Raw genomic sequence first — 72089 nt, forward strand, 5'->3', positions numbered from 1 at the left:
CTCGACAAGCTGGCTGGTCTAGAGAGAAGAACTTATATGCAAGAATAAACACAGGAAAGCAATGACCACATCTGGTTTAATTTTATGAGACTGCATGGAAGCGGAACGGCAGGCCTTTCCACATATGAATATTCAAAGTGACAAATCTCTCTGCACTATCCCATGCCCTGCCTCCTCACCTCTTCTGCATTCTACCCCTGGGTGTGCTCTTACCAATTCCCCCATAAAACATGTTCCCCCTAGTATTAAAGTTGTATCCCCAGAGAAGTCTTCATGTGAACATTGGTGGAGACAACCACTGGGAGGACATGTGGAGTTCATTCTTCCATCTTACCCAATCAGCTCTACGCTTCCTTTGAGAGCCTGTTATGCAAGTTGGTCATCTCTCCCTCCTCCATCCGGGGCATTGCTACTATTTAGCAGCCTCCAGGTTCTACCTCCCTGTTCCTCTGTGAATGGGCTGATTTCTGGTCCTCCTTACTTTCAACCTCCTCCAACCTGTTCCTCCTGAGTGACTTTAACATCCAATTTGGCTGCCCTGGCACAGCATCCACTCTTTTCATTTACCTCTGCACATCTCTATGCCTCTCCATACTCCCTTCTGGTCCGGCCCACTCTGCTGGACACACTCTGGACACCCTCATCCACTCCGACCTCCCTCTCTCATCTCCTCTGGTCACCCCTCTCTCTTGGTCAGACCACTCTCCTCTTTCCTCCCACATGCGTCCCTATGGCCTGGTGACTGCACTTCCAAAAGCCCTTTCAACCTCGTTCATGAACATCCGCTCGATGAAACGATTGTCTGCTGCTGCCTTAACTTCCACCTTTGTTCCCCCTTTGCCCCCAACTCAGACTCTACCACCGACACTGCTCTCAGCACCTTCCACCTGCCCATCAACAACACCCCAAATAGCGTATAACCAACTACAAACTCACCTAGAACAAAATAATTTGCTAGGAGCCAGACAATCAGGCTTTAGGCCTAACCACAGTACTGAGACAGCACTCTTGGATCTAAAAATCCAATTAGACGCTATCAGAGACTCAGGCAAACTAGCTACACTACTGCTACTGGACCTATCAGCAGCATTTGACCTAGTAGATCATGACAAACTATGCAACACTCTAAAAAAAGATTTTAATCTTTCCAACAACGCCACTTACTGGATCAAATCCTTTCTTACGGACCGTACATCCAGAGTTGCCATTGGGAACTTTGCAGCGGACCCCATATTAGTGCCCTTAGGGGTCCCCCAGGGATCCTGCCTATCCCCCACACTCTATAATGCATACACCAAACTCTTATTCTCAGCCCTAGACGATATGGGTGTCATCTACACTAATTTCGCATATGACACACAGATCCTCATCCCTATCTCAGGCGACTACACCCAAGACACCCTCACCATCAATAAAGTTTATTCCATAATCCAAAACTGGATGGCCCTGAACAGTCTTTGTTTAAATGATGAGAAAACGGAGATCCTCATTGTGGGCTCCCAAAAAAGATTAAGCACCCTCCAGCCGGACTACTCCCACATTAACATCGACGGTACCCAGATCCCAGTACTTAAACAAGTCAAAACGTTAGGTGTCTACATCGATGCCAACCTCTCCATGCACAAACAAATAGCAGCCCTCTCCTCATCCACAGCTTACACAGCAAAACTTATTGCTCTTAGTCGCCAATTTCTCACCCCTGTAAATTGTATCACTCTGGCTAGAGCCCTAATCCTAACAAAACTAGATTACTGTAACATCCTCTTCCTGGGAACATCCAAAACCAATATAAACAAAATCCAATTACTGCAGAATAAAGCCCTTAGAGCGGCTCTAGGGATAAAGAAATCAGAACATATCTCTAACATTAGAAGAGAAAATCACTGGCTGCCTATTGAAGCAAGGATCATATTCAAAACCCTTAGCATTGTCTACAAATGCACCACTAACAAAGCGCCCAGCTACCTCAACAACTCTATCAAAAATAAAATGGCTTGCAGATCACTGAGATCCAACAATCTGGCCCTCTTAGAAGTTCCCACATTCAAATATAGCAGAGCAGGAGGAAGTAGTTTCAAAGTTCTAGCCCCTTCGCATTGGAACGCCCTTCCACTAAGCATCAAAAAGGAGGAATCTTTACAAAACTTTAAAAAAGCTCTGAAAACCTGGTTATTCAATAAATATTGAACTATCTCACCAATTGTATCTGATTTAGGACCATATTTTCCATTGTAACGTCTGTAAAAATATTACTGTCTTGAAACTGTAACATTGTGTATTAATTGACTACCTTCTGTATCCATTCGCCGTGATACCCCAGGGTCTGGGCGAGTAACAAATGTATTAAATAAATAAATAAATAAAAATCCCTTGACATTCTTGCCCCAGTAATGAGTATCAGCTTGAAACCCACCTCTAACCGCAACAGCTGGTATGACTCTGAAACTTGCAGACCTAAAACGAAAGTGCAGATCTGCGGAACAGTAGTGGCAAACTTCATGCTCACCCTCTGACAAACTGGCCTGCTGACTGCTCCAAAGGCAATACAGACTCTCTATCCGTGTCAAGAGAAGGGCCCACATTTAGGCACGGGTATCTGGTGCATTCAATAACACGGCTGACCTTTTAAAAATCTGCAGGGAACTAGCCAACCCTTCTGCAGTCTCCTCCAGCCCTATTCCTTCTCAGGTCCTCTGCAAAACACTTGCCACTTAACCACCAAAACTCAGGACATCCTGAACAGCCTTGTTACTCACTCTCCCAACCCATCCCTTGCCCTTTGCCTCCCTTGGCCACTCATTCTCCTCCTTCCTCCTTCTCCTCGTTCGCCCTTGTCAAACCTGAAGAAGTCAGCAGAGTTGTCCACTCCATGAAGGTCTCTTCCAAACAGGTTTCCCCTTGCTTATCCAGAACCATCAAGGACAACATTGGCTCCCTTGCCCCTGCACTCGCTGATCTCTGCAACCACTCCTTTGCCACTGGTTCTTTCCCCTCTGCCCCCAAGCACTCCCTTGTACACCCCCTCCTTGAAAAACCATCAGCAGACCCTACCTGTCCAGCCGACTACTGCCCTATCTCCATCAACCCCTTCCTGGACAAACTGCTGGAGAAGTTGGCCCTGGCCCAAATCAACACTCACACTAAACTTATTGGTGGTCTCCATAACCATCAATCTGGATTCCGAACATCCAGAGGCATGGAAACTGCTCTACAGAACACCTGTGAAGAACTGCTTGCATCCTTTGATTCCTACTCCCCAGCTGTCCTCATCCTTATTAATCTCTCCTCTACATTTGAAACGTTCAAGCACTCCATCCTCATACAAAGGCTCCACGGCACCCTTGGTATCTCAAAGCTGGCACTGGACTGGCTGACCTCTTCCTAATTGACTGCTCCTCCCAAGTCATCCTGGACAACTTCTCCTCTTTGTGCTCTGAAACACTTGTGTACGAGCGCGATACAAATACAAATATCACATTCTATCCTACTTCCTTCTCCACCTGTGCACCTGTGGTGTACCCCAGGGTTTATCCTCTCGCCGTGGCACTTTAACATCTACCTTACTCAGCTGGCACTCCTCATCTCCTCCTTCTCCCCAACTTCCAATGTTATGCAGACGACACACAACTCTTCTTGAAACTTCCTGCTGACCCTCTTGCTCCTTCCATCATCCTTGACTGCCTTTCTGCCATCCAGACCTGGTGCACTTCCAATGATCTCTGTCTCAATGCCAGCAAATTGAAGATCCTTCCCATTGGGACCCCTGCTCCTGACTTCTAGCCTTCACTCTGGCTTTCCTCCATGGGCTCTGCTCCTTCTTCTGAAGCCAGAAACCTTAGAGTCATCTTCAACTTCTCTCTCTTTCCTCGCTCACATTCAGGACATTGCCAAGAAGTCCCACTTTCAGCTCTTCCTTCTCAAATGAATTCTAACTTTTCTCACCTTCCCCAGAAGTTCAATGTTACCCAAGCTCTTGTTCTCTCTAGGCTTGACTATTGCAATAGCCTCCTCATGAATCTACCTTCTTCCACTCTGCAACCCCTCCAGCTAATCCAGAATAGGGCAGCATGATTTATCATTGGCCTCAAGTCTAGGGACTGCATCTCTCCTTCCCTAAAAAGTCTTCATTGGCTCCCCGTTGCTTCATGGATTAAATTGAAATCCCTCTGTATCATCCACAAGGATGTCGGGGGCCAGGGATCACACTATCTGCAACTCTCTCTTACTAAATATTCCCCCTCTAGACCTCTGCGCCCCTATGGCACCAACCCTTTGTGAGCAAAGTGTTTTACTAAACAGAGGGCAAGAGGTCAATCACTTTCCGCAGCTGGCGTCCTTCTTTGGAATAGCCTTCCCTGCCCTCTTCGTTCTTAAATTCTGGAAGCTCCTCAATACTTTCTTCTTTACCTCCTCCTCCCCCCCTCTCTCCTCTGCTAATTCTCACAGTTACTTTTTTGGTGCTCAGGGCCCTTATGCATCCTCAGGCCCTGGCCTCCCACACCAAATTGCCCCCAGTTTCTGTCTATCAGCACTTGCCTCAGCACACCCTCCACCCTGGAGGCTTGAATTTACCATACATTGCACTTCACCTGTTGCTCGCCCATGAGCACCCCAGCACCAATTCCATTCCGCCTCGCTTCTGCACTTGCACGTTCTGAAAACTCACAAGGCATAGTATGTTTGTCCCCCCAACCCTCACTGTATTAATATTTTTTATGTATTTTAATGTTTCTCATCCTCTTGTCTGCTCCCTGCTGCCATGTGGGTGCTTTGAAGCAGAATTTACTTGCTGTATAAGTGCCTAACAAGCGAACAATAAATACATAAATGGTGTGGGCTGTTTGTGAGCCCACATGATTCAAGGTAAGACATCTGCTCAATATGTCTTGCATGTGGCTGCATAGCATGCTGCAGTAGTGTTGAAACCCATAGCATACATCTGAATACCACGACAAATGTGATACATCTTTCACATAGTCTCTACCACATGCATGTACTCTGCATGTACAGCGCAGCAGATCCCCCAACTGTAGACAGTTGCCCTAGAGGTTCATAGCCTTTTCATTCTTGCCACATTCTCTTTTAGCTCTACGCCCCATAGAATACTGCTAAGTCTCACAAGAAATGTGGTCGAGCTGTCACATATTCACTATCATCCTCTATACACTCTTTTCCTCTTCTCCATCCACTCTTTCACTGTCTCCACACTAGACATCTGTGGTTTCTGTACAGTGCCTGATCTTCAATTGCTAATGCATGTATTGCGTTGCTCCTCTCACTCATCTTTTCAGATCACTGTCTGCAGAAGGGCCATGCTTCCTACAGTGCTTTGATGTCATTGCATATGGCAGGAGGTGCTATACAGATATAATATAACATCTACCCTATTGTTATACCCAGGCCAAGTCAAAGACGAATTTATTTCACTGAAGACTGTTGTACTATTATGACGAAGGAGTGTAATGATACCTTATTTACGTTTAGAATACACATAAAACTTCAAAAAAAGAATATCTGATTCCATCTAGTTCGTAATTTGGTAGGAGTTGGCGGATTAAATACGTTTAAAAAGTGAAGTCTAGATGTGGGTCGAAAGTTCACTGGGTCTTTAGGATCACTGCCTTTTTTCTTTAGTATAGTGAGCACCATAGGATGTTCGAATGGAGTGGAAAGACACCAGGTTTAGGAGAGTTATTGATGAGTGCTCTTAGGAATCTTTCCAGGGATGTAAAGTTGTTTTGAAGAATGTCCAGTGAATTTTCAGTGGACAAAGATCTGCGGTAGAGCCAGTAGGTTTATCTCTGGCAACCTGATGTGTTAAAAGATCTCCGGTAGAGCCAGTAGGTTTATCTCTGGCAACCTGATGTGTTAAAAGATCTCCGGTAGAGCCAGTAGGTTTATCTCTGGCAACCTGATGTGTTAAAAGATCTCCGGTAGAGCCAGTAGGTTTATCTCTGGCAACCTGATGTGTGACGTCATCGCTTGAGGCTGATGAAAGGAATTAAAAACAGTGGGGTAGGAGTCCATGTCCCAAGTTTGGGAAATACTATCTTCATCCAGGAATGGGGCTTTCAGGTGGATTCCTTTCTGAATTAAGTAAATGCATCATTGAAAAGTTGGTGATAGCCTTGCATAGTTGATGCGGGAAAAAAGGGTGTCCTAGTCTAGGTTTGTTGCATTTCTGAGATATTCAAACATTTTAAATATTTCTATGGTAGAATGTTCAGCCATCGAGATTCTATTTGCAAAGTAGTTTTTTTGTTGTTGCAAATAGGTTATTCATCATGTAATTTTGCATCATTTGCTTAGGGAAGTTGATTCAGAATAGGATTTAGAGGGCAGCCATTTATGTTATGCCCTTCTGAGACTTGTTTCCCTTTGAGGTTAATTCCAAGATTATTATTTTTGTGTGTCTTTTTACTAGTCATGAATGTAGAGCCAATTGTTAATGTTCTCTGAAATGAAAGTGGGTTCTTCAAGCCAAAGATTAGATTCTGCGTGTGATGTCATTTCAGGGGCTATGGCTGAGGGAGAGAGAGTGGAGCAATTTGTAATTAGGATCTTGGTCACATTGTGATTGCTAAGGTACTCACGGGTGAAATCGAATATCAACATGGCCAGTTCAATCCCAAGGAAAATATTGAATAATAATTGTAGAAACGCAGATGAAATATTCCAACAGCGATATGAATGGGTTGTAAAGTTGATAATCTGAGAAAACCCTAGATTGTACAGGTAATCGAAAGGACAATTAGCATTTGGCTGGAGGACTCAAATCAATAATTTAAATCACCTTGAGCGTATGTGCAAGAACTGTTTGTGGCAAAGAGGACAGCTAATCAGTCAAAAAACTAGTAATGTTTGAAGAGGTCTGCCACGTAGTATGGAGGATGCCCACGTCTGTGTGACGAGGAATGGAGCATTTTCTAATCGCGAGAATGTCTTTAAAGATTCATACAACTCCACCGCCTTGCAATAAATGTGCTGCATTTGTGCCATACTAAGCACTGCTTCCATCGTAGTTAATTATTTCCACACAGCCACAAGGAGTCATTGTGGAGAGAAGGACGTAAACAGCATAGTGACCTGCCTTCTGCAAACATGTTATGCTTCTGCGAATTTTGCTATATTGCTTTGATTGTAATTATTCATAAACCACCAAGCATCTAAACACTGTAGGCCTGATCTTCCTATTCAAAAACACTTTTGTAAATCTGACCCTGTGTGATGTGCATTTGCAATTGGGTATGTGTGATTTGCTCCGCATTGGGGTTGTAGACTTGTGTGGCTTTGGGTAAGGATTTGAAGTTAAGGTGAATTCCATACTTGGTGGTCTGCTGTTGCAGAACATTTAATATCTATTGCTTTCCTTCTTTCAGCACTCATTGGCTGTGTGCTGGAGCGCACAGTTGGATCACACACCGGCACACACATCAGTCCACCAAACAAACCCATTCGCACAGAGGCGTACACAAACACTTCTTTCCAAACAATCACACAGCCCCAGCAACACACCCACTTATTCATTCAAAGAGGCACACACGCAAACACAGCTGTTCATTCAATCAGGAATTAGTTTTCGCTCTCACTCCCTCACTTGTACTTTCATCTCACTATGCAAAGGTCAGAACTGTTGGCTGTGACAATTCTTGATGAATGCAATACATGAACATTTGGTTCTCTCCTCTCATCATATTTTAAAAAAGAGCCATCATCAGGAAACTGGGGTTTGCATCACATTTATTAGCATTTAGTCCCCGGCATAATCTACACGATGCACAGTACAAAAATTCTGGCAGACGCCCATATTCTATGAACATCTTCTGCATCTGGCGTCCTGCCTTTCTCATTCTTCCTTGTTCTGTAGAGAAAAAAGCACAACGGCGAGGGTCAGCTGTTAATTGCATCCATAGAAAGAAATATTTCATGTAACCAAGAAATTGTAACAGGCGATTCCATGCGTGTTCCTTACTTAGTGATTGCAATGGATGTGCAAACGGTTCCCTCTGCCATTGCCTGTCTCCCGGCTACCGTTTGATTCACATGTATTACACTCAGTGCACATGCACATGTGATACTCCCATCACCAGACAATGGGATGAGGGGGCAGTTATGCATGGCACATAGTAGTGTCATTCAGATGATGATAACGAAGTATGATTAACCTATGTGGCACAAATAATGGTGATACTAACAGAAAGCCTGGCTGCAATGGGGCCTGCCCCACTCTCTGTGTTGGCTGGATTAACTGTTCTGGATATTAGTATTGGGATCAAGTTGTCAAAATCAATTTTTCTTGAAATAATGTTTGAAACACGTCAAAAATGTGTATAGTGCATCATAGTAATTTCTGTGTCAATTCTTCTTTTTTTTAAAAGCAATGATTTGATGTGTAGCTAGTTTTTCAGAAATAGTATTTTGGAAGTGTGACCCTGCAATATAGGGGCAACTTGAATACCTAGATTGGTAGCTAAGATGGTTTCCTCCTAAGGAAATGCAGCCATGTCTATAGCTCAGGTTACCCATCCAATCCACATGGCATGTAAGATCCTGTGCACACCCAGGATGCCAGCGTGGAATGTGGCATCTAAATACATTGCCAGCCACCTTAAGAAATGCACCCCACAAAGAAGCTTAAGATCTAGCTCACTGAGAATGAGGTCCCTAGGAACATAGATCATGGAATGTTTCATGAAGAGATGCTTAGCGGTGGTGAGCCCTGGCCTCTGAAATACAGCACCACGAGCAGGAGCAAGAACGCAGTCACCTGCTCTGCAGAAAAGCACTGAGGGATGACTCAAGCAACCAGCCCAATACCAGAGCATTCATTTCTCTAACGTCTCTTTCTCCCATATGGGACTACACTGATTTATACAGTACTTTCAATTTCCAGCAATCTCCGAAATTGCTCTCAAATGTTTCGCCCATTCCATCCTCGATTGAACCCCAAACCGCCTACCCCGCCTTCTGATTCTGCGCTCTGAAGTATTTCCTATCCCTGTGGTCCATTACCAAATGCCAGATAAATGCATACATTATTAAAGATGTCAAGTTTGCATGTTCAAACCTCTTACAAGCCTTTAAACTAAGACGTTTCAAACTTGATGTCATTCTCCCATTTTAATCCTAGCCATTGCATTTCAATCCGCTCAGCCTACGGATTCTTCTGCCACCTCCTTCAAAAGGGCCTTCAAAATAATATGTATTGATTGCTTGGCCCACAGGGGGCAGGTGAGTTGATGTGAGTCCTGCAGATGGTCCTCATCACTATTCTGAAGGCAGATCCGAACATAGCAGCACTCACCTTGACAGCATCTCGACTCTTCACTCGCAGTTTGTTGACCTGTGACTCGGCGATGTCCGCGCGCTCGGAAGCCTCCTCCAGCTCATGCTGAGTCTTTCGGAATCGAGACAGGTGGGTGTTGGCCTGTTCCTCCTGAAAGACAAACCCAAATGTGTCCCATTAATCCAGTCTCATGCCCAGTGCTTCCATTGGACAGGATTTCCCCGGATTCAGAAAGTGGTAAAAATTGCCCGAGTTGCCACACACTGCACACACAGAGCTCGTTCTGTTTTCTTTATGTTTAACATATGGGCACATTACAGCAATTAAACAAACATGTCTGGAGACAAAGCAGTGTGTGGGTGTGTACCCCTATGTTTTAAAAAAATCTGCTACTGTCAAAATTGTAAAAAGGATCTAGCACAAAAAGAAATTGGAGGATTTTTGTATCCGAGCAATAAGTGCTAGCAAAGAGTTTGTACCTAGATTGTTAAAATGATATCATGGCCCATCAGTTTAGTGCTTTTTTTCAGATAAATAAGTGCCAAATTCTCGCATAGTGTTTGCACTTAATTTGATGAAAATAATTCCAAACAAAAATAATGTGTGGGCTTCTTACTAGCAAAGTTATTGAAAAACTCGAGTTTATTGGAAAACATTTCACTTAGTGCACACAAAAAATATCCAGCAACCGTCCCTTTTGCTGACAAGTTTCTTCGAATGATGAAGACAGCAAAACAAAACCATTTTTGAGAAAATCACTCGCTGCAAATGTTATGATACGTTTTATTTTTTAAGGTCACCAATATCGGAAGATTGCCTGAATGTAATGCACAATTTCACAAAATGTTTTAAAGTAAAATTGCAAAATTCCACACATCCCTATTTGCTAGAATATTCATTTCACAGCATTTACGAAAAATGTTAACTACTGGCTCTTTGTTTGTCTCATAATCTTAATGTAACTCCTACAAAGAACTGCCGTGGACGGCCATTTTAGCAAACTATGTTCGACATGTTATGCCTTACCGCTCTCTCATAGCAGTAGAGAGGGGAGGGAATAGCTAACACAGGCCCAGGAGCGCTGAACAACTGCCATCCGTTCTATTACTGTCATTGCATGCATGTTATTAGATCCTCTTACTGTACCCCCTCGCTGTACAGTGTTCAGATGCTGCACCAGAGTATGCTAGTTAATGCCCTACATCTGACATACACACATAGGTGATGCCCAAATGCCTGACCGTGGCACCATAGGGCCCTTGCAAAGCTGTTCCTGATCACTGGGAAATGCCAATGTCATGTTCTCATCAATAACAATGCGCCCCTTATGCATATGCTTCATACACTCACTGGAAACAATAGCAACCCATCACCTATGGACATGATGAATGCACTCATTGGAAAAAGTAGGTTATTTTCAACAATGTATAATCATAACTCTGTTTGATCTTTTTCACGTAACTCATCATCTAACTTTAGCCTATTGTTGCCCATATAACAAATTAAATGGAAATTACATTTACTTATTTATTCTTTTTAAAAGAAACCAACTCCTTCACTACTTGTGTGCCATATATACAAAGGAAGGTTCTGAAAACACATAGGCAGGGACTCCAATCAGTAAATACTGGAAGACAGTTCAGAAAGGAAAGGCCTGATCCCACAGGTGTTCAGAGGATTTTCTATTTAGAGGGAGAAGATGGATCCTGAGGTGTGGAAACCACATTTTGATGAACTAAAAATGCATTATTTTCAAAAACTTCAGATGATAATGTCACAGTATTTCCTGACCTCAAAAGAAGAATTAACAGCCCATAACATTAGTTGGCTTACTTTACCTTGATAGAGCGACCAATATGTTAGATTTACAAATTGTGAAGGGAGAAGGAACTCTGAGGATGAAACATGAATTCTTCACTTACGGCCTCTTCCGCTTGTCTCTTGTAGGCCTTCACCTTCAGCTGCAACTTGTCCACCAAGTCCTGGAGCCGCAGCACGTTCTTCTTGTCCTCTTCAGACTGCCAACGATAGAAGAGTCAATGAATAAGCATATAACGAACCAACAAGACGTGCCAATAGTCAGGTGAAGACCACAGTACCCTTTGTACAGTTCATGATATTCACCTGGTAGGTGACCTCCTTAAGCCGTCTCTCGTACTTCCGCATCCCTTTAATAGCTTCTACTCCACGCTTCTGCTCCGCCTCGAGCTCGTTCTCCAGTTCATGCACCTGCAACATGACATACTGAGTGAAACTTCCACTTAATTTAGATTTTGTGCACAGGCCTGCATTAGATGGCACACTGCAACAGGCTACCGTGGTGTCATTTCGCTCTCTCCTTACTGATTCTGCCTTCGTAACCACCAACTTGCTAGAATGTAGCGTTGTGCTCCAAGTTCCTGTCTTCGCCAAGATTTCCTTGATATTGTCTCTTGACCGACCAGGTGGATCGGTAACAAAATGCCAATGGACACATTTGCAATTTTGTAAGTATGTTAATCTGCTAAGCTTTGTAATAGGTATTCTGGTATGGTCTTGCTAATGTAATCAATCATGTGTTGTATGTTGATAGGGTGAACATATAATTGAAAGATAACGTGTGATTAAAAGCTTCAACAAGAGAGCAACACAGAACAACATGGTTGTATCTTCTTAACCTCACCGCGGAGCATTATGGAATCATGGACAACTATTAATGGTGGGGCATAAACTCTGCATTCTGTCTGATAATCACATAATATGCATCAGCTGTTCATACCCTGGCCTCTAGTTTCTGGAGCTGCTTCTTGCCACCCTTCAGTGCCAGCTGCTCCGCCTCGTCCAGGCGGTGCTGCAGGTCCTTCACAGTCTGATCCAGGTTCTTCTTCATCCTTTCCAGGTGGGCACTGGTGTCCTGCTCCTTCTTCAGCTCCTCTGCCATCATGGCCGCCTGATTAAAGAAAAGAAGGATTGACAAAGACCGTGCCAAAACAATCATAGCTAGCAATCAAAATGTCTATTAGTAAGGGGAGTCAAAACATCCAAGTGACCACTGCATGGGTATAAGTGTAAGCATTGGTAGGCTATATCTGCCACCGTAATATTATCTGTGGGAATGTAACTATGTCAGTAACTGTGAACCAGTCACAGTGGGAAACAGAGTTCTACTGCCCTCAGGCTATATTCACCTAAGCACGGTTCAACAGGGTACTATTTCTGCACTGCTGGGAATGATCATTCCATATTAGCATTCCCTTTCCTGTCCTTTCCTAATGTGGGAGATACACCACAAACCTCTGTCCCCTCCCCAGGCCTCCTCCCCCCAAGCCCAGTCATATATTTGGCAGAGGATTAATTCTCAGCCCCCCACCCCGTCCCCGACCCGAGCTCCCATTCCACTGACGCACCCGACCAATTCCGAAATTCAAACACACAGGCATCTCCCGATACAACACCGTACTTACAAACACACACCCACCCCTCCCCATAACCAATCCTTACCACAATGTCCATTCACGCCATCGCTTCCATATTGCACAGTAAACACGTGCAGTTCCCCAACAGGCCGCCGTTTGATGAAAACGGCCTGTCAGGGAAATATTTATGCCAAAAGAGGGCGTTTGCGGGAAACAGATATTGGAGAAGTAGAACATGCATGCGCAATATGAAGTGCAAAATGTGGTAGATTACGGATAGGTTGTTGTATGCATTATTTGCCTGCTGGCTCGTAGCTTTAATGTGACACTCGAAAAATCACCAGGGATGCTCGATATTACACTGTGCGAGCAGACCCAGCCCCTCTAAGTAAATGTTTTTTTTGGGGGCCGGGTGGGAGTTCTCCTGGAAGAAAAGCAGGAGAAACATGGCTCAAATAGTACTTTTAAAGCACATTTGTTCTTATGTAGGGATTAAAAAAGGTTCCATTACCCTTTGCCAATGCACATATTTTCGCGGTCATTTTCTACACAGAACCCTCCCCGCCCCTTTTGACGCCTTACCCCATTTTTATTTCAATTGTTTTTTTTCAAAGTAATTTCTTCGCAGAAAATTACTTTGAAAAATATGCATCGGTAAAACAACGCAATACCTTAAAAAGTATTAGTACCCATTGAGGGTCAATGAGCTTGTTACAAGCAAGCTCATTGGCCCATCCCGGGTCTTACCTTGCCGAGAAGGCTCTGAAGCCTCTGCTTCACAGCCACGGCTCCGGGGTTCCTTCCGTGACTGCCCGTCATGGAAAGGGTGAAGGGACTGCATGTAGTCCCTTCTCCCTGTTCCATGGTGGCCATTTTTTCCATTCAACTGAATGGCCGCAATGGAAAGGGAGAATGGACTACGTGTAGTCCCTTCTCCCAAGTCCCAGCAGCAATTTTTTAAAACTTTTTTTTCTCGAGTCGAGAATCGGTCGCAGCACCATTTCTCGACTGCAATACAATTGCAATTAGTACCCCGGTACAACTTGCTGGGGTACAAATGGCAATATGACCCTCAGAGGGGTCCATTACCGGTCAGCTAATGCCCCCGGGGCTCTGTCAAAGCCCACGCTTTTCTCTGGTTTTTAACTATGGTAAGTAAAACATGCAAAAGGACCTATAACATTTATTGAGTGAGTAATAACATAGTGGAAGCACCATAACAAATTCTTTAGTTTAAAGATGAGGGGAGACGGAAGGAAGGCTGTGGGGTGCATGGTAGAAAGGACAAGACGAGCAGAATACCAGGGTACCCACACAAAACATTCCCATGATGCAGAAGACCAATGGGAAATCTTCAGACGTCACTGTATGCCAGAACACCACAGTCCGTCTCAACGTTCCTGCAATACCTCACTGCAGTACAGTTATGAGCCCTCAGACACAATTTAGCTTCCCTGCAGTCACTGGATCGCCCCTCTTTCGGCACGGTGCCTATTAGCCACCCTCTAGCTCACATTCTGGGATTTACACGGAAGCTAAACCTGTCTTTCTGTCCTTCACTACTTCTTCCACTGCAATTCTCAAAGATGCGTTAAGCAATCAGCTTGTGCTGAGGGCACTCAAAACAACTGCCAACATGTTAGCGTGGGCACTGCAACACAGAGGAACCCAAGCCAGAGGATAGTCCCTGGAACAAACAGCAGGTTTCATATAGTGATAACCCTTGCACCCTTCCTCCAGAAAACAGAAGCGTACATTTTAATCGGAGATAATGTAGGTGTCTGAGCTGGAGTTGTGGAGGTCCCTTCATTCTCACGGGACTGCCTCAGAGCCTTGAGAGAATCCACATTCAATCACACAGTATCATTAAATGTCTTACCCCTCGATCTATTGAAACAGCAACCCTCTGCACATTCACTAGTGCCCATCCTGTGGAGTGGCCAAATGGTGGTAAGCCAAGCCTTGTCTCCTATGAACATGAATGCATGCACTGCCTTTTCCTGATTGCCTAGCAGGTCTGTGAGCATGTGCATTCCTCTCTGGCATGCCCACAACCTGTGTGCACCTGAGTGAGGGGCCTTTTACGTGTGCCTGTTATTCTGATGGTCTCTGAGATGGTCCTTCTCCTTCACTGGCATTCCCACCAGTGAGACATTCAGAGTTTCTCTCTTTGAATTCGGGCACTTATTTTTGGGTTCCACTGACAGGGGAGAGCATGAGTACAACTCACATCAGTGATTGATTTTTTGGCTTTTTCTTCTGCATTTCTCGCCTCCTGGACGGCTTCTTCCACTTCAGTCTGAAGCTGAGAGATGTCTGCCTCCATCTTCTTCTTTGTGTTGATGAGGCTGGTGTTCTGAATGACAGATTAGAATCATAATAAGAAACAGATACTGTTTGAAATGCCACAATGCAGAAATCAATGTGTATCACCAATGAGAAGATGTTATAATACCTGAGAGTGTAGAAGCTGCACACGCTCAGAAACATCGAGAAGTTCCTGTTCAGCCACTTTGCGGCCGCGCTCAGTCTGTTCCAGGGTCGCTCTCATCTCCTCAATTTCTGCTGCCATCAGGTTACTCCTGCGCTCAACCATGGCCACCTGTTCCTTCAGATCTTCTTTGCTTCTGAGAGCATCATCAAGGTGCAGCTGAGCATCCTTTATGAGAAAGCAAAGAAAGACTACAATGTTTAATATTGCACTCTCTAGAGCAAACATCAATAGCAAATATGTCTGTAATGATGCATTACCTTGAGCTGCCCTTGCACATTCCTGAGCTGTTTCTGTGCCTCGGCTGCTTGGCGGTTGGCGTGTCCCAGCTGGATTTCCATCTCATTCAGGTCTCCCTCCATCTTCTTCTTCAACCTGAGGGCATCATTCCTGCTTCGGATCTCAGAATCCAGCGTGCTCTGCATGGATTCTAGAGCCCTCTGGCTGGTCCTCTTTATTTGGTCGATCTCCTCGTCCTTCTCAGCAATCTTTCTATCAATCTCACCTTTCACTTGGGTCAGCTCCAGTTGAATGCGGAGGATCTTTGCCTCTTCATGCTCCAAGGATGCCTGCGGGCGCAAGTTTGAAAGAGAGGTATGTCTATCGTGTTAGCCAAACAAAAAGTGCAGGTTTTCAAAGAAAAATTCAAACAACAACACAGGATCTTGAAGGGATCATCACTAACAGTGTAACTACATATTTATATCCGTTAGCTTTCAAGAACGCATGGGTCCCTTACTCAGGCAGTAAATCGCGCCATTTGGCAAAGCATAACACCCTATCACAAAAATACATTTAGAAACAGACATTTAAAATACTCAACCATTTTTGCTATGTGATATCCAAGATTTTGATTTATGGGGTTGACGGTGTGTGTACTTGCCTCAGCTTCTTCCAAGGCTGACTGGAGTTCTAATTTCTCTTGTTCGGTTTGTTTCTTTGCTTTTTCCAATTCGTGAATAGATTTGCCACTTTCGGCGAATTGTTCTGTTAGGTCTGAGATCTCCTCTGTAATTGGAAAAAGTATTTGAACAATGTCTTTGCATGCAAATCTGGCATTTACCCATGTAATGCACAGGATGAAAATAAAGGTCTCTGTAATAGAGCAACCATTCTAATCCAGTGTAGCAAAGACAAACTTGACGCCATAGGTCCCGATTCATGACATTTATTGCACTGAATTTGCACTGCTGAAAAGTGACTTTGCACTGCAGACACAAACCCTGATTTATGGAACTGTGCAACTTGTAAAGTCAGTACAAAGTCATTTTTTTCAGTACAAAATGACTACACTGTATTTCCCCTGCAAAAATACACTTTGCACAGTTCCATGAATCAGGGTGTATGTCGGCAGTACTAAGTCACTTTAAAACGTGCAAAACAATTCCATGAATCGGGTGTTGATCCACTTTCAATATCACCGAATTTCAAGTTTAGACACCTTTTCTTGGACTAACTGAAAATATTATGGTGAGAAGGATGAATGCATTAGCTTTCGTAATCACATGAACCTCTTCATCAGATGTCTTCACAAAGCTAATGAGTAGCAAAGAACCCCACATTGCACAATACTGTCTCAGAGAATGTTTTTATTTAGAAGAACAGAAGGTTGCAAAAGCATGAGGCTTCTCCTGAGGATATGACACCCAACTCTATTACGTTCACAATACGCCATCTGGAACTACAGCAGCCAACTCTCATTATGACCATAAAATACCACCTGTGGCTATGGTATCAAAACCCTGTAATGCACATGAGACTTCACCTGAGGCTTCAATACTCACTCTTGTGATACTTGAGAGAGGTTCTCCGATGCTGCAACACCCACGCTCGGGATATAAATGCAACTCCATCCAAGGATAAAAAACTCCCTGTCCTCATGATACTCCTGAGACCCTGCCCGAGGCTGGAGCCCACCGATGCTGGCCATGTGCATGATTCTGCATCTGCAACTTCACCCACTGGATGGCTATGAGGCTCCATCTTAGGCACACCATGCATATACAATACTTTACATGAGGCCCCTTCCCAGGCTAGAACACTCCATATATAATTCACCACCTTCATTATATCCCCACACAAGGAACCAAAATGCCCACCCTAAGGTACAGGTAAACCTCCAGCTGAGGCAGACGCTTCAACCAAAGGGATGGGAGGCTCCATTTTAGGCACACCGTTCAGCTATGATACTTTACACAAGGCCCCTTCCCAGGCTACAACACTCCATATATAATTCACCACCTTCATTATATCCCAACACAAAGAACCAACATGCCCACCAGAAGGTACAGGCAAACCTCCAGCTGAGGCAGATGCTTCAACCAAAGGGATGTGAGGCTCCATTTTAGGGCACTACATCCCACTCTCCTAATGTGCATGAAGTGCATGTGAGATTTAATCTAAGTGTACAACATATCCATACAACTCTTTCTGAGGTGCGTGTACCCATTCTTCTGCCATCATGATATTGGCATGCAAAAAAATCCATCTGAGGCTATAATACGCCAGCCTGGTAAAAATCATGACACTACACTGGAGGGTGCACCCTACCACAATGAGGTGCACAAGTCTAAGATACCTGACTCCCATGTGACCCCATCAATGGCAACAACACACAGTCTTCCTGATGTACACGAGTCACTAATGGTGAGGCCACCGATGAGCCAAAACCATGTAGCCTCACTACTGGGGCCAGCACTGCATCTAAGCTATGGAATGCCACGTAATGGCATTCATTATGAAATGTAACAGTTTGCACTCGGCTGCATCACTATCAACCAGCCCTAATGATGCACAAGTGAAAGGCAAGTCAGTATTCCAGAAAAGCCAATGGTGTATGCACTGATAATTGCAGTAGCACGGTGAATGCCAGCTTTCTTTGGGCAGACATGTTACAGTCATCATGGAGGAGTACTGTACTTACGCTGGAGGTTCTTGTTTTCTCGTTTCAGAGTCTCAAGATGGTCCAACGATTCCTCATACGCGTTCTTCATCTTGAAGAGTTCCGTGCTCAAGGAGCGCGACTCCTTCAGGGCCGCCTCAAGTTCAGCCTGACCTTCATCGTGCTTTTGTTTCCATTCTGCCAGAACCTATGGAAGGGTCCCATTTAGAAAGGTTGGAAGTGCTGAATGTATTTACACTACACGTAGCATGTACATTTTGGGAAGAAATAGACTATATTCCTTGGACGTTAAACATATTCTTTACTAAGTCATGGTATAGTACACCCGTGGATGTCCTTTATCACTTCTGCACAGAGATTGCTCAGCATCTCCATTGTCACAGCGCCAGATGATGCTGCAGCCAGGTGTGGCTGAGGGCTATTTCTAGCATGCAGTATCAGTGAACCATGCGGTGCCTAATCCCATGGGGCATGATATCATATCATATGATAAGTCATTTATAACGCACCTGGACACAAGTGTTTCTAGGCGCGACAGGACAACGAAGGGAAGACAGAAGGAAGACAAAACAACAATCTTACTAGGCCCTGTGCCATTCAGATCGCGCAAGTGCAGGGGGCGGGGGGGGAATCATCATCCTGTTTGAATTGTACCCAAAATGTGCAGCGGGGTGTGATGTCCCATATCTTTGCTACCCCAAAGCCACTGTGTCAGAGAACCAGACCTTTGAAATGTAGCTCACAGAAGGCAACATAAATGCTCAATTGTCCTGCCCACAGCTCGCTCCTTGTCTATGGATAATGGGGTGCCGTCCTTGCCACTAAAAGACATTATGTGAACCTTTAATGCTGACATAGGTATATGTCTTGCCTGACCACATTATGGCCAATCGCCCCTATGTTTTCCACAGTGCCTCCTCTCTGGAATGTCAATTTTCAGGGAATGGTATCATTATTTTACATAGCCGAGCGGAATGGTATTAGCACTAGGGCAAACTTTGCCCTTGTCCAAAAATGCATCAACAATGTATCTGTTTTGCAGTAGAGATGTTTTTGCCCTGGTTGTTTACTATGCCAAACTCACTTGTCATGGTGCAATGGGTTTCTAATGTGTCCCAGTGTTATAAAAAATAGGGCGAACTTTGCACTAGTGCTAATACCGTGCAATTTTGGATGTTTTGGACTACAACTCCCACCAGCCTTAGTCAGAAGAGTCAATGGAGAGGGACTGTGGCATAGGTGAACACATTATGACTCCACTTGCCTTTTCAATCATACCTGTGATGCTAATTACGTGAACCTATGCTTTGTAGCAAAGCTAATTCGCAGGGAAAGGAACATGTGAGACCCAGAAAAGTGTACTTTCCAAAGGTTACCATTGCCCTTAGAGAACATTGAATAATTATATAGGTTTAGATATGTGTTTGGGGCTAAACATTGAGAATGGCTCAACATTCGGAGCGATCAGGAGAAAATATAAGGCACGTTCATACAACTGTATTTTAAGGCCATCAAATGAAATACTCTGAACATTAAAACAACTGCTACCACATGTATATAGAGGCAAGGGCTACAACTATAGGGCCTTTTTCACATGACACTAGATTCATATAGGAAACGCCTATTGTCACCTTATCAAAGTTCTTCTGCTTCTTGTCCAGAGCCGCACAGGCTGAGTTCGACCTCTCCACGTCAATCATGAGGTCTTCAACCTCACCTTGGAGGCGCTGCTTTGTCTTTTCCAGCGACGCGCACTTAGAGTTAACAGCCTCGATTAGCTCCTCAGCTTCCTGTAGACGCTGAGCTAGCTTCTTCCTGTAGCAGAAAAAGGGGGCGGTGATTGGAGCATGTAACTGACACAGAAAACGTCCATGCCATAAGAATCAACCACACCTTTTACAGATAAGTAAAGCATATCTTTTGGAAACATTTCTGATAACTTTTTGCTGGAGCTCTGCTTTGAGTTTTACATTCAGATACAATTGTTGAGTAATACTGAAAAGTCAAAAACATGGTTTGTCCTTTTATTGACTATTAACGTCTTCTACATTTAGTTGGGCATGCTACCGTTTATGGAACCAAGAAAAGTTGGTGTGTTATGTTGGCTTTTAAGATGTAATAGCAAAGTGGGACTGCTGGAATGAGTAACATTGTACAGCCGTAAGCAGCTCAAGACCTTCCTTTTTGCATCTGCTTTCTTTCTCTCTCTTCCCTGCAGACGACCTTCCTGTCCACTGCACTGACTGGTTGCCTGGTGACCCCCGGATTTTCACTGGGTACCAGGCTTGTCCACGACCAGTCTCCCCTGCACTGCCTCCGGGCCTAAAGCGCACTTAGGGCCAGTAACTGTAACCCTACAGTCCCCTGCCTCCTTGCACTTAACTGAGCCGCACTTTCCTGGCTGCTCATCCTCAGAGCATTGCTTCCCAATTCTTGCCGCCTGCACTTTGAATTGTGTGCACTTGCACGATCTGAATTACACATGGCCTAGTAAGATTGTTTCTGTTGTCCTCCCTCTGTCTCCCCCACTGATCCTGTCGCACCTAGAAACACTTGTGTACGCGCAATAAATTAATTATCATATCAAATCATAACATCTTACTATATTTTGAAGTGCAATAATGGGTTCAACTTCAAATTATCCCAAACTACAAGTGGGAGGTTTGTAAATGGTGCACATTGTTAGATGCAGCAACTTTACATTTTAATTGTGGATACCAATAATGGCATGGCACACTCGCACGTAAACAATTTGGTCATACACAGGCCACAAGTAAGCGGTCCAGATTGTGTTTGAATATTAGTGTCACGAATAAAAGCTGCTAAAATGCTTTTGCATAAAATGAAATTCTGAAATGCCAAATTAGGCTACAACGTCTGTCTTCAAAACCTACTTGGCCTCTTCCAGCTCCTCTGTGCGCTGGATGGCATCGGTCTCATACTTGGTCCTCCATTGGGCAACTTCACCATTGGCTTTGGACAATGCCCGCTGCAGCTCCGCCTTGGCCTCCTGCTCCTCTTCATATTGTTCCCGGAGCAAGTCGCAGTCATGGCGGGAAGATTGCAGACCATGCGCAAGAGCATTCTTAGCCTATAAGAAATTGATTGAAAGAATTGTCAAAAGGTGCTCATACCATCATGACATATTTCTCTAGGGAACTACTATACACTGTTATGATTCCGTTGAACAGATATTGACTATTAGCATTCAATGGTAATCAAAGGCACGTTAGCATTGGTCACTGTATCTCCTGCTTATCCAATAAAATGTATCCACCAGGCCCATATCACAGCACAAGAAAATCAGTGTACAAAATAAACATATCCTCTAGGTGCCAATATCTAGCCCTATGCATATGAAAGCCATCGGCCTACAGCACAGGTAGCAATCTAAGTTGATTGTATGTGCACTATTGACAGAATAATGCTTAACCAGGTGGACTATTCAACCCTGTCATTATTCTACAGACCTCTACAATGCATGTGGTGATCCAGTGTCTGCTGTTTCTGAGCATGTGCAGAAAGGATAGACTTGGCAGAATGGGAGGTTCCTATTTTGCTTCTACCGTGTTCTCCAGAACATACCACGGAAGTGCTGTAAGTTTTAGGATTTTCGCGATATATGCAATGGATTTTTGGCCAATCCAATGCATTTTAAACATTGAGTAGTCTCCAAATAATTCCGTAATTCACCCAAGAAAACACAGCTGATTTGTTAATGGAGTGTAAGTGTTCATCCTGCCTTAAATGCATGCTGTCGAGATGTATTCATGTGACCTTTACACATCCAATTATGTAAGTGTATATTTCAGCCCTTTTAAATTGCAGACAACATGTGAACATGTTACACATAGCACTGTGGAATGTGGAGTTCCACAGGGGTCATTGTTGTCGCCATTCCTTTTTACCTTATATCTTTGACTGGTCATGGAAATTCTGAGACGCCATGGAATAAGTTTCCAATCTTATGCCGACGACACTAAGATTTTGATCACAATTGACAAAGTCAAAGAAACCTTTACCAAGATTAGTGATTGCCTTCAAGAGATTAGTGAATGGATGGCCTCTAACCAACTACAACTGAATGCAGCCAAGACAGAGTTTATCCTGTTGTTCCTGAGCATCTCGCAGCCACTCTAAAGAATCAACCACTTCCTAAATTATTGGGAGTAGAATTTAAGTTTTCTAATAAAGTTAAAAATCTTGGCTGTATCTGGCAGGAGAACTTGGGCTTTGATAGCCAAGTTGGAGCCAAGGAGAAAGCCATTTTTTACTCCCTGAGACTTCTTCGGCAGACTCTACCTTATATCCCCAAAGTAGATCACGCTCTGGTGGTGGGAGCACTTACAAACTCCCACCTTGACTATTGTGATAGGCAATTGGCGGACATCCCAAAAAAGCAACTCAGTAGACTGCAGAGGGCACAGAATGCAGCGGTTAGGCGGGTTTGTGGATTAAATAAAACTTCTAATGTCTCACCCAGCATCTTTACATTTTAATTGTGGATACCAACAATGGCATGGCATACTCGCACGTAAACAATTTGGTCATACACAGGCCACAAGTAAGCGTGCCAGATTGGGTTTGAATATTAGTGTCGGGAATAAAAGCTGCTAAAATGCAGTAAATTAAAAGGCAAACGGCAAAAAAAATACGCAAACTCACAACGCTTACTTCATTGGCTCTCTGTTGAAGATCACATCAAATTCAAGATAGCGTGTCTGGTATTTAAGTGTATGAACAATCTAGCACCAGACTATTTGAAGTATAAACTTAAACAGTATTTACCATCCAGATGCCTACGCTCAAGGGTCCAAGTGTTGATAGTTATCCCCTCATCTACATTTGTGTCTAGAGGGGATAGAAGATTCTCGGTGTTTGGACCACGACTCTGGAATAGTTTACACAGGGAAATCAGCATTCTGGACTCACAGTGTCAGGTCCGTAAAGCCTTGAAAACTTTCTTGTTTAAATAAAATTTAGCTGTCCCTGGACCGTTGCTCCTGGTTGGAAAGTTGGTCTACTATAATTTTGGATATCCGCCTTTAGCTAAAGTCATCTGCGCCATTATACGGTTTGGTACGGTTTGAGCGTGCTACAAATTCCTCAAATCAAATCACATGCCCAAAAAACTGAAAACGTACAGTTATTTATTGTTGTGATGTGCTTGACTACCTGTGGCCTAGAATATCAGTGATGTCTTACCTCATTTAATGTCATAGGAGGCAAAATACAGACTGTTTAGAATAGAAAGAGATGTGCTCTTCTGGGTCATTATGACAACTGTAGCTCTACTCCTGTCTTCTTCGACTGGCAAAATTAAATGCCCTTATAAAAATACTTTGGCCCCTGGTGCCACAATCCGCTTATCCAGTGAATAAGTGAGTGCTTGGCAAGAGGTTAACCCACGCATTAACAGTGATGTTAAAATGCATAAATATTTACCCATAACAGTGTACTCCAGGGACAGCCGAACAGCATAATGGCTTCTATCTTGGTTTGTTTTTAGAGTGGACGACTGTTTTTTTTTAGTTTTCTTTTTTTTTTTTAGTAACAGGTGCTTTTTAACAAAGGCAAGATTTGGTGACATTAATTGACAGGCAACATTTTTTTACTAAGACATTATTGTAACATTTATAAATGCCCCATACACCTTTGTGCTAATGCAATGTTTTTAAATGAGTAATTAATTATTTTATGGATGTTGCCATATATAAAAAGCTCTTACTTGACACATCAGTAGGCCCCTTGGGCTTCTGTAAATCATTACATGCATCCTAAATGCTCGTCTGAAGGGCCCCGTCTCTCACCTTTGTCTCTTCCTCCAGTTGTCTCTTCAGCTCCTCCAGCTGCTGGGTGAAGGCTTGCTTGGCCCTGCTTAGCTGAGAAATCAAAGACTCCTTTTCATCTAACTGCCGAGAAAATTCACCTAAAAGGAGAGGTGGTCAAAGCATTAACAATATTGGCCTTGACTCACAACAGTTGCATAAATACTACAGGAAGGTGGAGATGTCCTGTGTTGTCAGTACCGTTCTCTGTGCCTAGACGAGCTTTCTGGGTATTTAAATCATTGATGAGACGCTGGTGTTCCTCATCTTTTGCTTTCACTTCAGCAAATTGGTCTTCCAGTGTTCTGCACATCTTCTCAAGATTAGCCTTCATGTGGAAACACATTAAGGAGAAGTTTTAGAAGAACTGTTTCCAAAACTAGGGACGCACCAATGGGTACCATGTGAGCTTCAAAGATAAAGCGTACCTTGGTTTTGGAGACGGACTCCATGTTACTGGCAAGGTCATCAATTTCCATCTTCAGCTCACTCTTTTCCTTCTCCAGCTTCTGTTTGACTCGCTGCAGGTTGTCGATTTGCTCCCCAAGTTCTGCGGCACTGTCCGCGTGTTTCTTGCGTAGAGCAGCGGCTGTAGCTTCATGCTGCAGTGTGGACTCTTCCAGGTCACGGCGCATTTTCTGGTATTCTGCCTCTCGCTTCTTGTTCATTTCAATCTGAGCTGAGGTGGCCCCGCCGGCCTCCTCCAGCCTCTCGCTGATCTCTTCAAGCTCCCTGGAGAGATCTGACCTCTGCTTCTCAGTTTTAGCTCGGGCAGCCCTTTCCGCCTCTATTTCCTCTTCAAGTTCTTCAATACGAGCCTAAAATGTGAAATTTCGATATTTTATAGGTCAGGCTAGAAATGTTAATTGCAAAAACGACCTCTACATTCAAAGAGTTACAATAAAAAATCAATGTTTTAATGTTTTGCTCATCACTGTCATTTCCCTACCATACAAATCAATACGACATTCAATATATTTCAATAAGTTATTTGCACTAGAATACAAGACTTTCAATGTAAGATAAACACATAGGGCCCGATTGTTGAAAAAGTGCACATAGATCCCACAAAGCCTGCGTGCTAAGAATGAACCTGCATGGCCCGTTGCGCATAAGAAAATCTGTGTGCCACACGCATTCATGGAATTGTCCACGTAAAGTAATCTCATGTGCAAATCATGGCCAGAACGCCCACGACATGGACACACGCAGAGCCATTCCAGCCATGGAAACAGACCTTTGTGCACTCCTTTCAGAAAAACAGCCTGTGTACCCCCCCCCCACACAGGCCAGCACCCCAGCGGGGCTGCGTGAGGTCCCCGTAGCTATTCCCAGCACTCCCTCAACATGCGTACCACATATCGTAAAAATCATCATTTTCCAGTACACATACGTGTGAACCCCCCGTAATGGTTCCTGCACCCTGCTGCGCTGCCCAAGTTCGATTGGAACCCTGACTGCATCCACGCACCCCTAAATTTGATGGCCAATCTTACTTTGGCACGGAGCTTCCTATGTGCAAGTGTCTGTACACCTGCCTTTGGGTGGTGGATAGTTTTAGTGCATTGCATGGCCATTTACTTGACAAGAGGTTGCGCGTACTGATCCATGCATACGCTCCATTATACGCATTTGTGGGCATGCGATGGACTGCCTGCGGGCCGCCCCTCATAACACCCACATTTTCCCTTGTTCTTCTCCATTTTGTGTGTTGCGCCCCCAACTCCAGTCTATGCATAGGCCACGCCCATGCTCTGCAAAGTGTCTCACGCAAGTCCCTGTACTGTACCAAAAGGTCCCGCGCAGACAATTCTATGAATTGACAAACTGAGATGTGCGTGCGATGTCTCGATTTACTGCACAAATAAATTCATGAATCAGGGCCTTCATTTCTACATGCAGTGTATGCGTGAACACATTGCTTCACCTGCAGCTCCTTGATCTTCTTCTGGAATTGGGCCCCCAGCACTTGTTCATCTTCAATTTTACTCAGGTATTGACTAATTTCAAACTCTTTTCTGATTACGAAAAAGACAGATAAATGCTGTTTGAATGTCTGGTACATAGAATGAGAGATTTGTATCCATTATTTTGCATTTTATCTGTTAGATACAAAACCATCGTGCATAACCACCTACGTCATGATTTTTTATTTTATTGTTCCTATTAGAGTTTAATAACTAAGACTTTATACACACAACATGAGATAAGAAGACAAGGGCATTGTGGAATTAGGTATATTGTATACTATTTAATCTATTAAATAGATAGATTTACTCAGCTATCAGTACTGCACCCATAATTATATACAAGTATTATTGACTTCCCAATTCATAGATTGATAGTCGCCAGAGAAGACTTTGGTGTAGCATCAGATTAAATCGACCCCCGTTTTGTCTCAATATGTTTTTACCCTCATCTTGTAGACAAAATCAAATTCCTTTTTCCAAATATCTGCATGGGACCCTTCCTGACATTCCTATAAACGTGCTTATATTAGTCTTTCAATTTCATTAGCGATAAACTATATTTACTAATTAGCCCCTGATTTCAACGGATGAGCACATACAATATTATTCCTATTATTTTCATTTTGGCCTTCCTTCTAGGTATATATTTTAAGTGTTCAGAAACCTTGTCTCAAATCGATGTTTTCTCTGCATAGGAAGCACACACTATATCTACGTTCTGACAATTGTGACTAGGATAAATATTGATAAATTCAATGACTTTGGAATACTTCATCCCTAGTTCAAAGCATTTCTGTTCTTACTTTTTATTCTTTTCATCAAGTTGCTGCTTGTCATTTTCCAAGTCCATAAGGGACTCCTGCGACAGTTTGAGGTCACCTTCAAGCTTCCTCTTTGCTCTTTCAAGGTCCATGCGCAGCTTCTTCTCTTGCTCCAGAGATCCCTCAAGCTGAAGTAAAGCACAGCACATGGTCACTTTCAAAGGAGGAGACATGGGCCCCTATTGTAAACTGGCACCCATAGTGTAGCGAGTGACTTACATCATCCACTTGCTGTTCCAGTTTAGTTTTTGCTTTGGTCAGAGTGTTGACTTTGTCTTCTTCAGCTTGAAGGTCATCCAGGGTCTGCTGATGAGCTTCTTGGAGAGCCTTCTTCTCCTTGGTCAGTTTCACTATGCTTTCATCCAGACCAGCCATTTCTTCAGTAAGGTTCTTCACCTAAACGCAATAGGTAGATTTGCATGTTTAATCATATTGTGACAGGAAACAATGTGTCCAAATGGAATAAATGAAATGTGTTTCTTTTTTTTTAAACGTGATGATTTTTATATTTATATGTATATGGATATATTAATTGTTCAATTGGGCACAACTTAGGCCTAGCTGTGATAACCTCAACAAGATCAATCTTGACTATAAAGACAAATTGTTTCAAGCTGTTTGATTTTAGATATTAACTGACCATGAATTAAAAATGTTCATAAGGCCACATTATTTCTGTAATTTACACATTTGTAAATGGATCTGATTCACAAAACAAAATATAAGGACACACGTTTTCTGAATAAACCCTCTGGTGCCCACTAGGACAGATTCAACATTATTTCAGTCATTTGCAATTCCATTTCAAGTTCTGAAATTGTTACAACTCTCTCTAATGTAAAAGATATATCTGTGGTCTCATTAACACAAGTGCACACCCTGCAAAGATTTCATATTGAGTGATTTGCAAAGGTTTAGTACACTTTTGTGTCACAGAAGAGGCAGTGAGGCCCATTCTGTAATACTGAATGTGTGCCGGTCATCATTGAGGGAGTACACTCCGTCGTCTGTATGGAGGTGTGCCCCATCTAAATGAGGGGAAGCAATTGTCCTTATGAATGCTTTAAATAATTCAAGTGGTAATCAGACACTGTTTGTGAGTGTGCCATCTCGTGAATGTCAATAGTTTCATGTTATATAATGGCCGTCTGCCATTTGAAGACCATATATTTTCATGTACCTTGTTCTCAGTGGCATGCTTCTCCTTTTCCACTTTGGCCAGTGTCAGCTCGAGGTCGTCGATGTCCTTCTTGAGCTCGGAGCACTCGTCCTCGAGTTTCCTCTTCTTGGCGGTCAGCTCAGCGTTGGATTCTTCTTCATCCTCCAGCCTTTCGGTAATTTCCTTAATTTTAGCCTCCAGGCCAATCTTGCTTTTGATGAGCTGCTCACACCTTTCCTCAGCATCCGACAGATTTTCTGATTCCTATAAGAGACATTAGAAATATTTAGAATGCCATTTAAAAAGAATTAGTGCTTTCAGTAATATACAATTATCATCCAGCGTGCCTACTGGAGAACCGCACTGAGCTACATCCAAAATAAGCATTTAAAGTACCTCCCTAATAGGACCCTGAGATCCACCAAGACCTTCTTCTGCATGACTGGCATCTATAAGAAGGACTTTCGGGCAGACGATTGAACATTGTGGGTGCTGCCCTATGGAACAATCTCCTTACCGCGTTAAGATCCCTTGACAACCACTTACGTTTGAGGAAAATGTTGAAGACCCAACTGATCAGGGAAAGTTTTACTCATCACTTTGGTGGTAATGTGGCATTTGATGGTAATGTGGCATTTGAAAAAACGTGTAACTGAGAAATCATGGTTTCCATGTTCTGATTACGCTTGACGTAGGGCAGAGGTCTTCAACATTTAGCTCACCAGATGTTTTGGACTACAACTTCCATCATCTCTCCCTATTGAATGTGATGGCTACGGCTGCTGTGAGTTGTAGTCCAAATACATCTGAGAGTCAAAGTTTGCATAGCCCTCAAATAAAGTTGTGCATAATATGTTCACATAAGGTTGATGTACATGTACAAAAGAATGAATATGTAAAAATGCTACTGTTTGTTATACCTTTAATAAACAACCTAGTGCAGACGTGTGTTCTTCCCTACGAGATTGTGAAATGGGTTTTCTTTCAACCCTTGACTGGAGGCCCACTCCAGCTTCATGAAAAATATGTATTCATGTTAATTTGCTAAGTGGAAGGTAGGCCATTAGATTATTCAAAAATGCATAACTAGAGTTATCAGAAAATAGTGAAATGTGTAAAACTTATGAGGATATGGGCTTTTTGTGGGGAGGATGAAGGTTCATCCATTAACCCCCATCAATCACCCGGCTTCCCTCAAGCTTAGCTGTCTCTCACTGCCTCCATCTTCATGTATAAGGTTTCCGTTACTCTGGCAAGACCTTTTAAATGTAAAGAAAACTTCCACCCTTTGAGCTCACTGATTCTGAAGTAATGCCCGAGCTTGGCTATAAATGGAAGATGGATTATGTTTTATTTAAGAAAAAAGAAATTATTATTTCCTTATGAATTAGAGCATTAGTCCAGCAGTCTTGAGGTGAATGGAAATCTGTAATGCAGTTTGCTCTGTAATTACACAACTGGTAATGACTAAGTAATACATAACTAGAAGGTATCACTTTTAATGCCTACAGAAAATTAAACCTTAACATAAGAATTGTCATATGTTCAATGTGCTGTGAGTACACATTGAGTGAAGGAATCGCCACCAGGCATATGATGTTATGCCTCCAAAGCACCCGTGTTTTTTACGTCACATCAAAGACTCCAAACCCCTGCGCTGTGGCATCAATTACACTTAAGTACAATTTAACAAACCTAACTATACATATATTTATATATATATATGGAAAAAAGTTTAGTTGCAGGGAAGTTAAGGTGAGATTCAAGGAAAAAACTTTAGTTGCAGGGACGTTAAGGTGAGAATTTAACGCAACAAAACCTCTGAAATTCATCTAAAGCCACCTTAACTTTGGACCCCCTGTTGCACAGCCTATGACCACAATGATGACATCACTGACCACATGACAGATGACATCACTAATTACATGTTGTTTGAGAACACTGATGACATTACAGATCACATCACTGCTGCCATCAATGGTGACAACACTAATTACATTGAATATAACTGATTACATCAATAATGGAATTAGACATATCATCATTTAGAAGTTATCTCATGAAAATGTTTGATTACCTTAATACCAATTTAGGCTGTGGGTTTGGCCACAACAAAGTCTGGGGTCACTGTCCAGTACCAAAGGCCAAAGCTAGTGGTCGGTTATTGTTCAAAAATACCAATGTGCCTTGGTAAAAGCCATGCCTAGCAGCCCATAGCTGTTTTAAAATATACAGTAGGCAACGTTGAAAGCTGTAGTCAGTGGCCATGGCTAAAGGCTATAGCTAGTGCCCGTTAATATGTTAGAATATACAGTCGGCACAGCCAAAGGACATGGCCACTGGCTAGTATTGTGTTGAAGACCACGTCTAGGTCTGGTTAGTGTATATAATATATAGTGGGCATGGACAAAAGATGTACAAACTGATCAAGGTCAAAGGCCATGGCTAGTGGCTCATTTATATGCTAGAATACATAGTGGGCACAGCCAAAGCTTGTGGCCACTATACAGTATTGTGTTAAAGTCCATGGCTAGTAACTGATCAGTGTATATAATATACAGTGGGCATGGTTGAAAGCTGTATCCACTAGTAAAGGCCAACATCTATGGTTAGTAGTCTATTAGTGTTTTAAAATATTCAGTGCATATGGGTGAAGGGTGTGACCACTGTCCATAACTGAAGGCCATGATTAGTAACCACTCATGTGTTAAAATATATTTTTCAAGAATTGACATTAGTACGGTTTACAAAAATGAAATAATTTGGATGCCCATTCGGACACCCATCCATACTGATATCAGGACTGACCCTACTTAGCTTCAAAGTGGGACTAACCAAGCTTATCTTCAAAGCAAGGAAAAGGGAAGACCCATTTCTCTAAGTGGTCTTGTAACTTTGGCTCATTTATCGGAAACATGGCCGGAAGAGGCTGGCCCCTTCCTCACTTTGAAGCAAAGCAGAGTCTTTCCTGGTTACTGCATGGATGGGAAACCTGGATGGTTACTTTTTCACCCCCAACATCACTATAGCTGTAAATAGAACTTTTGTAAAAAAGAAATGTAATCGCGGGTACTGAAATACACATACCCTCAGGTATCCATAGTCCTTTATAGCTGTGAAAATCGGCAAAATGGATGGAAAAAATGCTTTCCTGGTCACCAAATGCCCCCTCATCTGTGCCAGCTTCCCCACTCCCCAGGTAGCTTCCTCACCTCCCATGCCCTCTTTCTTCCCCCACACAACACACGCTGTTTCTGTGATACAGTTTGCTTTGAGATGTCAGCTGTTTCGAGGCTATAGCCGAGGCTACAGAGAGCTTTGTGTTGCAAACTCAGCCCCCCACCACTAGCCTGATGGCATTTGCATGTTTTTGACCTGCAAATAGCTTTTTTTCCTGCGTTCCATTTTCCTATATCCTCAGCTATAGCCGCAAATGTCTCTTGCATTGAGAGAAAAACAAGATGGCGGGCGTTTCATCCCTAAAAAAAACGGTTTGGGGTAAATCCCTGAGATGTTTCTATTTTTGGGAAGGGGGCACCCCCTTCTCCATAAAATATTTGAAAAACGACTGCATAGAATAACCCCAAACCATGCATGGATTGCGAGTCAGCACGTCGTGCCCAAATTGTTTTGGACTTGGTCCAAATCCCTCCAGCCGTTTGGGTTGTGCGTTTTGTCAAAAATCGACCTTGTTTGTCCATTGGAAAATGAATGGAAAGTAGGCAGCACTTTTGGAATTTCTTTTATTTTTTTACGCTAAATAACTTTTATTTTTACGAAACTTGGCTGTCTGGGGGGGACCGCAGGTTTTTAATCACTTTCAATATGTTTGCCAAAACAATTACTCGAATCAAAAGTTATTACTGATAGAATTGTGGGGGCTTCCTATGGGAGTCTGACTCACCTTAACTGTATGGCCGCTATCGCCGCCCTATAAAATATATATATATATATATATATATATATATATATATATATATATATATATATATACATATATATATATATATATATATATATATATATATATATATATATGCATGTATATGCCAGTTACAATAATATGTATAAAATAAATATTCAACAAAATCTTTGTCTTTGTGGATAGCAGTTGAATTTTCAGTTTAAGGCTACTTTTTGGGTCAAGTGAAAAAAATATTTTAGAAAATGTCACTCACAGACTGGACTTGGAGCAGAAGTTCATTCTTTTCCTGTACAATGGCAACCATTTTCTCTTCCAGTTCTTTCCTTCTGGCCTCGGATTTAGCCAGACTTTCTTTGGTTTTCTCAAACTCTTCCTTCATGTTGGCCATCTCCTTCTCAGACTCGGCGCTCTTCAGGAGGGGCTTAATCTTGAAGTAGAGCTTCATCCATGACCAATGTTTGACATTCATGAAGGATCGGACATTGTACTGAATGGTGAAGATGGCCTCCCTAAGAATAAATTAACAAATGTATTGATGGAATATGTTCACCCCACTAGAGATTTGATGTTGAATTAAACATAAAAACATTTCTTTGTATTGAATGGATAAGACGGACTCTCTGCAGTTCGCAAAACCAGACACTGAACAAACATATATTGTACATGGAGTGTACATGATGGCATTTATTTGATTTGATTTACTTATTTATATACATCAGGAACAATGCTCTTTTGATCACATAAGACTGTACGAAAGATATAAAATCAAATTTGTCGGGGAGCAGTGAGCTTGGTACAATGGGGTGAGTTTGAGGGGCATTCTGACCAGGTTGCGGAGTGGAGTAAATGGATCAGTCACCGGGGACAATACGTAAGTGGACATACATAGATTAAGGACAACCAATATTGGACATTTATGAGTGCATTTAGGCGGTACGGCTAGCTGTGCTTGGGATGTGACCATGATGGGTTAAGTGCTAGAGTGCAGGCAGAGGAAGAGCTGGACAGAGACAGGTTAGAGGCGAAGGGAAAAATGATAGCTTTCAGGCAGATAAGAGGTAGGTTGAGAGGGCACTTACAAGACATGCCAGAACAACTTCCTTCACAGGTTTTCTCAAGACTGCATGTTCACACTAATGTCAGTTTTTCTGAGAACTTACACTCTAAATGCTATTTTCTGAACAAATAACTCCCTGAATATAATGCATGCCGTCATATATGACTTGGCCACATTCCTTAGGGTTCCTCCTATTTAAAGGCTTCCAAAAATAAGATGTGAAATGAGGGCACTAACCTTTACAAAGTGCTTGAGAGCATGGTACCTCTCAGACTAGCCTCTGGAGGCTCTTTGTCTATGCAGAGTGGGTTAGCTGTTGCTGACTATGGCACATCCCAACACTTCTATTTGTCTCTTGTGAAGATAGAAAAGTGGAATTGTTCCCCTTCACCCCCTTCTCTTGGGAATACATGCTTTTCTTAGGTGGAATGGACGAAACCTGAGGAACTGGGATGCTTAGCACTTGACACCCAGCCATCGCTAGTGGAGTTATAGATTGAATAACAAAGCAGGGCTGAAAAGGGAATGGAATCCATGGGAATGTCTAAGACGCAGGCAAATCATTTAATCACAACACGCAGTGAGAGCATGTGTGACCGAAAGTCTTCGACAGTACAAACCTGTCACGTGACTCCATAATCCCACCAGCCAAGTAGCTAGAGAAATGGGCATGTGTGCACTCGGTGCGTTTCCCTACAATTTAGACTGTATACAGAAATCTCGCCTATGCCTAATGGGAATACTTGCAAATAAACATGTGACTGGAGACATCTGCCGGATGCGGGGCAGGGGCAGCGGGGTGAGCTGTGCATACTCCTCTATAGTTTTAAGTCAGGGGATATTCTATGGATGACAGAGGAGGCAGGAAGTAAGTGAAAGCTACTGTTCTACCATTGGGCAAAACAGACATCTTACACCAATGGCCTAGCCAGGAAGTGCTGCACTTCCGCCAAGTGTTCACATCCATACATTAGATTTTACTGCATGAAATAATCTGCATCGCTTCATTGCTAAAACATGGCTGGGCATGTGAATACCTCAGAGAGGATCATCGTGAAAACATTCTGGATTTCATGACAACCAATGAAGGGAGATGGCTTGTTTGGGGCAGTGCGTCTGTTCCCGTATGAAATGAGTACATCTGGAGGGGGCAAACATCTGCCAGCCAGAAATCTCCCCCTTAGATCGCATTGCTTGTCTTAGTATTATATGGAAAGGTGAAATATCATGATGCATGCATGAAAGTATGGGATTTATAAAGCTTGAACCTAGCTGGGAAGCAACATGGCTTTGTACATTGGGGACAGACCTAGAGGGTTGCAAGTAAGGCTGCCGGGGAAGCAGAGGAGCAGGGATGGACAGAGAGAGCCAGGGAGCGGGAGCGTCCATAAGGAGAGAGGTTGGGTTGAGTGGAGTGATCTGTGATTGCCGATGATCACTATGAAGATGAATATATGGTCAGAAAATTCATATTTATGATGACATTGTGACATCAGTGATATAATGCATTCGTACATTGTAAATAACGATGTACTGTATCTAGATTGTGAACCTTATTTTAATTTTGGAGGGAGAGCTTGGATGTATGTAGATTTACCTTATGTAGGTCCCCTGTGTACTCAGGGTCATATGGCAATTAAGAATCTGTAATAAAATAAAATAGAAAAATAAAACGCCCTACCTCCTTTCCATCATCTTTTGGAATTCAACTCTCATGAGGAAGCCCCGGCACATAGCCTGGGTTCGGGTGATGAGCTGGGCTAAGCGGTCATCCCTCATCTCTTCAAGAACACCCAAAATGCCAGCTTTGAAAAACACCTGTAGAGAGTGGGGAGGAAGTGACAGTCTCTATAGTGAACTCAACCATCAATGATCACGGTTACTAGCAACAATAGAACATGATCACAGTTACACACACATCCCATAGGATAAATAACAGACACGTCAGCAATACATTTCTCCTGTCCAATTGCAGATTCTTATAGGTTTCCTTTATAATGTGTGCAAATACGAAGGCCAAAATGTAGTAGTGGCGTTGAGCGCAGGCAAGCAGAAACCACCTGTGGAAGAAGAGGACTAGTTGTGCATTGGAGTTTTTTCTGGTCACAGTCACTAGCAAAGCATTAATAAAAAAATGTACCTTTGTGTGTCCAAATTTGTATTGAGTGTGGTCAACATCAATGGATCCAAGAAGCTTCTCAGAAGCCTTCTTGCTGTCGATAAACTGCCCTTCAGGAATAGCACTTGCATTTAAGATCTTGTAGCTGGAATCATGTAAGAGACAGAAATATAGCTTAAGATATACATGGTTATCCAGCTCTCTCTTTTCAGTGTAGGACTCTGCACTCTTGCACGAACATATGTTCTTAATTAAAATGCTTCTATAACAGGCTACTCTGTTTTTCTGTAATATTCATTTTTTGCTGCCTATTCGTGTGACTGAGACACCTTTGTGTCCACTCCTGTTCTTCAATAATATATACATAAATTAACTCAAAAACGTTCACGTTTAGTTAAATTGATCAGATTTATCGCAACAAAACACTTGAAACTCAAAGCATTGGGGAAGTCATGACCGGGTTAACTAGGCGTACTACCGTTGATGTTCCCCATGATGCCATTTTGTATTTTATTGAGAAACCCTGCATCCACAGGGCCCTGACCTCCCACACCGAATCCCCTCCGAGCTTCTGTCTATCCGCAGCACTTGCCTCGCCTCAACCTCCACCCACCCTGTAGGCTCGCACCTACCTTACCTTGCACTTCATTTGTTGCTCACTCATGAGCACCCCAGCACCTATCCCATTCTTCCTCCCTTCTGCACTTGCACGTTCAGAACACTCACAAGGCATAGTAGGTTCGTCTCCCCCTCTCCCGCCCACTGTATTAATATTGTTACGGATTTCAATGGTTTTTACATCCCTTTGTCCCCTCACTTTTGCCCTGTGGGAGCTTTGAAACCGTATTTGCTTCTCGTGTAAGCACCTAGCAAGCGAACAATAAATAAATACATTTGATAAAGATTAAAATAGGAGGAGGGGCTTGCGTTGGTGTTAATCCTAGGGAGCTAGTTCAAAATAGTCCACATTACAGTGGGTAGACATTTTCTGAAGACCTTTGACTTTTCTTGGTTTTAAATGAACCAATAAAAGAGTTTGTTTTTGGCATACATATTTTCAGAGTATTTAATAGTTAGAAGGAAGTTTAACACTAATGTATAAAAGCAACAAATATTATCATGGAAGTACCACTATCGCAAAATACTGTCCAACAACCACTCTGTACTCTCTCGGGAGATTAAAGCAAGTTCTGCTGGTACCAAATAATGGTACCGATGACTATAAACGGGTCAACGGACAGAACTACTGAGGCGACCCAGGATACTGAGGCTACATATCAATATTTGTCAAAACCAAAAACACCTCAAGCCAAGGATTGAAGAAGTTTTCTACTATATAGTATATACCGTTGTTTGAAGTCACCATATAGGATTCTGCTGGGGAATCCCTTTCTGCAGATTCTGATGCCCTCCAGCACCCCGTTACACCTCAGCTGATGAATAACCAGGTGGTGATCCATGGCACCTGGACGAGATCAAAATAAAGACGTACTTACATTCAGAATATAGCACTGAGCAATGTGTTTATTAGGGGTCTTTTAATATCTGTGAGTCTTAGAAGCTGTATATCAAATACCAGTTTGTTCATTTTCTTTATTATACAGACTCAAGTTACTGCAATCCTCAACGCTTAATCTACATATGGACCTTGATGACATATTAAATGTGGCACAAAATAACCAAACTATGAAGGAAATCTGTACCTTGAAATGTATGCATAATTCGGCAGCTCAGACAACAGTAGAATCAATCTACTTTATACGAGTCTATTATGTCCTTGCATTGAAGAAAACGTTAGGCATTGACTGAAATGCTTTAAATTACCTTGTCAAGGTTACTCCAAACATAGACTGTCAAATGGTAAAACTAGCGTACAAAACACCCATGATGCAATTTCACTGGGGTATTGAAAAGGATAAAGACCTGCACCGTTTTCATATGTTTGTACTAACCTGGTGTCTTGGTCTCATTGGGGATGAGGCAGCGCACAAAGTGAGGGTGGGTGCTTCTCAGGTTGGTCATCAATTTGTTCAGGTTTTCCTGTGGGTGTAATGCATTAGGACATCATTTACCACATACAATGGCATTGGTTTTACCAACGAAGAAGAATACTGTGGCATGGCTCACCCTGAACAGAGCAGACACCGTCTGGAAAGAACCACCCTTCTTTTTGCCGGCCTTCTTGCCACCGGTCTCTTGAAAGAAAACAGGGACAATTGTAAACATATTGATGTCATCATTTCCAATTGTAAAAAGAAGGATAAAGTGGTACCCAAATAGAATCAAAAGTGGCAGAGTAATCAGGAAAACGAGTGGGCTACAGACAATTCAGTTCTTATTTGCCATCAAGTGTTGAACTTCTGTACTTTTCACCCTTCTTTAGTGATATTAGACCCAGGTTATACAACTCTATGGGTCCAATTCAAAGCATAGCACCATGAGAAGAAAGGAGAGATTAGGAGGTGTTAAAATAGAGTAGTCAGAGTAGCCCATTATGTCTGATTTTGTTGAGTTTTAGATGTGCCTGGTTTACAGCACTATTGTTTCCTTTAGTATTAGAATAGTATTAGAAGGTATGCATCTAACCTACTCCCAGTATGCAGTCAACAAGCCCCTACCTGGTCTGCACCCTGCCACTGCTCTCAGCCAACCTTTAAATATATTATTTGAGCTTTTGATTGCTGTTTAGAAGCAGAAGGAGGGGCTGGATGGAAACCAAACATTGTCTACTGTCCCCTGCAGTGACTTCTCAGTGATGCCCCTGAAGGGAGTGAAAATGAGTTCACTTCATTGGCAACACCGCCTTCAGCCAGATGACCAGGGATTTCTGGCAGTGTTTGTGATGCAGCTGGTAGTAGTGCACCTGCCAGATGAATCGCATCCTTAGCAGCCAGATTTAAAAAGGACGTGCAGTTACCATCCCCTGACCTAACAGAAGATATTGAAATGTCCCACTTACCAGCGTGCACCTCGATCCAATGCCATCACTCTCCCTTATAGTCTACACTTGTGGCCTAAACTGGCGCTTAATGGCCTGGAAGCCCAAGTTAACATCCAGGTTGAAACAACAGCCACGTCGGCCCTTTAACATACACTTATAGCCTGCAGGTGTGGGCTGCAAGGGGATCGGATATGCATGGTGTGACAGTAGTGTTAGTGGCTGAGAGACAGGTGGAGGTGAATAAGAGATCCAAAGAGTTACCCCGTGTGTGTGTAGATAGGTTATGGATAGAGTGGAGAGCGCGGCCACTAAGAAAGGACTGAAGTTCAGATTTCTGAGAAGTCGTCGTAAATGGAAGGTTAAAGTCACCTAAGAGAATGAGGTGATTTGGTGGAAAAAGAATCAAGCAGTTGCCCAAGATCATCCAAGAATGGTCCAGCGCAACCAATAGGGCGATAGACGAAGATGATGTGAACTGAGTGAGGCAGAGCAATAGTAGAGATTGTGAATTGAAAGGAGGTAGGAGAGGACGTGGCATTGGAGATTTGGGAGGCATTGAGGCAGGAAGAGGGTAGGTGTCTGTCGAGGAGAGTGAATGAAGGATAGATTGTAGTCATATAGGGCTGCCAGAGTGGCAGTGTCAAATGGAGAAATCCAGATTTCAGTGATAGCAAGAAGGCCTAGGGGAGGAGATATGGCGTGAAAGTAGGCAGTGATAAAGGAAGTTGTGTTGCATACTGATTGAGCATTCCAGAGTACAATGTTCAGTTGAGGAGGTAAGAAAGAGTAGAGAAGTTCAGTCTCAGAGGAAGAGAGGTGATGTGGATAGGTTTTAGAGGAGGTATGGTTAACCCGTCAGCTTTGTTTGTTGGAAGGACGTGGGAAAGAGAATGAGTAGTGGGAGTTTCGAGTTGTGAGTTTTATAATAGGTATAGAAAAAGGGGGAAGTTGTAGCGTGATTTGAGAAAGGGTAGGGAGAGGCGAGTAGGAGGAGCAGGAGTGAAGGAATTATATGTAGTGGCACAGTGTGGAGAGACGATACAGTAACTAGGAGGCTTGGGGTATGCACAAGTGCAACAGGGAGAAAGACAAAAGTGAAGGCTCATAGGTAAAGAGGCAAAGAGTCTGGTCAATTGCTGATCTTCATCCTTCAATTTCCAGCCCTAAACTGGGATGCCCCTGTCTAAAGACCTTTAGGGTGCTCAGAAGGGATGACGCATGCTCTTGTCACCTGATCGCAATTAATAAGCAACACATTCAGTTCCACAAATCTGCACAATGAATGGGCTAGTGGTAGTGGATGCTTGAACCCTGATTGGATGAAATGCTAAGGTCCATGCATGTATAAGGCCCTTGGTTTCTAATTAAGACATTACAATTATCAATTACCAACCCAGGGCAGTAAAGCCTGCTTCACAATTTCTCATCAGAACACTCCACTGAGGCCTTCATTCTGATATGCATGAATTTTGAGGAAAAGCATGGAACAAGGTCATTCAACTCTTTCGCCTGCATCCATGCCATTCTGTTGAATGCCTTCAGGGGATCCCTCGCATGTTCACCGAAACCGCAGCAGGCACTGGGAGTTTCCACTCCTTGAGGGTAATCCTCAAGCCCATTCACGTTGATCATTATTTCGATTACAACCGAACGGATTGATTTCTGTGGACAGTTCCCACTTTTCAGTGCCAGAAAGAAATAAAACAATATTGTCTGTAAAAGTGAACAAGGAGATGATAGCCACCATCTTTGTCAAGGTCATCATTTCACTCCTGATGCAACACATCTGTGAAGTGAAAGTCACAAACAAACAGTTGGGCTCTTTTGGGATCCCATGCCTTTCAGCACACGGAAGAAATGGCTCCAGGATGTGTCTCTTACGTAGGAAGGGTTGGATAAGCACCTGAATGTAACAGCCTGATTGTACAGATTCAGTAATTATAATTATGATAAAGTAGTGATCAAACTCTTTCACTGACTATATGGGCTGTGTGAATGAGGCTGCATGTGAACTCTCCTTCTGGGGCTCAGTCGACTATTGCTCCTGGGGCTCAACCATGTGTCAATCTTTTAAAGAGCCTCTCTTCTACTACAGACCACACAGCATTTTGCAAGCTGTTGAAAAATCATCTATTCACCTTTCTACGAATGCACGCATAGTCTCGAACCTTAACCTAGTCCCAGACCACACGACTTACATTTCCACTTATTGAGTATATGATTCACATAGAATCCTGGCAGATCCAGCACTCTGTCACATCATGGAGTGTAATACTTTAATACACACTTCTTAATAGTCTGAAAGCATGTAACATAAAGTACCTGCTTCAGCACCGTATGAGGAGTAGAGGAAAGCCAAGAGCTTCACGGACGCCTTCTGGTAGAGCTGGATCACAGAGTCGTTCAGTGGGTCCTTGTTCTTCTCCAGCCAGCCGGTGATGTTGTAGTCCACGGTGCCGGCGTAGTGCACAAGGGAGAAATGGGCCTCGGCCTTGCCCTTGGTAGGCTTAGGCTTCTGGAAGTTGTTGCACTTGCCCAGATGCTGGTCATAGAGTTTGTTTTTGAAGGATGTGTCTGTAGCCTTAGGGAACATGCACTCCTCTTCCAGGATGGAGAAGATGCCCATGGGCTAGAGGATGGGAGAAAACATAGAAAGGGCCTATAACTAAAATGTTCCTGAAAAGGTTCATGACAGTCCACCTCAGATTCAAAATTAAGGAATTATTTATGCAGTATGGGATAGCAGAAACCCCTTAGTTGCCATCTTTATCAGCCTACTAATTAGCAGCAGGATAGTACCGGTAACATGAAAAACTATGCCCACTGATATTTACTATGTTGTTGGAAATGGCAGTATTAGTAATTTGGTCAAATTCTCAAAACAATAATAACGGCCAAAATGAGAATAGTGTTATGATGTGCATGCTTTTTTCTGATTAACAAAAAATATGGGAGGATGGAAGTTTGTCCCACACATTGATATGTAATAAAATGAGGGTAGGACATCTGTGAAAATAGGGATACGAATAAGGGCCTCCAGATGTTGAGTCTCAAGCCAAGATTGTATATGAGAATTATCATTTGCATTGTTGCTTGAGGATTTTAGTTGAAGTAACATTGATTGGGATCCAATGATCACTTACGGGGAAAAGTCTGTCGTGAAATGTGACTCATCCAAAGCATTAACCATACCTTCTCAATGAGCTCAATGCAGGCGGCCAGGTCCATGCCAAAGTCGATGAACTCCCACTCAATGCCTTCCTTCTTGTACTCCTCCTGCTCCAGGACGAACATGTGGTGGTTGAAGAACTGTTGCAGCTTCTCATTGGTGAAGTTGATGCACAGCTGCTCCAGGGTGTTGAACTGAACATTTAAGATACAGGATAGTTTAGTGGATTTGAAAAAGATGCAAACATTGTGCTTTTCCATGCATCTAATATAGCAACACTTTAGCATTTGTACGGTACAACTGCAGTGATCGCATAATTTACTTACATCAAAGATTTCAAAGCCAGCAATGTCCAGGACGCCAATGAAGTGCTGTCGCGGTTGCTTCGTGTCCAGCTGCTGGTTGATGCGAAGGACCATCCACAAGAACATTTTCTCATAGACAGATTTGGCCAAAGCACCGACATTGTTGTACACCTGATCAGAGAGAATTGTAGCGTCAATGAGTATTTCTTTGGTTTTCAGAACACCTTGGGTTTCACAAAGCAAATGGGGGTGACGCTACTGTACCTGGGCGACAGTTTGACCTTTGGTGACGTATTCATTCCCGACCTTCACTCGTGGGTAGCAGAGAGCCTTCAGCAGATCTGCAGAGTTCAGACCCATCAGGTAGGCGATCTTGTCAGCCACTGCAATTAAGGTTATAGGATTATAAGGGAGTTTTTGGAACACTGTAAACTATATATTCCACGAAACTGCACGAAAGGTACTTTACTGCAAAATCCACCCAAATAGTGATCGGACTGGTGAGAACTAGAAAGTCTTGTAATGGTTTTACCTTTTTTGCTGTCCCCAGCAGTTCACTTCCAGTGATCTTCCCCATCAGCAGATGCCTCTTAATTCAAAGTTATTTACAGTAAACTAGTTCACATAGAATGACTGAGCATGTCTACCAAACATGTACAGAACAGCTTTACATGACTCGGGGGAGAATGTTCCTATCCTAGATGTGCACCTTTCTCACTAGTGCCCCAGAGCAAGCTGCTGCAGCCTCAATTCTACTGTCAGCTGACCGTTGCAGAGCTGCACATGGTCAACTGGCACCCAAGTACTACCTATGTCACCAGCACATAGTTTTAGTGATTATGGGGATAGCCAAGATAAATATCACCAAACACCTACTCTGGAATAATGAAGCAATGACACGGCTGGGGCTATTGCCTTAACACCTGTGCTCTGGCTAGGAGGCTGCATCTCTTTGAAAGTGCATTTGTTCACATTTACCATATATTATCTGATTGGTCAGTCTTCAGACCTCCATGGGCCTACACTAACAGTGCACCCTACAAATGACCTCTTAATTAACAAAATGCATGACAAAGCTCATGAATAGAGGGTCAAGGTGAGGGTTTGAGAAGATCCAAGGGACGCGTCTTTGCATGTATGTATACCTTCCGTGCCGTCAGGCTCTGCCTGCTCCTCTCGCTGCTTCTGCTTGAACTTCATGTTGCCGTGGTGCATCACTGCGCCGGTCAGCTTGTAGATACCCACTTTCTCATCCGGGTTAAAGCCCAGGATGTCGATGGCGCTCTGCACATAAAAGGTGTGTCCATTAACAGTGAGCAAGATATTTCAAGATGCCCTGTGCTATGTAGAAGAGGATATGATGTTTCACTATAAGTATCTCCCCAATGGGCACATGTCAAAGAAGGGATGACTATTAGTAAGTGTGAAACCTAGAAAGAGTTTATTTTGCTTGACAGCTGATATGTGATTGCCAAAATGACCAAAAAAGCATCCAGCCTCCATCTTCGGGGATGCCCTCCCTGGTCCTGTTATTACATTCCGATTACATTCAGCTTGTCCCTGTTTTTACCTTTATGTGTAAAGTTTCCTAAAAGCTTTGCTGCAGCTCGGCTCTGTGGCTTAGTCCCGGAAATATAGCTGGCTATTTATCCCCCACCTGCCTCTTCGGCCTCCTATAAGAAACTTAATTTCACCCATATTTAAAGGCATAGTGTTTTGTGTTGCAGCTTTGAAAGAGTTTTGGTCGGGGTTTAAATACGCAGGTAGCCTGAAGAGTGCTGCATTGCTCATCCTGGATGACCTTCTCGTCATCACTAGTAGGATGGTGTGGGCAGGGATTCTGCTTGTGCTGTTGAATCTCTCAGCAGTGTTTGATATTGACGTCCATGGACACATTTCTACATATTGAATAAGAGTGGAGATTTCACTGGAGGCTTTTGCATCGGATTTGGCTCTCTGATTTTTCAACATATGTATATGACATTGTCCATCTTTCATCACCAAGATCTGATTGCAAGCCCCTGACCTGAGAGTTCCCCAAGGGTTTGTCTTTTCATCTGTGTTCAATCAGTACATGAAGCTGCTGGGACAGGAGCCTGAAACATTTGGCTGTTCAGGTGTTTTAGACTACAACTACCATCACCCCTTGCGGGCATACATTATGTTAAGGGGTCATGGGAGTCTCTAAGGTATTAAGAATCTACTGGGGTTTCTAAATAGTGAAAGATTAGGTAGATAGGCATTGCATCAAGTCGAACCCTTCTAAAATCGAGCTCATAGTGGCTGATGATCCTAGAAAGAATTCTTGCTGGAGTTGGCTGCCACCTAAGATTAAAAACCTGTGATGGCATCCCTGGGGTTTCGTATGGATCCTTGTAAAAGTAAAAGGCAGAATGTTGCTACCACAGCCTCCAAAGGTCAATGTAGCAAGCCTTGTCATTACCAGTTTGTAAATAAGAAATGCAAACTGGAGTAAAAAGAAAGCGAGCAATTTTTTGGTACACAAACTTTGAGATGGTAAAAACAATTGACGAACATCAGGACAGCTCTTGAATTTCATGAAGGAAATGGAGACTCTACTCTCCCTACCTTTTCCTACCTGATTCCTGGCTCTAGGTTATACCCCTGGTCTTCTGTTGTACAGTGCTTGCGGGGTCCCCTTTGAGTGGAAACAGGCCATACATACATCCATACTTACACACGTATATGCCACTACTGTTCATGTGTTATTCCTCCAACATCCTTTGTTGGTTAGGATATAAACATGGTTTTCCTCTGACAGACCTTGGAGCCCTGGATTAGGCCCTATTCATCTTCTACCTAGGTTACAGAAGTCGCACCAAACGAGCTGAAAACGAGCCTGCGGTCCATCAGAGCTCAGCAGCCAGACTAATCATGTGAAAAGTAGCATTTCACCACATGACTCTGCCTTTGTACCAACTTCATTGGCTCGCCATCAGAAGTAGGATGCACTTGCAGGCCCTGGGTATCTGTAGCAGGTTATCTACATTTACTCGCCATCTTATTTATCCGAACCATTACCCCTTCCCTGTGGCAAAGTGCCATGCCACCATTGATGGCAATAGAGATCTACTGGCTCTCCACAGGACCCCATCTCAGAGGTCCAGGAAGCATGCCTTTATTTTGCCTTGGAACCTGCCAAAGGAAATAGAACAGCCAACAATTCAATTCTGAAAAGAAGCCTCTACCTCTATGCTTGGGTGGCCTTTCCCGGATCCCAGCTAGTCAAGAGATAGGAAGTACGGCTTGTTGGGGAAGCCTGACGCGCGGGATTTGGGGAGAAATTTAATGATGGTTTTATTGTATTTGGCAGGTGGTGTATTTAAGTTTGTTAGGAAGGCTCCATGTTATAGTTATAATGTCTCAATGTGTTTTAATAATACATGAAATTACAAATATACATTGATTGTCACTGTCTTTCGTAGACCTCATTTACTCCTTCGTATTGTATGTCTTAATTCTCCAAATTATATTTCGAATGCCGTGAACGTGGTAGTTCACCCTTGATATTAAATGCATGTTGGATTGCAATATGTACAGCAACATATAAACTGTTATGTAGCAATATGTGAACAGTGCCCTCGGGAAAGACAGGGGCAGTGGAGCGGTGGTGCCGCTGGAGCAAGGGCTCCACTGGTGATCATGTTCAGGCTTCATGCAGGGTGCATGTAGCGAAATGGGCATCCTGGCAATGTCTGATCATAGTGAAACTTTCTCAAATGCTCCCTGTTTTGTATCGATGGGCACTGGCGGAAAGCCATCATAAAAGTTGCATTTAATTTTAGAATGTGTATCATATTCATATCTAGATCAATAATTCATCTTCCCAATTCAATGGGAAACGTGTCAGCGCAACATATAGTGAGGAACTGCAAAGTGGGTCACAGTATCCTAATGTTTGTAGTGAATATTGCTTAACATCCAGGTTGTCCATTGGCCTTTAAGTAAACCATCCTCCGGTTGTTGGTCAATATGCTTTTACCTCTTAGGGGGCTGTGTTATAAGTCAGAAAGTTCTAAGTTAGTAAACTGGACAGCTTGCAGCAGTATTCTCTGATGGGTTGTCTTGATGGGAAGGGAAGGGGTGCTGACCGCCCTTCTTGTTTTTTGCTTTGCTAACCTTTCTGTTCCAATGTATTATTTTATGTCTGTTTCTGTATGCATTGTGAGCGACTAATATAATTATGGTGTCATTTATGTTGTGAAACTATGCTGCCTCCGTTAATGCACTCCCGGACCCAATGCCTATTTTGCTTGACCTGCTTTTTGTACTGATTTTGAGGTGAACCTTATAAATAAATATTTATATTTTTTAAAGAAAGTTCTAAGTTCAGAATGAGAGGGCAGTGGGACAACAATAAGTAACCAGACCAAGCAGTAGAACCTCCAGGGGGCCCTAATAGATATTAAACAGTGAGGCGAGGGATATTCCACCAGAAGAACAAGGACAGGACAATTAGCAATGGCGATGGTAGGCAACGGTGAGGCAACAAGGTAAGACAAGGCTAATGTATGTAGCTCAATGGAACTGGTGTGTTTACTGCCATTGATCCAGACACATAGGAAAAATAAAAGCCCATTACGCTCAGCAAGGGCATTCAATACATTCAATTATTTATGGAGAATCAAATGACAAAAAGAACACTTACATCAGTAGCCATCAATTCCTCCTGGTCATCAATGCTGGCGACACTGATTTCGCCTTGGCTCACAAATCCGAAATCGTAGGGATTGGTGGTGATGAGCAGCATGTCTGCAAGGCATAACATTGTACATAGAGGTCAGGCGTAGCTCAGACAATAGCTTTGGGCCGCCATGGACATTCACAGCGAATACCCACCTATGAGCTCCGGCTTCTTGTTGCACATGACCTGGTAGAAGATGTGGTAGCTTCTTTCTGCTGACAGCTGGAATGTTACTCTGGATTTTTCCAGAAGATCTAGAAGATTACAGACAATCAGTGTGTTAATAGTCTTCGGGATTCAAATCACAGAAGTGGCTCTAAGACTATATTTATATGTGTTGACTTACATGTTTCAATATCAGCAGAGGCCAGTTTTCCTGTAGCCCCAAAATGAATCCTGATGAATTTACCCTGTGGAATTATAGCAAGGCCAGAGTTGCGTTATAAAGTCATCTGCTTTTTCCATACATTTCTTTCAAATACATTCTTTTTTATCTCTGATGCCTAGTAAGGTAGTGTTATTGCCCAAATAGCTGGTCATTAACACAGATATTTGCCCTCACCCAACGTATGGACGGACGCCAGTCACTCGCGAAGAGGCAGAAAGAGTGTAAGGGACAAGAACTAACTTTAATGATCAGCTGCAAGGATGATGATGCCTTTAGTATATGAATCTACCACCCCATCACGCCCTGCTTTCCCGCGCCCCCAGTCTCTGCTCTGCCCATTGCCAGTGTTTCCAGGGAACTATGTGAGAGGGATTCCTGATGGAGGGCCTGCGGGTGTTCCGGAGCTGTTCAGCGTGCACATGATGGCATCGCTCCCCATCATTGGCATGCTCACACTTTGACTGGCAGATTGGCATGGTGCTTAGAATTCTTAGGGGGCTTATGATCAGTGCAAGTAGTACACTAAAGCCAGGGTGCATTGCAACCGCCTCTAATAAATTAAATACGCATTAGCCAGTAATGCCCTGACCTATCTGTGCCGGGAGCCTGATGACTTTCTCTGTTGGTAGACACATGCTTCTACAGGGCCTACCAGGCAGCATGAGGGCATTGCTGGGAACCATGGTGCTAGAAATGGGACCCTCCTATTCCATGCAAATATCCCCCAATGTCTGTCTGCTCCGTTCCTATCCCGATGACTTTCTCTGTTGGTAGACACATGCTTCTACAGGGCCTACCAGGCGGCATGAGGGCATTGCTGGGAACCATGGTGCTAGAAACGGGACCCTCCTATTCGATGGAAATGTCCCCAATGTCTGTCTGCTCCGTTCCTATCCCGATGACTTTCTCTGTTGGTAGACACATGCTTCTACAGGGCCTACCAGGCGGCATGAGGGCATTGCTGGGAACCATGGTGCTAGAAACGGGACCCTCCTATTCGATGCAAATGTCCCCCAATGTCTGTCTGCTCCGTTCCTATGAACGTCTTTGCAGGACCCTCTGCTATGTGTAAGTTTGATAGAGAAAGCTCCTAGCATGCTAGAGAGAATGAGTGAACCTCGAGGGAGTCTTAATATGTCAAAGAATTGTGTGAGGGAATGTTCCAGAAGACCGCAATAAGCCACATGTATCATTACTAAAGAGTGCAACATTAAGACAACCGCATTGCAGTAGTCAATATTGTCAAAGACCTGGGTTAACTGTGACAACTGCCAGGACAATCGCCAAGTTGACTGTTTAGACACTTGTGAGGTAAAATATGTATGTGACGTGGCAATAAACATTCTGACACCCTTAGTGCCAGAAGAGGGAAAGAGAGAGGGGAACCGAGAGGGGAAGACATGCAGAGTGCAGGGGGGAGTGGCAGTCAAGCTAGATGGAGGGAGGTCAGGATGGAAAAAGACAGGGAGAGAGGGAATGTGTGGGAGTAAGAGAGAGGTGGGGCAAAAGATAAGGCGAGCAAAAAACACATGGTGGTTCAGGATAGAGGAAGAGAGGAAGAGAAAAGAGAGGGAGTAAAAGACAGGAATGGGAAAAAAGGGAGCAAGAAAGACTGTCAGGAACGTATAGAGAAGAGAGTGCACGAGAGACCGAGACGTGCATGCGCTGCAGGCTGTGCAACCAACCATGAAACTACGCACTTCAGTGATATGAAAAATTCTATGTGTGGAGAACGGAGAGGCTGAGTCTTGAACTTACAAAGCGTGAGGAGTTGTCGTTCCTCACGGTCTTGGCGTTGCCGAAGGCTTCCAGCAGTGGGTTGGCTGAGATGATTTGATCCTCCAGGGTGCCCTAGAAAAAGCACATTTTCAAAACAGAGTAGAGCAGTTTTAACATTCATTACCCTTTCTTCCTGGAATCTCTGGACATCTCCCCTGAGCTCAAATAAATAAAGGAATGGACTCATAAGCCCGCCTGAGGCTCATCCCCTTCCCCAGTGCTGTTTCCCTCAGTGGGGGAGATCTGTGGTGGGGAAGCGATCCAATGGAAAGTGGCCTCAGAGGGGTTTGCTATAGAGTGGGTGCTCATCGTGCAGGCATCATCTCTAAGGGCATTGAGAAGAGGGCATTCTAGGATCCTCCATTGTGGCCCTGCACTAATGCTTTCTCTTGGCACCCATCAGTGCTAGGAAGAGTCCAAGACAAATGAGGTCCAGCGAAAGGAAAGAGGTGCCACCTGTGGTGGAGGAGGAAGGACCCAACGTCTATCATATAATATGAGCAAGGGGGGCAAGAAGCCGTGCGTCATAAATCAAAGGACAATGTTCCCCACATGTTGGAATGTTTAGTTTCTGTATGCTATGCTCTCATCCTACTGAATTCGTGCAACAATGTACATCATATAGACAGTGCTTCATTTGTGAGGGTGTTTCCCAGGGCTCAGCCCTGGCGCTTATTTTTGAGCCCCGGCACTTATTTTCTCAGTCTCACTTCAATTATGAAGTGGTGATGGTCAGTGCACCCCTCAACCAGAATGAGCAGCTGCGAGCTGTAGTGTAACCCCAAATATGTCGACACTGTGGGCAGCACCTATGGGTGGTGGCATCAGTGGTGGAGAACTGCCCACCCGCAGTGTCACAGGAGTGCTAAATAATATTTGGGACCTGGCACTTATTCTTTTACAAATGTGTGCATGTGCACTGAATAATTACAGGTTTTATCGACCCACACTCGAGCGATGGGCCCAGGCAAAGCTAAGGGAACATAACAATGGTAAGGAAATATATTTAAGCTCTACTGAACTAGACCACGGCCATACGGGGAGTTATGCTCCCTGAAGACCAAGTTAAAGGCCCAAGCACAGCAAGAGCGCTTAACCAAGGCTTCAGGGCCCATAACTCCTAGTACAGCCCGAGCTCATGCTCCATGAAGCTACTAAGTCCCTGCATTCTTTTGAAAAAATGCAAAATCTCAGAATGCAAAATCTTTCAACACCTTCCATCATTGGCCCTTCAATGTCTCTTATGGGCACCTGAGTCTGGGTCTATAGATGCAAATGTCCTTTTTAAATCATGCACATTCAATAGACTTTTATTTCCTGGTCATTTTGTGGGCATTTCTATACGCCATACTGTAGGCAATATGTCTCGAGTTGCTGCCTTTGACAAGGTGGCACATTGGATGGTGCCACACGCAGGCAACACGCACAGAAGGACCGGGTATTGGTCAGGAGGCGGCACGTGATGCAGATGCTGTGGGAAAATCGTGGATGGAATGAGAGATTCGCTGTTTATTGGTCAGGTAGAAGGTGTGGGGTTCTGAGTTGGCAGGAGATGTTGACAGGAGTCACTAGACAGCCATGGGACACGGAAGTTGGCATTATCTATATTTCAGGCTGCAAACACGGAAATTAAGTTCTCAAAATGGGCCTGGCACAATCATGTATTGATTCAAAGAACAGTTTACTTTAACTTACAGTGCTGATGTTTCAAGAAGTGTGAGATGCTGCGTGGGTGCTTATGTTGCTCTAAAGCAGGAAGCCTGCAAGACTACTCAAACGTCTCGGGAGGAAAGCTCAGGGGCAACGTGCTCGACTTGGAAGCAAGACTACATGGAGCAACACAGGTTCTATCCCGGGGCCGCGCTTGTAAACCTCTGGGTATTAAGCGTGTTATAATTAACCTATTATATCATATCATATCATATACCTGTATTTTTCCAGGTGTCGGCTCCTGCTTCTTCTTGTCGCTGGTGGCTGCAATTGATGCAAAGTACTGGATGACACGCTTCGTGTTCACAGTCTTCCCTGCACCCGATTCTCCACTGTGGGGAAAAGGAAAAAAGACTATACTCACACATACCAGTGAACAGCGCATCACATGACTGGAAATGAAGGGGAACGCACTTACGTAATCAGGATGGACTGGTTCTCGCGATCTACGGAAAGAAAGCCATAGGAAAGAGTCACATGGGGTGCAGAGGAAGGGGCCAGCTCATTCACCCCTAATAATGACAGCAGATCCCTTAGGACTCCCTTTTGGTTCAAGCGCTCTAGCCCCCTTCAGGAGTCATATAGTTTGAGCAGGTGCTTAAGCAAGTTGAGCCAGCTTAAGCAACTGGAAGATTCAGCAGTACTTCTGTCCGACCTAGCGCAGACACACTACCTTTAGATAATCCGTCACAACAGCCGTGAGGTATGAAAACATCCAACGTCTTGTGGAGAAAACAAGCATATGTTTGAAACAAACGGTTCATCCGTGACTGATATTTGGATTCAAAACTGGGCAGATGACTTGAACGAAACCTTTTAAACGCTGTATGAATTGCGTCGGTGCTAAGCAAGAAATGCAAAAAGGGTATTGGACTAGTACTGGCCCCAGGCATCCAATCCATTCCCTAGCAGAGGTTATCCAATGAAAGCAATGACGGGCCAATGGAGTCTGGTGCTGTGTAACATCAATGCTCCTGAGCACATATTAGACTCCATCCAATGCCGCCTCAATCCGATGGTTTGGGTCTATTTGACCTAAAACATTTATTCGAATTTATTTTACCCTTTTTTTGGTCTAAAATGTGGGGGAGACCCCCGCAACCCCCGCCCCTACTTCCCCTCAACCTAATTTATATCCTTACCCACCACCATATATATATATCGAATTAAATTTGACCGGAAAAAAGGTAAAAAAAATGTGATACAATTTTTTAGGTCAAATGTTTTTTGGTCAATTATGCTAATACTAGTCAGATCAATAGTACTGAGCTTTAGCTTGACTCCTGTAGTTGCTGCACAAACACCTGCTTAAATAGCATTGATGTGACACTCAATGACGAACAATGAGGGGGGTAACTGCTGCACAGTGTATAGAGCAAACCATGTATGTACGAATGCATGGATGAATACATAAATAAACAGACGAATGTGGTTATGAAAGCTGGCGAGTTTCAAGACATACGCCGGACATAAGGATGTTTGCGCTTTTTGCTGTTTTTCATGAAACCTTTCCTAAAGAAGTGGAGTCAAACCAAATGTGTTTGCCTTTTGCCCTTTATAGCCCAGCAAGGTGTACTGTTTGGCGCTGTGACACTTGGAGACAGAAGGCCTACTAGGATTCTGTGGGCCTAACTCACCAATTGGTGCATTGCACTGCAACATGCTTGGTGTACTTCGTTTCATGGGTGTACTCACCAGTCAGCATGAACTGATAGGCGTTGTCCGAGATGGAGAAGATGTGTGGAGGGGCCTCCTGGCGCTTCTTGCCCCGGTAGCCGGTCACCACCTCAGGGTTGTAGACTGGCAGCCACTTGTAGGGGTTGACAGTGACGCAGAAAAGCCCTGAGTATGTCTAAGGGAAAACAGAAAAGAACAAACTGGTATTATTTCCAGCAACGGAGAATGCCTCAGTGGGGAACAAATCCGAATGGAAACTTTTTCCAATTTCTGCAGCAAGGTAACAAAGAAAGTCTCTACAGAAGAGAAAAATACAGCTCAGAGTAAAAGTCTGCGTCCGATAAAAGTGCCGCTGGGATTAACTGCGTCACAGCTGGCGGTTATAGTACTACTGTCAGCAATTCCTCATGTACAGCAAAAGCCCATGCAAAGTTGCTTGACATTACCAAGCTGTCTTTAAAAAGGCGCAAGCCATGTCCAGCTGCTAACAAACAGGTGCCATGCGTGCACAGTAGGATTATGACAGAAGAGCTTTTTGGGACAGCATTGCCCTGTCCCAGAAGGTAGATGTCTTGTGACTGGCAAAACATGTGTTTTTGGTAGAATGGGACGTGGCCACTTGTGCTATTTCTGGCATAAGGAGTATCCAGAGTAATCGTTCTGGCACTGTGGCTCTACATTTCATACAAATATTCTTACTTTATCAAGTTTTACCGGCCAAATTGTGCACATGTTTCTTTGTCGAGAAACCAGAGTTTGTGGGACTTTTATTAGACACTTCTGCCTTCATTTTCATGTTTGGCGTGGATCCCTGAAAAGCTAAATGTAAAAAGGGAACAGCAAATGGACGCTGAGTGCTGGGTTTGGAAAGTCTCATGCAGAGGGGCTGTGATGATCAGGAGACTGCGGAGGGAACACATAGTTAAACACAAGGTTTTAGAAGCAGACGGGTGGCCACTTTCAACAGAGGACTCATGGTGTGATGCCAGACCTAGGCTCTCTGTCTGGGGGAGATTGGGGTCCCTGGACCCCCTCAGTAGCAGCATTAGATTGCTTCTCTGGATTAGAATATTTGGTTAGACATGTCAAAGTAGCATTATAATATTCAGATGCACTCACATAGATCATCCAGGCTGCATAGCGCTCTTTGAGGTTATACAGCACCGTCGCTTCATTCAGGTGGGTCATCATAGCCATGTCCTCAATTTTATCATACTTGGGGGGGTTCATCGGGAAGACTTGGTCATCCTTGACAGTGAGAGTCTGGGAGCAAGAAAACCAGGGGAATTCATGTTAGCTGAGGTCTTCGGTGCATTTCATTGGACAGGCATATATCCGAGTGCCACTTACCTGGCCATCCACAGTTTTCACGGTGGCTTTTCCACCTTCTTTACTCTGGAGCGTGCCCTTCAAGTACAGCTCCTTCGGCTCACCCACAAAGCAGGAGGTCTTAGCATCAAAGGGCCTATTCTGGTCCTCAATTCTTTCCTTCTCACTCTTTCGGAGGAACTGAGCCGCCTCGCCAAAGACGGCCATTTCAGCGTCTGAACTCATGACTGCAGTAGTCCTTTGGAAATAAAAAGAAATGCTTGTCAGTGAAATATGTGATTCGAGCTTTGTATGATTTAATGTGCACTATATACACCGTCCTAACTCATGACACCCAACCCTTTATACCCACAGAGATGCAGCGGTCATAACCCCTGTTACTGACAATAGCCATCAATGGCGCCATCCTTCAGTCTCCTAGAGGAACCAGTCTCAGACCTCACTCACTCCAATCTAGTCTTATTGGTCCCAGAAAAGGTACCAGCCTCACATCTAAGCAGCCGTGGTGTAATATGCACCGGGCCTGTACATCGGGGGTTGGGGCCTGCTCCAGCGCCATCAAATTTAGAGAATCATAATCCTGATTTGGGATTGAGTCCAGCAATGCTACACCAACCTTCAAGAGTCGAAGGCACAATACTGGATGGACTTTCCCTTCCGCAAGAGCATGATATGGGACCGATTGTGCCAACACCAGCCTCTCAAAATGATCAGTCCAACACATGACCAGCTCTCCACCTGGACAGACTGAAGTCACATTTCGACGAGTAGAGGTTCCTAGTATTTAGCAAAACACACACTCTCTTTGGAGAGCCATCTTTTTAACTGGTTGGTTCTGATTTACTAAATGTTATTGAGTAAAGTAATCAGATGGGTTTCATCAGGTGTGATTGGGTCAAAGCGAGACTGCTCACTCTGACGTGACTGTGTAAAGATAGATAATTTAAGAAGATGTTAATGATTACAATTAGGCGTGTATAAACAAGCCTGATTTGGTTCAAGCGGTAGTGCTTCAATAGAGGCATCCTTGTTTATTGAGCCATGATTGGGCCCTTCAATCTTGTTTAATATGTTGTGATTGGCTGCAGCGGGAATGTTTAATGAGACATTACGCTCATTCATCAGCATCCTTTGCAATCAGCATTGCCGAATGGTTCAAAACGCTACATTATAGAGATGCTTTAGAGTTAACCTTGGCCGGGTTTGAGTCCATTGGTATACTAACAATCTGTGGGGAGTTTCGTGTGGTAAAAAGGCTGCATACCGCCGGTACTGTTCTTCATTGGCAACGCGTAGACCTCATCCACTTCATATGTAGCCAGAAAGCTGAGGGGGGATGGGAATAGTGTGCTGAGCCATTCCACCACCAAGGTGACCGCCGTAGAGCTTACAATTTTGAAAAGTGATTTAAAATGTCTGTGATATCCCTGTATGGCTAGCACATCAGAGGCGTAGACAGGGTGGGGCCCGAGTGGGCAAGGCCCACCCAAAATCTATAAATTCCCAATCCTGGCTACGTCTCATGCTCACATGATGGCTGGTATGGGCTAGAACACCCTATGACAAGATATGTGCCTTTTTTATTGAGCTTTGTGTCAACAATCCTGAGCCAGGGGGGACTTAGTTACTATAAACAATATATATATATATGTTGTGCATGCGTTCATATTCTGTGATGGGCGCTAATCTGTACAGCTATTCCCTGTTAAACATACTCACAGGAGCACACCCTGTGTCAGCGGCACTTGTCCTGTAAAAGTGGGTTTGGGAACTGCAGTCCCTCCAGAAATTCTGATCCATGCTGACTGACTCCAAGATACTGATGCATGACTTTTCCTGTTCTATCTGTACTGTCATGGTCATGCAAGGACATATACTGACTGGGAAATTGTCCTTTTGGCATCCACCTGTTTGTCCTACTCTGCCTAAGTGTTCCTTTACGTTTTCTTTGCCATACATTCTTCTGCATATTCACTAATATTGTGGGGGTTCACATGCTCAGCCAGTAACCAACACCTCAACAATAATTGAGGAGCACATGGGTACTAGATCTGTTGCTCCGTCACATGGACCTTCCATGCGACCTTCTGAAGCTGTTGATGCTGAAGCAATGCCAGAATCCAAAATTAAGAAGATCTGAATCTTTCCAAATTCCTCCTAGAAATCTTTCTTTTCTTACTCTGATGTCATCTGGTGCGCTGAAGTGGCTGTGAGACTACATCCCAGTAACAGCTCTGAGAGATGCAATGCAATGGCTGCGAGCTGCGGCGCTTCCACATGAGAACAAACTGCAATGAACTTTGCCTGGGGCACAGGCGCCATTGTATGGAGTGTTAGAAGCCTCTTACCTTTACTGCCTCCCAGATGCAAAAGACAACGGAACCGACCACCGGGCACCCCGAGGCTGAAAAATAAAAAAAGAAATCGACTGTAGTGCTAGTGGTTTGTCAATGGTGTCGACCTCTGCTGCACACTGGCAATGGGTACAGTATTGTGTGGATTAAACAGTAAAGCCCCCTGGCATTCATGTTTTAGCTGGTCTGAAAACTAAGCACTGCAGGCCCTGCGTGTTAGGTTACACCTAGAGGGCACAGCTGGTGCCAGCATGCTTGGCAGAGACCCTCCTTATAGCATGAGCAGTTCACAAGTCAGGCGACAATCGTGCACATTTTCCACACACTTCATAATTCGCTAGTGCTTAGTAGAAAGCGGCAAAGGCGGAAAAAGTGCAGGGATGGCGGACATGACCTGTGCGTGGATATTGTTGGTCATCAGCGAGTGCCCACAACCCGTGAGTGGTCCTCACTTACCTCTGGAAGACGAGCCAGTGACGGATTAAGGGCTGCCAGCCTCCCAAAGGGCTTTTATAGACGGAGATCTGCCAACGCAGCATGGCTGGCCGCCCTATTTGGTTAATCATTTTATAAGTGTTTGAAAGTCAAATGCTAGTGGCTATAATGTCCCTCCATCCTGTCTCAGTGAGATATAATTGGCTGACATATGCATGCAATGCGGCCTCATGGATTCCATCAATGCTTTCTTTCTGAGATGCGGCAACTTAAACCCGTCATGTGCATGCTGGGGTCACAGATGCTGCCTGCTGAAGGCAACAGGAGGGGTCCTATGGAACCTATCCGTAGCCACGACCGCAGCTTTGCTAAGCGTGACGTAGGCCTTGCAAGGAGAAGATGACCTTGGGGGCTTGACTCCGAGAAGAGCACTGTTTTTACTATGTGTAGCTTAGCATCGTTATTTTTTCAGCACTGTGGACCAGGAACGGCAGGGATGACAGCAAAGCAAGCACTCCAGGAACAGGCTATGCAGGCCTCTGGAGTCCGAATGGGATGGAGGCAGGGTCTCACCGAAGGCGAGGACGTTTTACTCGGAGCTGCCCTTGCGTTGTTTGCTGGTTACGTTGACTTGCCCTAGGCTTCATGATCTACAGGGTTTTCCTGGGGAAATGTGTACATTGGCCGTGTACCGTCAGTGCTCTGAAAGTGTGCACAAACACATGCCTCTGCGCACACACATACATGTCCTACTGATGGCTAAAGTCTTTCGTGAAAGCTCACCCTACATAATGCTTTATTTGCTTACAGCAAGGAACTACATGAAAATGATGAAATACTGATTTTAGTGTGCAATATCAAGACATTTTTGTAGCAAAACAGTCAGTCAATTTTATAACAAAATGGTTTCTACAAGGCGGAAAATCATTGTCATAGAAAATTAACCTAGGAGAGAGTTGGAATGGGAGGAGGGTCACACAGCCCGTGAGTTTGGCTTGGTCATTTACCCATTCTTTGTTCGCCTATGGCTATTCTAATCCCTATGACCATCCCCGCCCACTACCTCCCCTCCCAGTCCACAAAACATCCCGGTGGGATCTCTATGAGTATAGCTCCATGCTTTTGTGAAGCCTTCTGAAAGTTAACGGATAATTACATCTACAGAGCAGCTAAACCAGCCCCTGATGTAATACAACAGTCTTAGTAAAGTGTAACCAGTATACGTATCCTTGCATATGTTCCTTGCACAGAATTCTTGATCAAACAAGCTTTGGAAAAACCTACAATTTTGGTACTTGTATAGGCGTTAGATGGGCATTTGACAGGTTCTGTCATACCATGGCCAGATACGAGCGCCATTTACCAACCGTTGCCATCTTATGGCCAAATATTAACATTTTGAGAGCCCCTGGAAAGTAAGCCAAAACTGTTGGCTTTGTCAGTGCTTGTTTACGAGCGCAGCGAACACGACAAAGCTATTCCGACCTTGAAGCTGCACAGTCCAATGTCACAGAATTGATGATTAGTCATGTCATATCTTTCCTTCTGCAAGCATGTGACACTCTTAACACTCTCTTAAGTATCGCCTTACAGGGAAGCTTCATTAACTTCAAAGAGCATTTCACCTCATATATCAGCCGTCAGTCACAAACCTCAGCATGTGTTTCCAGCACAGCAGCCTATGGAGAATAGGCCCACTGCTTACAGTACAGAACACGCCCCACCAAGTTATACAGCTGGGCCTGCTTTTAGGAACAGCCAATGGTTTTCAACAAGCATTGACAAAGCCAATAGGTGTGGCTTTTAAGTGTCTGAGCCTCACTTTTCGGTGCCCTGGAGCTTTAGATAAGGTGCCAAAGACAGATGTAAATGTGTATGCCTGTCTTAATGCCCTGGAAGAATTTTCTTTTTGTTGCATGTTGAGTGGGGGCAGAGAACAGACTTAATAGGTCCACCTTGCAGTCCTACTCGAACAGCAAAAACATTTGGTTTTACGCCGGCATGACAGTATAACTCTGCTTGTTTTTAGCACCTGCTAAATGCACGCAGATTCCATAGGAATTCTATGACCACTATGTATGTTTCAGTTTATCAACTATGTGTTGAGCTTTCAGATTCTTCGCCCTGTTGAATTGTGATTTGTTTTGAACTTTTGTATTACATTTCCTTTTTGAAAAATCGAATTTTGTTTGCAAAAACAACATGTGTTCCATTCGATTGGTATCAGCTAATCTCAATTGTATAAACGTGTGTGTGTTGACCTCGTTTGGCCACCCTGATCAATTGTTCTTTGACTATTTCACTCCCTGAATAGATCAGGGAAGTGCCAAGAGCCCTATTGATTACACATTTATACGTAGCACTTCATGCCAAATTAGTCACCTTCTAAGCACTATTATAGAGTTTAACATTCTGGGATAAGGGAGACGAGGCTGTGACGTAACTTATGCCCTGGCAAACAGAAAAAAAGGAACTAGCAACTATGACAAACGATTCGAAACTGGGAGGCGTTAGACCTTGATGCTAACAAGATCACACTGCTGCCATGGCACGGGTTTGACTCAGACGGGGGCACTGCCGGGTCTCTTGGTCTGGGTCAAAGGTTGCACCCTGCGAAAGGACTGGTGTTGGCCTGTTGCTGACACTACACAACCTGCGCACAATGACCCGGATGGGCCAAGAAGGCGCGGGGGCGCCTGAGCGTTGCTTGGTTGGAGCAACAGCTTGGCGCAGTTGGTTTATTTTGTTTTGCTGTTGTTTGAAAAGTTGTATGTTCTTCACAGAAACAGGTAAAGCGAGGAAACGCACATGTGGCAAAGAGAGGGGCAAAGGTGGAGGGCGGGAGTGGATGGGAATGACAAACCCGAAGGTGTGCGGGCGGGAGCGGGCCCGGGAGGAGCATGTAAACACACAAAAATGCTGACAGACATAAAAGTACTACCTTGGAATGTCAGAGGGATGGGCACTTACGTGCTCCGGAATAGAATTAAATCCTTCTTGAGGAGGAAACAAATCTCAATTACACTGTTGCAAGAGACCCACCTTACTGGAGATGATCTGCACAAGGTGCAGGAACGCTGGGCAGGGCAGGGATATGGAGCGACTTATTCCAGATATGCTAGTGGAGTGTACACCTGGATAAATGATACCGTGCCCTTTGTCGAAGGTGGAAGCAGATGCGGACTGAAGATTCCTGATACTTACTGGGAGGATCAAAGAGCTAGAAATTTGCATAGTCAACTCCTACTAACCTAACCATGAGATTCCAGCGCACCTCAACAGTTTGTGCGCCAAAATAGCCCCCTTCCAGGATAGCTTTTTTATTTGGGGAGGTGACTTTAATTGTGTCAGGCACTTGGATCTGGACAGATCTACACCTCTGGCGAGGAGAGCATTGGCGACCCCAAAGATGGTGAATGCTGTATTAGAGAACCTAAACCTGGCAGACATGTGGAGGGAGTTGCACCCACAGGAAAAAGAATACTCCTACTTTTCATCACCCCACGGGCTATATACCAGAATAGACTACCTGCTAATAGACAAGGCCCATCTACCGCAATTGGTTTGGGCATGTTACCTGGGCAGATCAATCTATAACCACTCACCACTGGTCATGGAATGGATGCTGCGTGACCCCAGACCACCCATACCACAATGGGGTATGTCAGCAGAGGCACTGACAGACTCTGCCTTTAGAGAGGGACTCCGGAGCAGGCTAGTGGAAAACACGGGACATAATGTCGGTAGTGTAAAGGACTGGAGCACAGTGTGGGAGCGCTAAAGGTGGTGGGGAGAGGGGAAGCTATTGCCAGTGTGGGGGGAGTTAGAAAGACACTCCGAACTGTTCTAGAATTGTGGGAGTAGAAGATCAGACAAATTGAAGCTAAGGCCCAGAAAAGAAAAGAGCTGAAACGGGGTTTGGCGTCCACTAGGGTGAGCTGCCAGGCGATATGGGGTAGGCTAGAGAAATTCGACCACATAGCGAAAGTCACCAGAGCACATTCAGAAGGAGACAAACCTAGCTGATTGCTATTGTGGCTGTGTAAGAAAGAACACCTGAGACATCTGATTGCTGTAATTAAAGATGATGTAGGTCAGATAAATAGGTCCCAGAGGTCAATAAATGATATTTTTATAACATAGTACTCCCAAATGTATGGCCACGACACCTTGGTTTCCCAAACCAAAATATCAGACATTCTAGATGAAATTGGCCTCCCCAAGCTAGCCGATGCACACCGTGATGCGTTGGAGGGGAAACTGACAATTGAGGATATAGGTGAGGCGATTAAGACCCTGGCATCCAGCAAGACCCCGGTAGGTGATGGGTTACTCCCAGAGTTTTACAAGACATATGGCTCAGAGCTGACACCGATCCTACATGAGGTGTTTAGGGAGGCATCCGAAAAGGGGGTGCTACCTGCGAGCATGAGGGAGACCCTAATCATCCCAATACTCAACCTGGGAAAACCAGCAGATGAATGTGGCTCGTAAGGACCGCTGGCAATGCTAAACTATGACATCAAAATACTGACCACGATACTAGCTAAGCAGCTGTCGAAGGTCATTGGGACTATAATACATGAAGACCAAAGCGGGTTTGTCCCGGGCCGAAATACGGCTGTAAACCTGAGGTGGCTGCAGCACATCATGACGCATACAGCAGAGTCGCAAGATCAATATGCAATAATCTCCCTGGATGCCATAAAAGTGTTTGATTCGATCTACTGGGAGAGGCTTATTGCTGGCTTGAGGGAATTCGGGTTTGGGGAGCACTTCATCAAGTGGGTGAAACTACTCTATGAGGTGCCAGTAGCGAAGGTGAAGACAGGCAAGACGGTGTCAGCAGCCTGGGAGATACAAAGGGGCACTATGCAAGGTTGCCCGCTGTCACCAATGCTCTACATACTGGGACTCGAGCCAATCGCTATATACCTTAGAAATCAATTCTTCGACGCAGAAATTAGATTGGGCGGTACGTATCATGTGGTATCTTTGTAAACTGACGATGTATTACTGTATATAAGGAACACACATCTCAATGTCCCAGTAATCCTAGACATACTAGATAACTTTGCGAAGGTGTCCGGCATCTGCTTCAGGAAGGAGAAATCCTGTATATACCCAATAGCTGAGTCAGCAGGTATGGTGGATGGGCGACCTCCCCGATGTGGGGATACGTTGGCAGCTGAAGACGTTCAGATACTTGGGGGTGAATGTTTGGTGTACACCTGAAGTGATGCATGTGAACAACACTGAGGTAGCAGTGAGGGGCTTGAGGAAGTCCATTAAGTTCTGGTCCAAACTGCCATTATCATTACTCAGTAAGGTTGCTATTGTTGAGATGATAGTAATACCGAGAATCCTATATTACTTTCAAAACATCCATTACTACATCAAAGTCTATTAGAGGTTATGCTGAGGGAATTTCTGTTGGGGCCAGCCAGACACAAACTATCACTGGTCACACTGACCTTGCCATATAAGGAAGTGGCGGTACAGCTACCTGACATGGATAGCTCAGCTTTGTGACCATGTGGCTCACAGATGAGGCCACCACGGAAACAGGGTTGATAAAAACTCTGGTGGCACCAATACATCTGAAGGAAATCTTGTGGGCCTCACTTGAGTGCCTGGGTAAAGTACCGCTGTTAGTACCACTAGGAAGACAGGTATGAAAAAGGGCTCAGAAGTTTTTAGGCCACAGATATCCTTACTCACCAGATACCCCGATTGCAGCTGATATCTGCAAGTCCAGACCTGACCTGGTAAGTCTAAGGTGCTGGGAAAGATGTGGCATTTAAACCTGGGGAGATATGTAAGAAGACGGGCTTTCAGGGAATTTGAATCCCTGGGGGAAAAGGAGGGTGTTCGGGGTGACAGTTCTTGTGGTACCAGAGGACCAGGAGAGTAGCAAAGGAGAAATGGGAGAGCTGGCCTGAGGAACCACCAGCAGACCCCCTTCTGGCCTTGATGCACTACCTGGGGGAAGGGTGAAGACCGGTGTCCAGGTTATATGACCAACTGCTAGATAGACCAAACCCTAAAAGTGAAACATTGAAGCAAAGGTGGGAGGCAGACCCTGGGGTAGACATAACTGAAAGAGAATGGGAAAGAATACTAATGTACCCTCGAGAGGTGTTCAGAAACGCCAGGTTTAGGCTAATACAATTGAATGTCTTGTACCGGACATACATGACACCAAGTAGAATAGCCAGCTTCAGTAGTAAAACATGCCCCTTGTGTCCCTGGTGTGGTACGAACGAAGCAGGGAAGCTGCACATGTTCTGGTGGTGCTCGAAGATACAGCATCTTTGGGCCAGAATAGAACAGGCTTGTAGACACACTGAAATAGTAAGGTATAACTGGACGCCATTGGAATGCCTGTTAGGGGCCTACCCGAGGATAAGCAAATTTAGGCATGTTTTTAAATTTATGGACATGGTATGCATACTAGCTAAAAGGTCCATTGCAATGGCATGGAAAGCACCTGCAGGCCCACAACACACCAAATGGCTGAAATAGTTTGAACATTGCGCTGAGGCAGAAACCAGAGTATGGGGGAGCGGGGTGTCCAGAGCAGGAGATGATGCAAGCCCTGCATATGAAACATGGAAGACATTGATTTGGGACATGTTTCATCCATCATCCATCAGATTATAAACCACTGTGAACTAATCTGGTGTATTGGAAATAGCTGCGATAGGACTCGGAAGGCGGAGAAGACATGGGCTCTCCCGCCCCCGAGACCAGGTTCCCCAAGGTGTAAGGCGCGCCGGTGCGATACATTGTATGCTCCGATTTGTACCACAAATATGCCTGTTGATGTGAAGACAGTTTGTTGTTGTTATGGTATTGATGTTTGGTTACCGTTGTAAATGCAATACAACATTTAAAATAAAAATAAATCGACATTAATATTTTTTAAGTGAATGGTACTCAATTTGTCAACCTCGCAAATGTATGTAGCTGAGTCAACCCTGTTGTGATTCAAAAATGCAAAGTGCGAACACATATTTGAAGCAAACACTTAACTTGCAGTTCTATCTTACCATTGGGTGATGTTTAAGTAGTTGTATGGATGGTTGTATGGATGGGTGCATTTCTAGTTGTATCATTATAAACAATTGTGTGTTCCTGTTGCAGTATGGGAATGGTGCCAACCAGCCAGGTATTCGAAAGTTATGGGAAAGCATAACACCCCAATATACTCAAGTTTCTCAAATCCTATTTCATTTATTAGCTTTTTAGTACTAGCCGAGACGACAGGTATTGCCATCAGCCATCGTATATCACATCCTTTGTCAGATACACTCCTCCTCATATGTAAAATAATGCTGATATGCCTATATATCCCCACCACGCTCCCTCTCATACACAATTATGCACTCTCACACACGAAGGAATGCACTCCTGCACACGAACACACACACATGCATTCTCACACACTTACACCAATGTACTCTCAAACATAGAGACGAGTTCAAACAGGCAAATAGGAAACCCTAGAATAAGCATGCATGCAGTCATACAGAGGTACAATGTGCCATGCACTACCACATCCACACACCCTTTCCGTAATCTACCACCATGCAACCATTTAACGACATAATACTCCCAAGCACTCCCAATGTGCCCCTGTACTAGCACCCTATACTAGTCAAGTCAAAAATATGACCCCCTACTCACAGAGTATTCCAAGTGTTGGCCTCATATGGCGGGTACTCGCAGAAGATAGTCAGTATTGCCATTTCCGCATAGTTACTGCTATCACATTGGCCTGTGCGCACCCCTCGGATGACAGGTGTTGTCGTTTGTCCAGGAAACACCACCATGCCAGAGACACTTGAAATAGAAACAACCTTCCCCACAATTTTGCTCTTTTCGCGGACCATGTGTTGCTAAGAAAGGTTGGGAAATATTGGCTCTCCTTTCGTTAGGGAGAGCAAGGACCGAGTTCCATTGTGCCAAGGGACTTTGGTCATGATGCAATATTCGTTTCTCTAGGATCAGCATGCTTTAGAATATGGCAATTCCCACCTTGCATATGGTGGATGGATATACAGATTCTGCCAGCTCTTTCACCATGTGCCCAGATAGCCAGGCAAGGTACTGCACTCGGATGCCAGATATTGCCATGCACGCGCATGTGTGTACTCTCAACATAAACACCCATGCACTCACCCCCTCACACACATATACGCACAAACACGTGCTGGTATATGCCCACAAATGCACTCTCACACATTAAGACACACACACACACACACGCACACGCACACGCACACACACACACACGCTGGCACACACACATGCAAGCACTCATACCTGCATCGCCATGCACACCCTCACATACATATGTACTCCACACCACACCAATTCATACAATTACTTTCTAAGATATACCTTATTGCTTCACACAGAGCAACTCACGCAATCTTGGATGAAAAATGGCGGGCCTCTATCAGAGAAAACAACTGATGTAAGCTATGAAGGAGGGCATTTATCTGAAAAATACCACTGCCAATTTACGAGCCGCTGGTAGTAGCTTCACTCAAGCAACAATGTTGCACCTTTTGGTAATATCATGAATTCAAGTACTGCTCTCTGCAAATAGCATCTCAACAATTACCTCCATCAAAATGTTCATCCCAGGAGAGAGAGGGGTGGGCAAACTTGAGACAAAAACACACGGGTATCATAAGGACACATTTGCCCTGACAGCAGGCACTGCATTATTAGAAATACGAGGTCTCTTTCTCTTCACACCTGGTCACCAAAAATAATATGTGGAGCAACTCAAGCATTCCATTCGGCTCACAGCCAGATGGCCAATCACAGTGAATCATGCCACCAGCATGCTATCAACATGCTATCTTGACGAGCAAATCTAGAACAAGGGGCCAGCAAAACACTAGCACACATATGTTTGCCAAGGCAGTGCATACAAATAAAGTGTACACGTTTTTCATGCATGCTTTTTCTGAACCACCTGATTCTGATAGATTTGTAATGCGAAAAGAATGCCCAGATCATAATTCCCTTTTTTTCCATCCACCATACAATCTGAAAGCATCACCACATTCATGTGATTTGAATGTGGGCAAAGATGCAATGGATTCCCATTAAGCTGGCCTGCTGTTTTGGCACTGCTTAGAGCAGGTGTGTTCCTTAGAAATGCATGTAAAGGCTTTCTGCCTTGCGCAGGCATGATGGAAGGATTTTCTCCATTTTGAAAATTGTGTTATCAAACACGGAAACAGGTCCACAAATCAACATTGCACGGTGAGGGTTGTGTGCCTGGAAGATGCAGTCCCCTCTATGCTGTTACCAATGCAATCCAAAATCATCCCAATATTTGATATCATGGAGTGTGTCCCTGAGGTTTTTTTTGTTGCAACCAACGTACTGCATCTAAAATGTGTTGATCCTCTCGCAAAACATGTTTTTTTAAAACACAAGGTAACCTCATATGTAAGCCTCCAGAAACACCCCTTTGGCAAACCTGCCATGTGAAAGTTCTTTCTGGGCAAAGCACCCACCTTGCCCAGATAATGACCAGGATGGAAGCAGATCTGAAAGTGAAAAAGAAAAAAAGAGAGGTATTCCACAATTTCATAGTACTGAGGGGCCTCAGATTTTTATGGTCGGTCGAGACAGTCCCTTAATGTTTTGCAAACTCCAAACAGTTTGTAGACGAGGTCCCAAATACGGCCTGCACTCTAACCGTCCATTTTGAAGTACCAGGAACGTTCACGCTGAAATATGTGGCGTATGATGATCAAATAAACCAGCAGAGAGCCGCAGTGGGGCTCTGTCCAGTACCTATCAGAAGAACAGCACCTATTGAAATACTGACACCAAGGAAAACATGGACAGTAAGGTACCCATTGAGAAAACCATATCAACAAACAAAACGAAATGAGGATCGTCTGAGTACAGTCCCTGAAGAAGCCAAAAAGGTCTTAATGGAAGACGAATGGTGACGTCACAAGAACCCAGACTGACCCACATATAGAACATATGACGACCTGAGAATGACATAAGGAGACGAAACACCATGGACAAGAGACATTGTGAACCTAAGATGAAAGGACAATGTCAAATGTAAGAAACTTCTCCCATGAGCATGACGAAGATATTCAACCAGTTTATACATGTACATATGCTTGGAACCACAAGGAAGCTAATAAAATCATGCGGCTTGCTACGCTTAGTAGTAAAAAAGATTGCGGCAAGCGCCACATATACATATCTACGTCAAAGAAGCACCTTGCATAAGTATACTTCCACTATGCCCAAAAAGCAGTATCAACCAAAGGTCACTATAGGCCACATGAGGAGAGCTTCATATTTCACAAATCAAGAATAAAAGGCAGAAACGAAACTGAGCAGAGGCAAATCGTGCCAGAAAAGCCAAGGTCGTATTAGCTAAAATAGATGAACAGTAGCTACAAAGAATGGCTCAAGGAACAGAATATCCTGCTCAGAAAGGTCAAGATAAGAAACCGAAGACAGGTGGTGGGCAAAACAAAAATCAAATACACGAATTACATGGAGAAGAAGGTGATTTCACGGTGTCTGAATCACGTGACCAGCCGAGCAAGAATAAGTGAGACTTTCACACCTACACATGGCAGTGGGTCAGGTGAAGATATCAGAACAAAAAGTGCATGCCATAGAAGTAAGGGAAGGTAACGGAGGGAGGCGGGAAAACAAAATACAGTTAGAAGTACAGTAGGATGAGCACTTTTTATGCGGCTTATAACTTCGCTCCCCCTGGACGAAAAAAGTATATGGCACACTCTGAATTCGTTTGCAAAATTTGGTGAGGATTCGTCCAGGGGGGGAAAAGTTATAGGGGGGGTCCCAAAACGTTTGTTTTTTCCCATAGACATAATGGGAAAAAACTTTGCTCACGCCTACAGCCCAAACCGCTGGACGGATTTACACCAAATTTGCGGCAGGAGCGGCGGCTTGGTCCCGAAAGCGTGCTTTGCTTTATTTGGTGTAAATCCGTCCAGTAGTTTAAAAAAAAATGACAAAAATGTAAGTGAAAAAAATTAGTGATATCTGTGTTCGCTTCGCAGACACACTTCCCTGTTCGCTCCGCGGACAGGGCGGTGATTGGGCAAGCAGCTTGCGTGATGTCCGCGGACATCTGACGTGCTCTCTCATTGGATGCAGTGAAAGCGTGCAATGCGTCTGGCTTCAGAGACGCCCGCCATCTTTGTTCCTCGCATGAGAGGCTTTGTCAGCAGGAGCGGGATCTGCCGCCTGCACAGTAAGTCTGCCCCCGCCCGTGTCTGTCTCCTGTTCCTCCCACCCCCGCTCATGCCCCGTGTGTTCTTCTTGTCCCCCCCACCCCCACTCATGCTCCATGTCTCCCCTGTTCCTCCAGCCCCCCGCTCATGCCATCAGCACACAATGGTGAGCGGAGGGCCGAGGAGGGGGATCTGCTGCCTGCACACGAACGCTGTGTGTCTCTCTCCTCCCCCCACCCCCGCTCATGCCCCGTGTGTCTCTCTCCCTCCCCCCACCCTCCGCTCATGCCCAGTGTGTCTCTCGAACACCCCCCCACCCCCTGCTCATGCCCCGTGTGTCTTTCTCCCTCCCCCCACCCCCGCTTATGCCCCGTGTGTGTCTCTCCCTCACCCCCACCCCCCGCTCATGCCCCGTGTGTCTCTCTCCCTCCCCCCACCCCCGCTCATGCCCTGTGTGTCTCTTTCCCTCCCCCCCACCCCCGCTCATGCCCCATGTGTCTTTCCCCCCCACCCCGCTCATGCCCTGTGTGTCTCTCTCCTCCCGCCCACCCCCCGCTCATGCCCCGTGTGTCTCTCTCCCTCCCCCCACCCCCACTCAAGCCCCATGTGTCTCTCCCCCGACCGCCCACCCCCCGCTCATGCCCCGTGTGTCTCTCCCCCTCCCACCCACCCCCGCTCATGCCCCGTGTGTCTCTCCCCCTCCCGCCCACCCCCCGCTCATGCCCCATGTTTCTCTCTCCCTCCCCACCACCCCCGCTCATGCCCCGTGTGTCTCCCCCTCCCACCCACCCCCCGCTCAGGCCCCGTGTGTTTCCCCCTCCCGCCCACCTCCCGCTCATGCCCCATGTGTCTCTCCCTCCCGTCACCCCCCGCTCATGCCCCGTGTGTCTCTCTCCCTCCTCCCACCCCCGCTCATGCCCCGTGTGTCTCTCTCCCTCCCCCCGACCCCCGCTCATGCCCCGTGTGTCTCTCTCCTTCCCCCCACCCCCGCTCATGCCCCGTGTGTCTCTCTCCCTCCCCCCAACCCCCGCTCATGCCCCGTGTCTGTCTCCTATTGACCCCCAACCCCCCGCTCATGCCCTGTGTCTGTCTACTGTTGCCCCCCAGCACCCCTCATGCCCCGTGTCTGTCTCCTGTTTCCCCGCTCATGCCCCGTGTGTCTCTCCCCCTCCCACCCACCCCTGCTCATGCCCTGTGTGTCTCTCAACCACCCCCCACCCCTGCTCATGCCCAATGTGTCTCTCCCCCTCCCGCCCACCCCCCGCTCATGCCCCGTGGGTCTCTCGCCATCCCACCCACCCCCACTCATGCCCCGTGTGTCTCTCCCTGTCACGCCCACCCCCGCTCATGCCCATGTGTCTCTCGACATCCACCCACCCACCGCTCATGCCCCGTGTGTCTCTCTCCCTCCCCCCACCCCCCGCTCATGCCCCGTGTGTCTCTCTAAACTCATGCCCCGTGTCTGTCTCCTGTTGCCCCCCACCCCCCGCTCATGCCCCGTGTCTGTCTTCTGTTCCCCCCGCTCATGCCCTTTGTCTGTCTTCTGTTCCCCCTGCTCAGGCCCCGTTTCTGTCTACTGTACCCCCCCACCCCCCGCTCATGCCCCGTGTCTGTCTGCTGTTGCCCCCCACCCATGCCCCGTGTCTGTCTCCTGTACCCCCCCACCCCCCGCTCATGCCCCGTGTCTGCCTCCTGTTCTCCCCACCCCCCGCTCATGCCCCGTATCTGTCTCATCTTCCCCCACCCCCCGCTCATGCCCTGTGTCTGTCTCCTGTTGCCCCCCACCCCCCCACTCATGCCCCGTGTCTGTCTCCTGTTCTCCCCACCCCCCGCTCATGCCCCGTGTCTGTCTCTTGTTGCCCCCACCCCCCGCGCTCATGCCCCGTGTCTGTCTCCTGTTCCCCCCACCCGCTCATCCCCCGTGTCTCTCTCTTGTTGCCCCCCAACCTGCCGCTCATGACCCGCGTCTGTCTCCTGTTCTCCCCACCCCCCGCTCATGCCCCGTGTCTGTCTCCTGTTCCTCCCACCCCCCGCTCATGCCCCGTGTCTGTCTCCTGTTGCCTCCCACCCCCCCGCTCATGCCCTGTGTATGTCTCCTGTTCTCCGCACCCCCCGCTCATGCCCCGGGTCTGTTGTTCCCCCCACGCCCCGCTCATGCCCCGTGTCTGTCTCCTGTTCCCCCACTCATGCCCCATGTCTGTCTCCTGTTCCCCCCACCTCCCGCTCATGCCCCGTGTCTGTCTCCTGTTGCCCCCACCCTGCTCATGCCCCTTGTCTGTCTCCTGTTGCCTCCCACCCCCCGCTCATGCCCTGTCTCTGTTGTTCCCCCACCCCCCGCTCATGCCCCTTGTCTGTCTCCTGTTCCCCCCACCCCCCGCGTCTCTCTCCTGTTGCCCCCCACCCCCGCTCATGCCCCGTGTCTGTCTCCTGTACCCCCCCACCCCGCTCATGCCCCGTGTCTGTCTCCTGTACCCCCACCCGCTCATGCCCCGTGTCTCTCTCCTGTTGCCCCCCCCCGCTCATGCCCCGTGTCTGTCTCCTGTTCCCCCCACCCGCTCATGCCCTCTGTCTCTCTCTTGTTGCCCCCCACCCCCTGCTCATGCCCCGTGGTCTGTCTCCTGTATCCCCCCACCCCCCGCTCATGCCACGTGTCTCTCCTGTACCCCTCCACCCCCCGCTCATGCCCCGTGTCTGTCTCCTGTTCCCCCCACCCACTCATGCCTCGTGTCTCTCTCCTGTTGCCCCCCGCTCATGCCCCGTGTCTGTCTCCTGTTGCCCCCACCCGCTCATGCCCCGTGTCTCTCTCCTGTTGCCCCCCACCCCCTGCTCATGCCCCATGTCTGTCTCCTGTACCCCCCAACCCCCGCTCATGCCCCGTGTCTGTCTGCTGTTGCCCCCCAACCATGCCCCGTGTCTGTCTCCTGTACCCCCCACCCCCCGCTCATGGCCCGTGTCTCTCTCATGCTGCACCCACTCATGCCCTGTGTCTGTCTCCTATTGCCCCCCCAGTCCCCTGCTCATGCCCCATGTCTGTCTCCTGTTCTCCACACCCCTCGCTCAAGCCCCGTATCTGTCTCCTGTTCCCCTCACCCCCCACCCCCGCTCATGACCCGTGTCTGTCTCCTGTTCTCCCCACCCCCCCCCGCTCATGCCCCGTGTCTCTCTCCTGTTGGCCCCACCTCCTGCTCATGCCCCGTGTCCGTCTCCTCTTGCCCCCCACCCCCCGCCGATGGCCTTTTGTGTTCTCTTTATACACCCTGCCGTCCCTTTCCCTGGTGTCCATCTGGGTAAAAGATTTTCCTTCCTACACCGGGACGCCTGCCTGCCGCGTCCCGGTTTGGGAAGAAAAATCTTTTTTTTACCACCCCGGGTTCCCACTTTGAGAACCTAGGATGCTAGTGGTCTTCCTCCATTGAAAAGGACGTTATGGGTACATTGCAATAATAAAAAACTATGAAATTCAGTAAAAAGAAATGTGTTTAAGTGACTTTATGGTTAAGTTGCACTAATAAAAACCTATGAAATTCAGTAAGAAAACTTTGTTAAAGGGACGTTATGGATAAGTTGCGCTACTAAAAACCTATGAAATTCAGTAAAAAAACGTTGTTAAAGGGACGTTATGGTTAAGTTGCGCTACTAAAAGCCTATGAAATTCAGTAAAAAAACTTTGTAAAAGGGACGTTATGGTTAAGTTTCGCTACTAAAAACCTATGAAATTCAGTAACAAAAACTTTGTTAAAGGGACATTATGGTTAAGTTGCGCTACTAAAAACCTATGAAATTCAGTAAAAAAACTTTTTTAAAGGGACATTATGGTTAAGTTGCGCTAATAAAAACCTATGAAATTCAGTGAAAAAACGTTGTTAAAGGGACGTTATGGGTCAAGGTAAAACCAAAAAACCCCTGAAATTCGGCAGTTATGGTAAGATAAGCAACCATATCTCGCGCCACCGTGCACTGCTAACACTAACACCCAGGACATCAAAGATCACATCACAAATATTCAAGACAAACCCCAGTAAATATCTTGGGACGAGATCTAATGACAAAGTTAAACATGACATTCTGGTTCACAAAGAAAGGCATAGTATGTTCAATTCCAGGAAAGCACTATTTGAACGTATGCAAGATGATTAGAGCATATGCAGGACACAGAGCTATGAGAGCTATAACATTAGAGCCCGAAATATTTGGATATGGAATATGTGTGCTAATGGCAGGGCTGCCAGGCCTTGCAGAGAAAACCATGAGGACCCCAGATGAATTTCTTTTTAGGCCTAGAATACCTATGCACAAGGAAAAGGGACAAGTATTTCCCTTGGTGATACACACAGCCACTATACGAGGGAAAATGCCTTTGATAGATGGTTGTGATAATGAAGGCTGACAATGGTACACAATAATCACCATTGAAGAAGGGCACAGATTGACTGACGTCACTGCTGACGATCTGTTTGACGAACAAGCAGATGGGGAAGAAACAACAGTTAAGGTAAATCTCACACCACAGAGAATGATGTTCGCACAGAACCGTCCTGAATATTTCGAGGATGACATGGCCCAAGTATCTGTCTCAGTCTAGACCACAGGCCCCTATGACGTAGGCTTCTTCCTTGTGCCATGGCAGTAGTCAACATTGAGAGGCCTGCAGAGATTGCTTCCCTGGACGGGGCTGCTGTAAGGAATCAAGCTGCTCTGGCCCGATGTCTTTTCAGATCTCCATCTCTTACAAAGGGGCCAGGGTGCATGCTCCTAGGGCCAAAACAGTGCCGCTGGTGCCTCTGTCATTCGGATAATCAGCTCACAAGGTAAATGCTCATCATGGGGCAAGCCTGCACTTCACAAGTTCGAATCCTGAGAGGGCTGACTCGGACCTTCAACCTTCTTAGTTTGACAATTTAAGTATGATTAAATTGGGTGATGATAACAGTTTAATTAGTATCATTTTTATTATTATTATTATTATTATTATTATTATTATTATTATTATTATTATTTTGGTGTCACTCTACATAGTTTAAAATAAATGACTTATTGTACCTCGGGCTCTGGCACTCCCAGTGGCGGAAGCAGCATGTTT

At 44.9% G+C, this 72089-nt stretch overlaps 1 protein-coding gene across 1 annotated transcript; it reads right to left on the reverse strand.

The window, feature by feature from the left end:
• Positions 1-7723: 7723 nt before the first annotated feature.
• On the reverse strand, positions 7724-55817 carry LOC138582825 (myosin-4). Its single transcript, XM_069654489.1, has 41 exons — positions 55767-55817; positions 55305-55360; positions 52978-53194; positions 52747-52890; positions 51646-51802; positions 50369-50396; positions 50168-50282; positions 48220-48312; positions 46420-46483; positions 46229-46327; positions 46038-46141; positions 42514-42652; positions 41633-41751; positions 41390-41539; positions 41087-41257; positions 40217-40523; positions 37081-37148; positions 36906-36993; positions 36301-36418; positions 34975-35098; positions 34516-34652; positions 32031-32286; positions 27874-28116; positions 26913-27089; positions 26676-26821; positions 25830-25920; positions 24331-24720; positions 24104-24230; positions 23885-24003; positions 20969-21165; positions 19706-19889; positions 18096-18261; positions 16056-16180; positions 15433-15741; positions 15137-15340; positions 14912-15037; positions 12045-12215; positions 11411-11515; positions 11209-11304; positions 9305-9436; positions 7724-7861 (listed from the first exon to the last, which is right to left on the reverse strand). The coding sequence occupies exons 3-41, from the start codon at positions 53179-53181 to the stop codon at positions 7847-7849; spliced, it is 5808 nt and encodes a 1935-aa protein (XP_069510590.1). The 5' UTR covers positions 53182-53194; positions 55305-55360; positions 55767-55817; the 3' UTR covers positions 7724-7846.
• Positions 55818-72089: the final 16272 nt, after the last annotated feature.

The sequence above is a fragment of the Ambystoma mexicanum genome, chromosome 3q, assembly GCF_040938575.1.
Source record: "Ambystoma mexicanum isolate Mex_15411 chromosome 3q, UKY_AmexF1_1, whole genome shotgun sequence".
NCBI classification, from domain to species: domain Eukaryota; kingdom Metazoa; phylum Chordata; class Amphibia; order Caudata; family Ambystomatidae; genus Ambystoma; species Ambystoma mexicanum.

What these genes read in the sequence shown, in the direction of transcription:
- LOC138582825 (XM_069654489.1), bottom strand. Translation starts at nt 53,181, where the DNA reads ATGAGTTCAGACGCTGAAATGGCCGTCTTTGGCGAGGCGGCTCAGTTC. An exon ending in ATGCAGCCTGGATGATCTAT is followed by an intron (nt 51,803 to 52,746) that starts GTGAGTGCATCT and finishes GTTTTCCCTTAG; the next exon opens with ACATACTCAGGGCTTTTCTG. An exon ending in GAGGAGCTGGAAGAGGCCAA is followed by an intron (nt 19,890 to 20,968) that starts GTAGGTTTTGAA and finishes TTTCTGCTACAG; the next exon opens with GAAGAAGCTAGCTCAGCGTC.